General features: G+C 37.4%; 6 protein-coding genes across 40 annotated transcripts in view; 5 read left to right on the top strand and 1 right to left on the bottom strand.

Moving 5' to 3' along the window:
- The first annotated feature begins 12,805 nt into the window (after positions 1-12,805).
- Positions 12,806-15,139, top strand: LOC130731796 (elicitor-responsive protein 3-like). The gene is made up of 4 exons (XM_057584015.1): positions 12,806-12,872; positions 13,092-13,157; positions 13,345-13,471; positions 15,019-15,139. The coding sequence occupies exons 1-4, from the start codon at positions 12,806-12,808 to the stop codon at positions 15,137-15,139; spliced, it is 381 nt and encodes a 126-aa protein (XP_057439998.1).
- A 13,374-nt stretch (positions 15,140-28,513) lies between these two features.
- LOC130734424 (probable LRR receptor-like serine/threonine-protein kinase At1g63430) lies at positions 28,514-35,105 on the bottom strand. The gene is made up of 14 exons (XM_057586849.1): positions 34,671-35,105; positions 34,337-34,453; positions 34,196-34,260; positions 33,623-33,874; positions 33,333-33,538; positions 33,103-33,235; positions 32,865-33,022; positions 32,564-32,779; positions 32,189-32,483; positions 30,775-30,981; positions 29,732-30,696; positions 29,390-29,636; positions 29,222-29,300; positions 28,514-29,028 (listed from the first exon to the last, which is right to left on the bottom strand). Exons 1-9 carry the CDS (start codon positions 34,835-34,837, stop codon positions 32,238-32,240), a joined length of 1,560 nt encoding a protein of 519 aa, XP_057442832.1. The 5' UTR covers positions 34,838-35,105; the 3' UTR covers positions 28,514-29,028; positions 29,222-29,300; positions 29,390-29,636; positions 29,732-30,696; positions 30,775-30,981; positions 32,189-32,237.
- Positions 35,106-35,238: 133 nt separating this feature from the next.
- On the top strand, positions 35,239-46,789 carry LOC130734423 (CRS2-associated factor 1, mitochondrial). Of its 2 annotated transcripts, XM_057586848.1 has the most exons (6): positions 35,239-35,851; positions 37,120-37,247; positions 37,431-37,656; positions 37,731-37,858; positions 37,994-38,069; positions 45,822-45,961. In XM_057586848.1, the coding sequence occupies exons 1-5, from the start codon at positions 35,305-35,307 to the stop codon at positions 38,024-38,026; spliced, it is 1,062 nt and encodes a 353-aa protein (XP_057442831.1). In that variant the 5' UTR covers positions 35,239-35,304; the 3' UTR covers positions 38,027-38,069; positions 45,822-45,961. The 2 variants fall into 2 exon arrangements, with proteins under 2 accessions (XP_057442831.1, XP_057442829.1); XM_057586846.1 differs by lacking the exon at positions 37,994-38,069 and having other exon boundaries at positions 35,241-35,851; positions 45,822-46,789.
- Positions 46,790-48,736: 1,947 nt separating this feature from the next.
- LOC130734422 (putative UDP-glucuronate:xylan alpha-glucuronosyltransferase 3) lies at positions 48,737-53,817 on the top strand. The gene is made up of 4 exons (XM_057586845.1): positions 48,737-49,104; positions 50,529-50,735; positions 51,073-51,704; positions 52,611-53,817. Exons 1-4 carry the CDS (start codon positions 49,046-49,048, stop codon positions 53,645-53,647), a joined length of 1,935 nt encoding a protein of 644 aa, XP_057442828.1. The 5' UTR covers positions 48,737-49,045; the 3' UTR covers positions 53,648-53,817.
- A 1,300-nt stretch (positions 53,818-55,117) lies between these two features.
- On the top strand, positions 55,118-56,429 carry LOC130734421 (protein TRACHEARY ELEMENT DIFFERENTIATION-RELATED 7A-like). Its single transcript, XM_057586844.1, has one exon. The coding sequence runs from the start codon at positions 55,436-55,438 to the stop codon at positions 56,207-56,209; it is 774 nt and encodes a 257-aa protein (XP_057442827.1). The 5' UTR covers positions 55,118-55,435; the 3' UTR covers positions 56,210-56,429.
- An 8,625-nt stretch (positions 56,430-65,054) lies between these two features.
- LOC130734418 (uncharacterized) overlaps positions 65,055-70,615 on the top strand; it is a 16,817-nt gene continuing 11,256 nt past the window's right edge. Inside the window, exons 1-8 of one of the 34 annotated variants that reach the window (XM_057586835.1) lie at positions 65,055-65,421; positions 65,515-65,673; positions 65,743-65,965; positions 66,209-66,362; positions 66,591-66,655; positions 66,873-66,919; positions 66,993-67,100; positions 67,198-70,615. The exon at positions 67,198-70,615 is cut by the window's right edge and continues 9,240 nt beyond it. In XM_057586835.1, the coding sequence (XP_057442818.1) occupies positions 69,078-70,615 (1,538 nt within the window). In that variant the 5' untranslated portion in view covers positions 65,055-65,421; positions 65,515-65,673; positions 65,743-65,965; ... (3 more) ...; positions 66,993-67,100; positions 67,198-69,077. The other 33 variants (XM_057586829.1, XM_057586831.1, XM_057586836.1 and 30 more) reach the window with 33 other exon arrangements.

Genomic DNA, 70,615 nt, shown 5'->3' with positions numbered 1-70,615 from the left:
CTGAGTGTAAACTAAATAAGAACAGATGAAGAAAGTAGAGGCTTGAATCTTTTCTTGTATTGCAGCTCTTGGTTTTTCTCTCTTAGTTTTCTTCTTTTTCTTCAGCCTTTTATAGTCCAAGGTGCAAAGGATATTTCTGTTGAGAGAATATGACCGTTGGAGGGCATTTCTGGAACTTCCAGAACCTGCTGTGGCTGAACCTTGGTAGGTAGGTTTTTCAGAATAGTACACTGCTCTTGTACTTCTTGATAGAGACATTTGCCTTTAACCAATGACTTCTGATCAGAGTTATGCTTCGTGTTGGAACTTGTGAAGCTTGGTGATCAGAGTCAGAGGGAAGCTTGGATCCTCTGACCTTCGTAACTTCTGCTTCTGGACCTTCAGAGCTTCTGAACCTTCAGAGCCTCTGGTCCCTCAGAGCTTCTGGTCTTCAGATCTTCTGATCCTCAGATCTTCTGATCCTCTGATCTTCAGATCCTCTGATCTTCTGATCCTCTGATCTTCAGATCCTCTGATCCTTCTGATCCTCTGATCCTCAGATCTTCTGACGAATATATCTTCTGGTGTCAGAATCAGAACCTGTTTGTCAAAACACTCAAGACAAACATTAGAGTATCATAGTTGTTCATCCACAAATAAATACTTGTTATCATCAAAACATAGAGTTGTACCACATGACCAGATCTTGATCTTACAATCTCCCCCTTTTTGATGATGACAAAACTATGTATTTTGATGAACAACTCTAAACAATTAAACTGAATACACTCAGAGTATAAGGTATCAGAGTTAAAACTTATCCTGATGTGTATAGTTTATCTTGCTCCTTCTGAATCCAAGACTCGTGCTTGATTCTGAGCTAAGCTCCCCCTGAATCTAGTACTTAATATCAACGTTAGTAATATCTAGATTCTGAGCTAAATAATATAGGAGTTGTCAAGATACTATAAGTTCTCCCCCTTTTTGTCATAAGCAAAAAGAATGAAGGTGGAAAAAAAATAGTAAGAGCATAAGACGAAATACTCCCCCTCAGAAGGAATACCAAGGGATACTTGGCTTCTGATTAGCATATCTTCTGATGAGAGCAGAAGTGTGGTTCTGGTGACATCTCCGTTCTGGACAGAATTTCATCTTTAGATACTTCAGAATGAGAAGCTAGGAACCTACTCTTCTTCTGATGACGCAAGTCAGAAGTTGTAGTAGCATCTTCTGATGTTGTTGCTTCTGGTTCGACAAGTTCTGAGTCTTTGTTTCTTTCTGAAACGGTCATGCTCATCTCTGCAAGCTTTTTCAGCTAGCTTTGACTTGACCAAATCTTACTCTACTGATGCCTCCAAGATTAACTTCACCTTCAGGTTCAAGTTTTGGATCTTGGGACATATGCCTTTCTCCCGTCATGTGTTGCCTGCATCCACTGTCCAGGTTCCATGGTTGGAGTTTCGATGGACCTATTGAAGATATCTGCAACATATATAATCTTATCCCTAGGTACCCACTTTCTGGGTCCTTTCTTGTTAGTTAGCCCAGAAGTTCTGACAACTTTGGGTCTTTCAACAGGATAATGTAAAGGAATTTGAGCATGATATTTTGACATAGAGAAAGTTCCTTTCTTAAGAGATGATGCAGCAACTTCAGAAGGTTTAGAATAGAAAATGCCATATATTCCATTTCTGCTTACGCCATAGATCATTGAAGCCATTAAGCTTCTGTCTACGCTTTTAGCCAGGAATCTTTGAAAAGACTTTTCATACTTAGATTCATTTCTACAATCAGAGGCATCACATGCAACAATTTCTTCTAACTTAGCAATCTGGTTCTTAAGCACAGAGTTAGAATTGATCAAAGCATGATTATCATTTTTCAAATCATAAATAATTTTCTCATGTTCAACAGAAGTTTCAGAGGCAGTAGAGAAATTCTTTTTCAACCTTTTATGCTTAGTCAAGAGAGAGTTATATTTATCCATAATTTCAGACAAAGCATCTTTAAGTTCAGAAGTTGAGAAAGAATCAAATACCTCATTTTCATCGTCAGAGTCTGGATCTCCTTCTGATTCTGAGTCAGAGTCAACAGCTTCCTTTGACTCTGCTCCTTTGTCTTTGACAATGGCCATGAGTCCTTGGACTTCACCATCAGAGTTAACATCCTCTGACTCTGATTCATCAAAAGTCACCATCAGACTCTTCTTGGTCTTGAAGTGCTTCTTTGACTTTTTGTCCTTTGATGAGCCTTTGAATTTGCTCTGCCTGTGCTTCCAGATGCAGTTGAGCTTTCTGGATATCAGAGTCAGCTCATCTTCATCAGAATCTTCAGAGGCTTCTTCGGATTCTTCTGCTTCTGCTTGGAGAGCCTTAGCCTTTTCAGATTTGGATTTCAAGGCTATAGACTTCTTCTTCTGATCCTGATGTTCAGCACGCTTTAGTTCATGACACTTCAGTATGCTTATGAGTTCTTCCAAACTCATCTGCTCAACATCTCTAGTTAGCTCCAAGGAAGTTATCAAAGGCATCCAGCTTTCAGGAAGACCTCTAAGGATCCTCATGACATGATCCGCAGTGGTGTAGCTATTGTTGAGGGGTCTTATTCCAGCAATAATCAACTGGAATCTGGAAAACATATCCTCAATGGATTCGTCAGGTTCCATTTGGAAGGATTCATATTTCTGGATCAAAGACAGTGTCTTTGATTCTTTCACTTTCTTGTTTCCTTCATGAGACATCTTCAAGGATTCAAAGATGCCCTTGGCGGAATCACGATCAGTAATTTTCTCATATTCTTCATATGAAATGGCACTTTGCAGAATAGCTCTTGATCGGTGATGATCTCTGAACTCCTTCTTTTGATCTTCACTCATCTTCTTCCTTGGGATCTTTACACCATGTACATCAACAGGAGGGGTGTAGCCATCAACAACAAAATCCCAAAGATCAGGATCAAAGCCAAGAAAGAAGCTTTTGATTCTGTCTTTCCAGAAATCAAATCTCTGACCATCAAAGATAGGTGGTCTTGCACTGTATTGATATTTGCTTGTAGTAGTGGTGGAATCCATGAGTTTTTCACACTGGCCCGGATCTACTGAACACTGTTAAGTGTGGTAATCAGAACTTGCGCTCTGATACCAATTGAAGGTGTGAAAAACGACTAGAAGGGGGGGTTGAATAGCGTTTTGAATATAAAAACTTTCCCCTTAAGATTTAAAGTAAATCTTTTCGGTTTCTCTACGATAGATGGTGCAGCGGATAAAGATAGAGAGAAGAGAGAAGCACACAAGTATTTTATCCTGGTTCACTTGATAAATCCCTCAAGCTAATCCAGTCCACCCGTTAAGGTGATTTCTTCCTTCTTAGAATGAAGGCAATCCACTAATCAGATAATTGTTACAACTGCACTTGAAACCTACAAGTGACTAACAATACACTGACTTAGCTCTCACTAAGATTCACTCTCTTAGTCTTCTCTAGGATCCGATCAACCTTGATCTCCTAAAGGAATCACCACTAAGATTCACTCTCTTAGTCTTCTTAAGGATACTGACCTACCCGGTCCCTTAAGGAAAATCAAACAACTGTTTGAGGTTGGTGTTTACAAAGGTTTGCTTCTAAATAAGCTGAGTGTAAACTAAATAAGAACAGATGAAGAAAGTAGAGGCTTGAATCTTTTCTTGTATTGCAGCTCTTGGTTTTTCTCTCTTAGTTTTCTTCTTTTTCTTCAGCCTTTTATAGTCCAAGGTGCAAAGGATATTTCTGTTGAGAGAATATGACCGTTGGAGGGCATTTCTGGAACTTCCAGAACCTGCTGTGGCTGAACCTTGGTAGGTAGGTTTTTCAGAATAGTACACTGCTCTTGTACTTCTTGATAGAGACATTTGCCTTTAACCAATGACTTCTGATCAGAGTTATGCTTCGTGTTGGAACTTGTGAAGCTTGGTGATCAGAGTCAGAGGGAAGCTTGGATCCTCTGACCTTCGTAACTTCTGCTTCTGGACCTTCAGAGCTTCTGAACCTTCAGAGCCTCTGGTCCCTCAGAGCTTCTGGTCTTCAGATCTTCTGATCCTCAGATCTTCTGATCCTCTGATCTTCAGATCCTCTGATCTTCTGATCCTCTGATCTTCAGATCCTCTGATCCTTCTGATCCTCTGATCCTCAGATCTTCTGACGAATATATCTTCTGGTGTCAGAATCAGAACCTGTTTGTCAAAACACTCAAGACAAACATTAGAGTATCATAGTTGTTCATCCACAAATAAATACTTGTTATCATCAAAACATAGAGTTGTACCACATGACCAGATCTTGATCTTACAGAGGACGGATGGTGTATGTAGACTAGGTCGTTCTGGATTTCGAATTCGGACGACGATCATGCTAGCATGTAGGATTGAGTGTTAGTGTGAGCTCCTCGAGATGGGATTAGTGTAGGAGTAGAGTCCTAGCTCTGAACATCATTTGTTCCTTTGGGAACAGGGTAGTTTCCCACCTATAGCTTTTTGTGTGGTTTCTTTACGGGAATCACAGGGAGTTGGTTGGACTTAGGAGGTCTTGTTTTAGGCCATCTGGGCTGACTTATTCTCAGTTTTGAGGGATGGTGTTGCGGACACTTTACCTTTTTATTTGGTTTGTACTTATTGCCTACGGGCGTTACAGTTTTCTTTCCGTCACTGGAGGTTACTCGTGACGAGGTTGTTACTTACAGCGGGGGCTGTTTATATATTGTATATTAGTTTTATTACCTTTTAGCATTTGGGTTTTATTTAATTCAGTCTTGTCTTAGTTATTATCAAAAAAAAAATATTCACGTTTTTCCGCATTAAGTTTATTTTGGTTACTAAAGTGACGCCACCGAAATCGGGGTGTTACACTGTGGTATCAGAGCTTGTCGAGTCTTTCGGGAGTTGTTGGGGAATAGGTCTTCTGTGCTAGGTTGTGTGACTCTGCAAAGAGTGAAAATTGATTGTCTGCAAGCGATTTTTCGCTTAAAAATTGATTGAAGTTATTGCTTACTCATATTGTATAGTGATGCCAGATGCTATCTTATGATGAGTACTAACTGTTTGTCTAACTTAACAGAACATGGTGAACACTAACCAGTTAGCAGAGATGATGGCCACTATGGCCCAAGCGGTGACGGCACAAGCGAACGATAATGCTATGAGGCGTGCTGCTGAGGAGGCACGTGAACAGCATCAGCGCCAGAGGGAAGTAACTCTGGACCAAAACAAAGGCCTCAATGACTTCAGGAGGCAAAACCCACCAAAGTTCTCTGGTGGTACTGACCCAGACAAAGCGGATCTCTGGATTCAGGAAATCGAGAAGATATTCGGCGTACTACAAACTGCTGAGGGTGCCAAAGTGGGCATGGCGACTTATCTGCTACTCGGGGATGCTGAGTACTGGTGGAAGGGCACCAGAGGAATTATGGAAGACAATCACGAGGAGATTAGCTGGAACTCATTCCGGACCGCATTCTTGGAAAAGTATTTTCCAACAAGTGCTCGGGATGAGCGGGAGTCACAATTTCTGACACTCCGTCAGGGAGGTATGTCAGTGCCGGAATTTGCTTCGAAGCTGGAATCCTTGGCGAAGCATTTCCAATTCTTTCATGATCACGTGAATGAGCGCTATATGTGCAAGCGTTTTGTTAATGGACTGAGGCCTGATATTGAGGACTCAGTGAGACCACTGGGAATCATGCGATTCCAATCGTTGGTCGAGAAAGCCACGGAAGTAGAGCTGATGAAGAACCGGAGATTAAACCGGGCTGGGACAGGAGGGCCGATGAGGTCGGGCTCTCAAAATTTTCAGAGCAGAGAGAAATTTCAGAGCAGGGGGCCGTATCAGCGTCCTGCTGGAACAGGATTTACTTCAGGATCTTACAGACCCATGACGGGTACTGCTGGAGGTTCCGGAGATCAGACTTTGAAGAAGGAGATGACCTGTTTCAGATGTGAGGAGCCGGGGCATTATGCTAATGCTTGTCCCGACAAGAGGCCCAAGTGCTTTAATTGTAACAAAATGGGGCATAATGCTGGTCAGTGCAGAGCATCCAAGACGGAGCCAACCGTGAACACTGCTCGTGGAAAGCGTCCTGCTGCTAAAGCAAGAGTTTACACCATGGACGGTGAGAGAGCTGAGGGGTTTGTCAGAGGAGAGCGCAAGAACGATGGTAACCTTCTAACCATTTCTTCTCATTTCAGTATAATATATTCCATTACTCTCGTAGCGTGTGCAAACACACCTAACTTATTTATACTGTCTAAGCTTTGACCTTATAGTTATTACGCCTATTAACACCTTATTTGACCGTAGCTCGTATTTTAGCTATAGAAATTACACGAGGTTTAGAATAACACGGTAAACCTAGAAAGTAGTTTTGCACCAATGCGTTTAACAAGAAGTTAGAAGCTGAAGATTGAATCTTAGAGAGATTCCTTATGGGTAGTATACGTGTTATGTTGAGGGTGTGTAGTTCCGTAGCGGAATCATTTAAGGATTTAACATCAGGATATTGTGACTACTGGATGATAGGAACTCATTGACTGTTCCAGTGGGTTTTTCTAAATTTCACCTTCGATAGATTAGGCTTGATCAACTTAATATTGAGGGGGTGATATTCGGAATCAGAGCTGGCTATGGACTTTGATAGAAGGATTGGTAAGATTAACTTGATTGGATCCAGGATTAGTCGAGTTGGGAGGAAAAGTTCGCATTAAGTATTAGTTTTCTTGCGAAGGAGTTATAGATTGAAGAAGTGGATATTCATTTAAGAGGTATTGAAGAATTAACCGACATTAGAGGTCGAAACTTGGTAAAGGTTTAGGTTTTAGGTCTATGAATTGTTGTCTTAAGTTTCTAGGACTCAAAGTTGGTCAGAATTTGATTGAGAGATTAAGAAGTTGATGGACGAGATGGTGATCAAGTTACAGAAAAGGGGAGTGTTAGTATTAAGATGAACACTTGAGGTTGTCATATCTGGACAAGTTGCTTAAAGTCTAAGAGTGAATGAAACTTGTTATGGATTTCGGTGATACAAGCTAGAGATTAGCAAGTGAATTTTGCTAAGTGGAATGAGAATCTTAGGGTAAAGATCGACTTCGGAAGCTGAAGATCATATTTGAGTAAGAGTTTTAGTGGTGTCATCATTGACGATTGTAGTTAAACCTCGGCAAGTTGAAAGATGTTATGTCTGTTGAGACGCCGTCGAACCAGCATTGGGGCTAGAAGAGTGAAACAATCGAAGAGAAAGCAGAGTGTTTTAGTGAAAATTATTTGGAATAAAGACACGGACGGTGTTATGTGAGAGTTAGAGGAAAAGATCAAGGAATAATATCCAGAACTATTACTGACCCTTAAGTTTCGAGGACGAAACTTCCTTTTTGGAGGGTAGTAATGTAAGACCCAAGATTTTAAGCTTAGGATCAGTGGAAGAGATTTCCATTTACGATTAGGGTTGATGTATTGTGAAGGGAAACCTGAACTAGAGTTTACCAAATGAAATAAATTTATGAAGGAGAAAGTTCAGGAAAAGTCAAAGGATTACATCATGATCGATAAAAGTTATAGTACGATCGTTTTACGCTTAAACCTAGGTCAGAAACCCTAGTATATAGCTAATTTTCACTTTTAGGCACGACGGAAGTTAATTCCAAAAATATTCAGAGAAATGTTAGAACTTCTCTTTTTCCATATATCACAATCGTTTCGAGGCGAAACTCTAGGATCTACGAACGTCCGATTCCAATCGTCGGAAGTTTGCCGAGAACGAAACCCTGGTTTTTCAAAACCCTAGAATTTCTCGACAATGAAGACTTTTTCTATCCAGAGCTTCAAATGAATATTCTACACGCGTACACCCATTTCTCTTGATGATTTCAATCTTTCTTCAGAAGGAAGTTTTCTATTCCGACATCCGATGCAAAAAGCAACTTATCGGGTAAAATAGTTTTATACCGACTATGCTTTAGTTGCCAAAAATACAAAGAGACCTCATTTTAGTTTTGGAATTCTTTCGCCAAAACATATCTATTAATTCACGGAGAATGACGCCGGAAAAATCAGATTCGCGAAACTTTCATTTTCCCGCGAATTTCCAACCTTTATATATAGCAAAGAAAGGAAGAAAAACTCAAATTTTCCTCCATTTTCTCTCCTCAAGGCCGCGAGTTCATCCAAGGAAGAAGGAAGAAGAATTTTCTTCATTACTTGCTTGATCGTTGATCCGTTAGTTGCTGCTTCAAGGTTTCGAGGTATAGTCGCTAATCCTTACCTCTGATCGCTTTTTCCATAGCTTTTCTGTAGAGTTTTCTGAGCTGATAGTTTATGGGTTTTTGCAAAACTATCCTGAATCTTTCATTTCTGATTCTAAACCTCTTTCTTATGCGCCCAAGATCACTTCTGCCGGGTTAGATTTTCCGTTATGTCGCCGGAATTCCGCCGGAATCAATTTGAGCCTAAAATACCCATTTTTGGAGTTTTTGGTGTAAAGCTTCAACCTTTAGGCTGAAAACTATCGCCTTAGCTTAGTGCTAGTAGGATTAGTTGTCATAAACGTCGTTGGTGACGTCCCTGCAAAATTTTATTTTTGGGATTTCAGTTTTGAAAAATCCTAAGTTAAAAATCATGACCAAAATACCCCTGCGACAGTTTTTGATCCGATAATTTTTCCGAGTCCAGAATACCCTTAGTTACGGCTAATGAAAGCATAGGAACCAAGTTTGATCGAAGAAAAATCGAGCCCCACAATTGTGAAAAGTGGCCGAGCCCTATAGAGGAGGAGGGGGAAAATTTCCTTTTCCGAAAACTTGTCTTTTCGCGCTAGATTATCGTACCTTAGAGTATAGGTTACTTCGAGTAACCTTAGTAAGTATCGATAGCTTAGTTTTCGATAGATTCTGATAGTATTTCTGTGGTTTTGCTCTAAAGGTGATTTTGAGGAATTCCCAGAGGAGCAAGCCTTTGATTGTGAACAAGTGTTAGGAGATCGTCCTGAAGAATCTACAGGTGAGGGCTTCTCACTGAATCTCTAGTTAATGCTTAGGGTCGATGTTTCGACATTGTTTACTGTTTATGCACTGGAATTGTGTGTGATTGGAAAATGTTTTCTGAGGCTTCGGCTGACAATGTAGATGATGCATCTACTGAATGTTTTTTATGAGTGAGTTACATGCTAAGTGCTAATTGGGTAATTTAGGATGTGTGGTGCATGCCTTATATGCTAAGTGCTATGTGGTTATTGCTTAAGATGTTGACCTATGACATGTTGATTGATTATGATAAGTTAATTCTGCTTTTGCACTATAATCTGAAATTCTGAATCGTGAGAATAGCGGGCAGGTCATGCCGATTTTTATTTGAGAGTTTTGAGAAAGTTGATAGGACGAATGAGATTCGGGCCTTGTTATGATGTGTATGGATCGAGACATTCTCTGGAGTCATTTGGGGATTTGGAGATCCCGAGAACTTATAGGAATTTCGATAAGACTAAAAAGGATATTATTTTGAAAAGAAAACTCATAAGACATTAAACAACCTCTAAATCTTTAAATAAAGATAATAAACTCGAAAGGAAGCTTCGGATGCAAACCTTAGTTTTTGGAAAACGAGAAGTGTCGTCGGATCCAAGTGTTGAGGAGTTTGGTAAGTTCTGAGTATGTTGGTACTCCTTCGCTCGTTGAGCAGTTTGTTAGCCATCCAAGGGATGAGCCGAGAAGCTTCACTGAGGCGTGAGACCTTGTGAATGCGTGATACTCCACTGAGGCGTGAGACCTTGTGGAAAGCATGGATCTTCACTGAGCCGTGAGACCTCGTGAACAGCATGAAGCTTCACTGAGGCGTGAGACCTTGTGAATGCGGGATACTCCACTGAGGCGTGAGACCTTGTGGAAAGCATGGAACTCCACTGAGGCGTGAGACCTTGTGAGAGCATGAAACTTTACTGAAGCGTGAGACTTTGTGAGAGCATTGATGACCCGAAGAATCATCGTGAGTGGTTGCACTCATTTTATGATTATTGTATTTTGTCGCAGAATCGACTTTACCTTAGGGTAAGCTTTTAGAGACATTAATTTAGCTAGAACACGTGGCGACGTGTCGAGTGAGGTCGGAGACGTTGTTTGGCTAATCACTGCATTGCATGCACTCATTAAGTGGTTTAAACACGGCGAGATACCGGACCACGGTGGATTCCAAAATTGGTTATAAGACCAGGATTTCCGCGTAAGAGCGCTGCTAGGTGACTCTTAGTAGCAGACCGAAATGGCAGACCTACGGGTTTACTGCTGATCTGACTACCTTTGTGTGGTGTAAGAGGCACGCGGGCCGAAATGGTCCCACCGTGGCTGGTGTTAGGGCTGATCCGTTTGATGTCCATCCGTTCCGGATTGCATATTGGTTGACTGGGTTAACCTGCATATCATTTCATGCGACATGCATACTGACTTAGTTGATGAGTGTGTTTGATACTTGTTAGTTCTACTTGATGCATGTTAACTGTGTTTTACTGTCGTTATATTCTTTGTGGAATAATGCAACCCTAGGATGTTATCCCTAGTTATAAGCCTAAGTGGCTAATCTTTTAATGGTATCTATTGGTGGTATTATTTATATAATTCTTTGGAGTTGACCCTCGCGTCTTCTGTGTGTGCTTTGGCGAACAAACGCCCTTTGTCAGATGTCTTTGGCGGGCTGATTCATGATGGTTCATCCTTCGGGAGGAACTAGGGTTGAGATGCAGGAACTGGAGCGTATCGCGGTTGCGAGAGGAGGACGGATGGTGTATGTAGACTAGGTCATTCTGGATTTCGAATTCGGACGACGATCATGCTAGCATGTAGGATTGAGTGTTAGTGTGAGCTCCTCGAGATGGGATTAGTGTAGGAGTAGAGTCCTAGCTCTGAACATCATTTGTTCCTTTGGGAACAGGGTAGTTTCCCACCTATAGCTTTTTGTGTGGTTTCTTTACGGGAATCACAGGGAGTTGGTTGGACTTAGGAGGTCTTGTTTTAGGCCATCTGGGCTGACTTATTCTCAGTTTTGAGGGATGGTGTTGCGGACACTTCACCTTTTTATTTGGTTTGTACTTATTGCCTACGGGCGTTACAGTTTTCTTTCCGTCACTGGAGGTTACTCGTGACGAGGTTGTTACTTACAGCGGGGGCTGTTTATATATTGTATATTAGTTTTATTACCTTTTAGCATTTGGGTTTTATTTAATTCAGTCTTGTCTTAGTTATTATCAAAAAAAAAAAATATTCACGTTTTTCCGCATTAAGTTTATTTTGGTTACTAAAGTGACGCCACCGAAATCGGGGTGTTACAGATAGGTGGGTAATAACTCCTATATTACTTTTGTGAGTCATTGCACTTGCTTTTTGTGTGTATTTGAAATGCAACATAGACTGCTTGGACGTGGTGAACTGCCTTATAAATTCGAGTTCGCTCAATCTCCATGCTTGTGCGGCCTACATAGTGGAAGCACAGATGCTGATCCAATAAGAGTGTGAGCTTACCTTCCATCATGTCCCAAGGAAGCGAAACAAACATGCAGATGTACTTGCTAGGATGAGGTTAAATAATGAATCGAGGTTGAAAACTTGGGGAACTCGTCCAGGAAAGGTCCTTCGCGTACTAAAGCATGGCCAGGCATTTTTTTTTCTTTATTGTTCTTTTTAGTGTCCAATCTACCAAGAAAAATGCTACGCCTTTCACTATAGAGTGAGTTTTACGTACACTACCTAGAAAGTGAGATTCTACTAAGTTAAAATAGTTCTTTAAAATCAAATACATTTTGAAATTTTATGTTTAAAATTTGTTTATACATCCAAATTTAAAACCATTTACTATTTATTTAATTTTGATTATAATTTTATTTTTAAGAATACACTTAATATTAAATTAAATAATTACACTAAATTATTAAAAAAAAAATTTTATATTATTTATAGAGCTTTATAATTAATTTTTTCATAATTATATTATTTTTCAAATTTGATTCTTATCGTTTTTTTCATTTTTTAGTTATTTACTTTTTATCCATATTAGAGTAACATTAAGTTTCTAAAAAAATTCATATTTTCTTATTTAATTATTTTTAAATTTAAGATTCATACTCTTTTTTCAAGGTATCTTCAAAGCTGGTAGGGAGCCTTGAGACTAATACATATACCCCTCAAAGATCACATTAAGTGAGTTTGTCTATCTCCACAAATTATTTTTCATACACACTGCACATAAATTGAACCCTATACTAAATGCTTAAGAAGCTCAATAATTTACAGATTTTGCTATAACTTGTTGGTAGAGTCACTTATTTCATTATTTAACCATTTTGTCATCCTTTAATTTATAAAATGGGTGTCGGTTGCAGTAATAAAAGTGACAGTTTGAAACCTAGATTGAGAGTTCAATTTTCAGGAACTGCAGAGACATTCAGTCCTCACCCCATCCACACAAATCCGAATTGCAAGAGCAATGAATAAAAAAAAACAATTTATACATTGCATTAATTATGAAATAACTTTAACCGGGAAAATTGCTAACACATTTAAAGCAAATTAATTATTTAACCTTTTGACAAGTAGTGGTTTATTTTATGTTCAAAAAATATATTTTTTTTGTATAATATTTTATTATTTTAAATTATAAAAAAATATTAAATTATATTTTATTTTAAAAAACTATTTTAAAAATATTTTTTAAAGGAAAAAATAACAATCAACTCCTTATTATAAATTGCTTCAGGGATTTTGGCATCCATCAAAGATTTACCTTCAATTTCTAACTTGTGAGAGAGAGTTGTCGCTAAGCCTAAGATGCCTCGTGGAACACTAGAAGTCATTCTTATCGGTGCAAAGGACCTTCATGACAAAGATTTTCTCAGTAAGTTTGTCAAATTTGAATGGTTGATAATAACATTATTTTGATCTTTCGCAATTATTAGTGGAAACATGAGATTATTTTCATATGTATGAAGATATTAATTTTCGACTCAATGATTGTTTCCCCATTTTTGTAATCTAATATTTTCAGCTTAAAATTTCGATTATCCGATTAATGCAAATTATGGGTTGATTTTACATGTCAATTTTTTCATAGCAGAAAAAATGGATCCTTACGTGATCCTCACATACCGGGCACAAGAGCACAAAAGTAGTGTGGCCAAAGGTGTGTTAAATTATTTGTTCTGCCTTGTCCACTGTTTCATCTGTTATGGGCTCATGGCTTTTGAGTTTAGATTATTTTTTGTTACAGTCAGGAAACAATTTTAGATTTTCTATCTCTTTATTCTTTTCTTTTCTGTTCTTTTTTAAATTTTTTTATTGTAGTTACCTAAAAAAGTTGCGTGTTAAAGGTGCAGGTTCTAATCCCAGTTGGAATGAGAGCTTCCTTTTCACCGTTTCTGACAATGCTTCTGAACTGATTCTGAGGTTTATGGACAAGGACACCTTTACCAAGGACGACTTTCTTGGCGAGGCAAAGTGAGTAAATTAAAGTCCATGTTTTTTTTTCCAGAGCAAAATTTTGTTGAATTCAATGGGAGGTGAGAGATTCAAGATAAAACAATTAACTTTATTTATTTTTAATTTTCTTACAGATATTCTAATTTTAAAAAGTTACTATTGAAAAACTTTTCTTTTTAAAACTTTTAAAAATATTATAATTTTTTCTAATATCACATCTAATTAAAATTATTATATAATTTTAACAATTACTACTTATGTATTTGTTTAATAATGTTATCACATATGTTTTTTTTGTTAAATGGAGTGCTAAGCCGTGATATATATCATTTTTTATAATTGATATTTTATTATTTTTCAATAAGTTTATTTTTATTTTTATTTTTTTTACAAGAGGAAGACTTTTATTTATATTGTTAATAATAAACCGTTGAATTTATATGAATGTTGAATATTTTAATAACTAATGTACTTAATTAATTAATATTAAATGTCTTTACTTTTAATTTTCTTACTAGAATATTGTTCATAAATAAGTCTTTAATGATTTTTATTACTCTCTGTGCCTTAATTAATATCTTTCATTTTCTGACACATGTATTAAGAAATTATATTAATGTTCTCATTTTTATTAAAATTTGTAACTAACTTTTTAGTATACTCTTTATCTCTATTATTAATTTTATTTTTTAAATTTTTTTTATATCACATTTAAAAATTATATTACCAAAAAAGATATAATTGGTAAAATATAATTAATACTCTTTTGAAATTATAAAGGTGACAGAGAATAATGAATGAGGGTAATTACTGTGTTTTTTTTTTTCAAATTATACTGATCCACATTATAATAAATTGATTTTAATATTTATTTTATCACTATATCCTTATTAATTTATAATTTCATTTAATTAATTACATTTAATATCTTTTACTTTACTAGTAATTAATTCTTGCATTAATGCAACCTGAATTCAATTTTACTTTTACTACTTCCGTTCCTTATTAACTGTTTACTTTCAAGGAAAAAAAAAACATATTCATATATATATATCCACTTAGCATTTCAAAAGAGTATTAAATCATATTTTTCCTAACAATACCCTTGTGGGAGAAATAAATGAACAAAGATAAAACATATTCTATAGGGTAAAATAAGAAAACAACTAACACTTTTCTAAAAGTCAACAAAATTAATTACACTCCTTAATATGTGTGTTTTTTCTCTCCCTGAACAGTTATATAGGAACGAAGGTAGTATTATATATTATATTATATTATCATTTAATACTCATAGGAAAAATCAAGAGTATAACTGCGACACTTAATTATTTTCAAAGCATTGCAGTTAAAATAACATCTCAAAGTCTTTTATCCTTCTCATATGTAACACATGTAATTTATTGTTTTTAAATTGCAAGAAAGTACTTGTTTTATTTTTAAAACAAAAAAATGATTTGAAACTAGAAATTGTATGTGACTTTTTTCCTTCTTTAATTTTCAACATTTTGTGCATTTACTTTGTGATTTTCTTTCTTACTTATCTTGTGACTGAACATATGCAGAATTTATTTGGAACCGGTGATTGCTGAAGGGAGCATTTCTGAAACTGCTTACAATGTTGTGAAGGAGCAGAAGTATTGTGGGGAGGTTAAGGTGGCTCTCACATTTTATCCTGAGAATTAGTAGCAGTATTACCAAAATTTATTAGACCTGCCGAGAATTGTCTTTTAAAATAATAGTTATTATAATTACAAAGGATATCTATTGAAATAAATATGATATTTGGTTTTGGAACTTTAACTCAACTTTGTCTAATTTATCAAGTTCAAATTGTAGCCAACAATCTTGGTTCATTTGTGATCTTCGTTAAAACATATTAGACATTAACATGGGTGTGGTAAAATATTAATTTTAATTATTGATTAAAAATAGATTAAATGAAAATCGTACAAATAAGAAGATGTATGTTATCCCCTTGAGAAACATCTTGAGGACGAGAAGGACTTTAAAAGGCTGCTTTTTGTTTGTTTAAGGTACGTAAGATTAAAGCCTAAGCCTAGTCAAACGAAACTTATAGATCAAGGTTATCATGCTTTAAACTCTCATAAACCATATCTCTATCCGTTTGTCGTTGGCTTTTCGGAATGTTGGTCTTGAGTGGCTTGGAAGACCAATCATTTAAGCTCTCTTGGCACCCAAGATATTGCCAATGACATTATGCTTAAATTCCTCTCTATTAATGTCATTTATTCAAGTTTCGACTGAACCTCCTTCGACCTTATCGCAATTCAATTTGGTCTTTGCCAAGACATCCTAGTTCCCGTGTTCTTGAAAGAGGATATGAGTTCTTAGTTTATTCAAAAACTAAGAATAAAGAAGTTCTCTTTGATCTTAACTTCCATTTGAAGTTCTGAAATTTCATCAGTTTGTTGATCCACTTGTTTTCTTAAGATGCTAGAAGTTTAAAATAAGTTAGTTGTTTTCATTACATACAATATTGCATCTTTTGAAAACGTTCTCATAATTATTTTCACATTGAGGAAGTTTTTAAGAAACATTATTAAATTCTTCTTCAACTCTTTGTATTTAGATACAAGATTAGGAGTGTTGATCAAAAGATCTTTATAAGAATATCTAAGCTCATAATCAAGAATTACCTCTTCATACTGCTCATCTTCTAAACCTCTAGCTATACTACCAGATTTTGTATCAGCCACCAATACAATGTTGTCTTCTTCACAACCATCCAAGCAACAATAAAGTGATAAAAGCCTAAACTATTACAAGTTTTTATGTTTGATATCTTCGTTCTTTTTCTTCTTTGTTGGTATTGTTGTTATTATCAAAACCTTGCCAAAGTTCAAGGAGTAGATACTTCTGCACAAGATTATGTACTGATGAAACGTGGTGTGCAAAGTTCGCCTTTTCCCCCTTTTTACCAGTCTTAAAATTCAGAAGAAAGACATCATTTTTCTTTCTTCTACTTTACCCATGCCACCTTCCGATCTTCATCAGAACCTCCCCAAAGGAAGCGAGACATAATTTGCTTACATTGCATTGGACATCCTGAAAAAAGAAAGATAAAAAAGAGGAATTGCAGTTAAGACACTCTTAATAAGACATACCCTGCCACCAAAAGAGAGATGTTTGCTCTTCCATGAGGATAGCTTGTTTTTCAACTTTTGTACTACTGGATCCCAAGAAAGCAATCTTCTCGGGTTACACCCAACCTGAATACCCAAATATATGAAGGGAGTAGTCATAGTCCTACAGTTCAACAATGAAGCAAAACGAGCCACTGCAGACCCCACAACCGAGACCCCTGCCACCTTACTCTTATGAAAATTCACCCTCATGCCAGAAGCTAATTCAAAACAACGAAGGATGCATTTTAAGGTCCTCACATTTTGAACACTTGCCTCACCAATAAACAAAGCGTCATCAGCAAATTGAAGTAGAGACACTTCAACCTTTTCAATCTTACCAATACATAATGGCTGGAAATTCTTGGTTAACACAGCTTGCTTCATGATTCCATTCAACCCTTTCGCTACCACCAAGAATAGAAAAGGAGCAAGAGGGTCCCCTTGCCGAATGCCTTTCTCCATTTTAAATTCTCTTGTAGGGCTACCATTGACTAAAACGGAGACAAAAGATGAGTCAAGGCACCCATACACCCACTGAATCCATTTCTCATGAAAATTAAGCCGCCGCAACATATAGACAAGGAAGTTCCACCGGATAGAATCATATGCTTTCTCGAAATCTACTTTGAAAATAAGGGAAGGAAGCTTCGAGCTCTTAGCTTCATGGATGGATTCATTTGCTATGATAACAGAGTCCAGCATACACCTCCCACCAAGAAAAGCAAATTGATTTTCATCAATTACTTTATACAGAACCTTTTTTATGCGAGCTGCTCGTGGCCAAGTGCCGCTCCTGTAGAAATCATCCACTGCATGCTTCACATCTAATTTTATGATATCCCAAAAATTCTTGATGAATTTAAAATTGTATCCGTCTGGACCTGGGCTTTTATTTCCATCACAATCCCAAACAGCTTCCCTAATTTCCTCCAAATCAAATTCAGCAACCAACATAGTATTGTCTGCCACCGATAGCTTCTTGAAAGGAACCCCATCCAGATTTAACAACGACTCGCCACTCTCCTTAAACCTGTTGGTAAAAAATTCTTTAACCCCTTCCTTCACAACTGCTGGTTGTTCCTCCCACCTACCATCCAGATTTAATCCACTCATACAATTGGATCGTCTCTTCCAATTCACAATACCATGGATAAAGGAAGGTAATGGTATTTTTTCTGTCTGCTCAGCTTATGAGGCCTTGGCTTTTGATGTTAGTTGGGAAGAGGAACCGTGTTTCAAACTTCTGTGGAAAGCACAAGCTCCGTCAAATGCAATTACTTTGGGTTGGAAGGTGTTACTGGATAGAATCCAAACTAAAGATAATTTGGTACATAGGAACATTCTGATTGCTGATTTGTCATGTCCTTTATGTGATGCTTTGGAAGAAAGGTCATGCCATTTATTCTTTTCCTATTCGGTGGCGTGGAAAATATGGGGTTTAATTCACAAATGGCTGGGTTTTTCTGTGGTTATACCTTGGCAGGCCAAAGCTCATCTTCTGCAGTTTGTGGGTCTTGGGTCATGGAAATCAAGGGCTGGTTTGTTGGTTATTTGGTTGGCAGTAATATGGCAAATTTGGGTGGGACGAAATGCAAAGCTGTTTAGGGGGGAGGTTTTTAATCTGTCAGTGTGTTTTGATCAGGCTCGAATGAAAGCTTGGCTTTGGCTTAAATCAAAGAATAAGAATTTTACTCATGCTCTATCAGAGTGGTTTGGTGAGCCGTTATCTTGCTTGGAGGACATGTGATTCAGCTGCTGTTGTTGATAGCTGTGTATGGAATACATCTTTCTTATCTTGACTTGTTGGTAATATGAACCTGTCATAGCTTCAAGGCGTGTACTGGGGCCTCATATTGGCTTTTGAAGATTTGGAATATTTTTGATGCTTGGAGAAGTTTGCTGGTTTTTTCTTGTGATTTAGTGTTGTTCGTGTTGATTGGGTGATGCCATTTATATGGTTTCAGCATGAAAATTGCATTGGATGGAAGCTGTATTGGGTGCATCCTATTCTTACCTGTTCCAATATCTAGAAGGCTTGGTTTTGCATTGATTTTGAAGGCATGAGGCGTGTAGGGGATCACAGAGTCTGCATTCTGGGTCGGTTCCTTGGAGAAGCTATTTGTTTGATTGGCAATTTTGATCTAATATTTTCATGGACTTATTCGTTAATTGGTGATTTAAATTGTGCTTGGATTGGCAACAGGGTGTGGGGTGGGTTATTAGATTTTTTTGTAAACCTCCTTGAAAATTTACTCTTGACTCTTCAAAATTGGTACTCTTTTTCCTTGATAGGTTTTCCCAAGGGGGTTTTACCCTATTAAGGTTTTAATGAGGCTCGTTTTGTTTAGTCTATTTTCATTGAGGTTTTAGGTGGGGTAGTTTCGTTTTCCTTAGGACCCTTGCTCTTGTTCAAGTTAGCTTGTAGCTTGTCTCTTTCTATCTACTTCTTTCTCTTTGTATTGGGTTGAAGTACCCCTTGTACTTCTATTCAATATATTTCTTATCGCTTATCAAAAAAAAAAATTCTTTCTTCTTCTTTACTGCTACATTGCTAGTGTTCAATCACTCATCTTTCATATTGAAGTTTGCCAATTTCCAGTGGTTTTCAAACGTGCCTTTCTATACGATCGTATTTTCTTCCCATGTTCAGTAAGCTCTACAACATTTCTCTTGTCCTTCTGGTTTGAGTTGTCGTGTAAAATATTTGGGGTTGGGTCGATGTTGAGAACGTGGAAGGGGTTGGTTGTGGTCAACAATGAGGTCCAGGTCCCAATGCCGGCATTGTCTCTTAATTCTCTCACCTAAAACCAAGTGTCAAAAAATTTAATCTTCCGTAACAACTACTCATTTGCACCTCCAGCCAATTCCACGACAAGAATAAACAGGCTGGACTTCTGGAGCCCATGGACCATACCTTGTGGCAGGAATTTGTTTTGTTACAAGGAGATGGAAGGGCTAGCTATAAGGAGATGGCTCACGCCTTCTAGGTTGTATTTGACTTCGACCTTTTTACAATGTGCTTCGAGAGCTTCCACTTCATGAAGGTATGAAAAACGATAGAAAGAGGGGGGGGTTTGAATAGCGTTTTTAGAATAAAATTTCCCACTTAAGATTTTAACAAATCTTTCGAAACACAAGTAAAGTGCTTAAGATAAGATATGAGAAAAGCACACAATGATTTTATCCTGGTTCACTTGATGAATCACTCAAGCTAGTCCAGTCCACCCGTGAAGGTGATTTCTTCCTTCTTAGAATGAAGGCAATTCACTAATCAAAGATTTGTTACAGCTGCACTTGAAACCTACAAGTGACTAACAATACACTGACTTAGCTAACACTAAGATTCACTCTCTTAGTCTTTTCTAGGATCCGATCAACCTTGATCTCCTAAAGGTAAAAATAAACAACTGTTTAAAAGATATTGTTTACAATGAGATTGCTTCTGAAAAGCTTGTCGTAAACACAATGAATTCGATGAAGAAAGATTGCTAAGAAGATTTGAATATTGCTTGCGCGTATAAGTTTCTTCAACAGCATCTTTCAGTCTTCAGCCTCTAGATATACTCCAAGGATTAGGGTTTGAACATTGCATGGGAATGCTACCGTTGGATGGCAGATCTGGGATTTCCAGCTTCTGCTGTGGCTGAGAATGTTAGGTTAGGTCGTCAGGATAGTACACTGCTTTTGTACTTTGGATAGTGACGTGACCTTTAACCTTGTTGACTTCTGATCAGAGGAATGCTTCGTGTTGGAACTTGTGAAGCTTGTTGATCAGAATCAGAGGGAAGCATGGATCCTCTGACCGTTGTAGCTTCTGATTCTGAACTCAGAGGAGAAGCACTTGGTCTTCAGAGCCAGTTTGCTTCTGGACTTCAGAGACTTCACTTTTCAGCTTCTGGATCTTCAGAGTCTTCTAAACCATCAGAGCTTCTGAGCCTTCAGAGTGTCTGGGTTATCAGAACGTCTAGATCTTCAGAACTTCAAGTGAGCTGAGTCCACATCAGAGCTTGACTATCTTCAGATCTTCTGAAGCTTTTCTACTGTTCAGTTTGAACATAGAGATTGCGAAAGCGTTGCTAGGGTCACTCTTTAAGCAAAGTGCTTCTGATTTTTGTGAGATTATATCAAGGTCAGAGCCTGTCATGAACACACTCAGAAAACACGTTAACTTGTAATCATCAAAACATAGAGTTGTACTACATGATTAAAACTTGATCTTACACTTCACACACGACAACTTCTTCAACTCCCTTAACATGTGCACAAATAAATCTAAGATTCTCAAGCCTCTTGCACGCCTTCAATAGAGAGCCTTCCACTTTCATGAGTAGCTGGAACATCATCCCCTCATCAAGCCCTACTTACGTGATGTTACTATTTTATTGTTTCTTTTCAAATTTTAGAATGCATAATCCAAAGTAAACTTGATGAAAACAAGTGCAAAGTAGATTGCATCTTTAATTAATTTAAGTGTAGACTTGTTAAAACTCAAAACCTATTACTATTATCCATAAGAAAACCATTACAATACTAAACTGCAAAAGTAGGCCAGACTTTTTATAGAGCTGTCATTGTGTATTTCAGTCTATCACATTATGTTTCTTTTGGAAAAATGTAAATATTTTGTTCCAGTTCGACAACGGGGATTTTTTTTGTCTCAATACAAACTCGCTCATTATTATCTGTGTTTAACTGGTCATCTGACAACCCGAGAACCCATTGAAACCTGCCTGCAAAATTTATTTTCCATCGATCAAAGTGGGTTGCGGTTAGTAGTGATATTTTGATCACCTAAATAGATAAGACTCCAATTAACGTGCACCAGTTAAAATGTGATCCACCTTTGCAACACCTCTCTTTACCTATTACTAGTATTGATCTCGTTCCTTGCACACTTGGAATAAGAGAACTTTGTCGGCATACATCAGACATTTTCATATTTCCTATATCGTTTCTCTTTTTTAAATACGTATATCACCTATTTAAGTTTTTTTTTCGAATCCTAATTACACTTATAATTCCTTTTTTTCTAATTTATTATGCTTTGAATCAATAAACCAAAACCATTTTTATGTTCTAGATGTATATACGAAAACATAAAATACACAAATTTTGAGTTAATTTCTAAATCAATCATTTAAAACTATTTGATATCAATTTTTTTATGACATATTTGATATCATTATTGAACATAAGATAACATTCATTTTTTTTATTTTGTTATATAAAATAATAATCATAATCATTAAAAAAAAGACTTTGTCAGCATACATCTTAATGGTAGAAAAGTCACAATTGACTTTTATTAATTATTCTAATGTCATTAAAAACGTACTATTAAATGTCAAATTAATACAATAGTTATTTTTGGAAAAGTCACAATTGACTTTAGTTAATTATTCTAATGACATTAATAACTATTAAATGCAATATTAATACATTAATTATTTTAAAAAAATATGAAATTATTTAAATTTTAAATTACTAAAAATGAGAAAATATAAAATATGACATCATCTACCTACTAATTATAGTATGAGAGAGAAAACTTATGAAAAAGACATAGGTGCACTTGTGAGAGTTGCCACTTTTTGGTTTCGAAAATAGTATATAATATATGATATGATTTTTTTTTTGATAAGCCAAAAGAATATATTGAAGAGAAGTACAAGAGGTACTTCAACCCAATACAAAGAGAGAAGTGAGCTAAAAGATACAAAATACAAGGAGAAGAAAAAACTCTAAGGGAAGCAACCTTGGAGGCAAGGCTTTAAAAATAAAGTCTCATTAAAACCTTTCTATGAAAACACCCTTAGGAAAAACCTAGAAAGGAAAAATAGTACTAAATTTATAAAGCCAAAGGAGCACCATCAAGGAGCCAATTACACACAAGGAGAACGCTTAAAATGAATAAAACAATACACCTCCAACACCCATCCAGACTCTGCTAGCAACTTCACCATGCCTTGAGCGAATTACAGTGGCCTATTATCTCCAGCTAAAGTAACATAAATCCCGACACCTAAATTTCCCAATGATGATTCCAACCGACCAGCTCAAATAGCTCCCCTAGCAGCACACGTATTAGCAACCTGCAAAGGACAAAAACCGCATAGACAAAACCTGTTCAAACCAGAATAAACAAATTGCATCAGAACAGTCACACACCTCAAATAGCCCATAACGCAACCACCCTACACATGAAACACCTCCATGCCACCAAAACCGACTGTACAAGATCAAACACCAGGGATTCTATGCAGTCGGCAGGATTTGAAATCCATTCGAAGATTGATGACGCAAAGCCTCTAACATTCGCCTTCCACCATAACCATGTCTTAAATTCAGACAGCTCTACAATTCTATCTACTTCCACTTGTTCCACTTTGAATACATCATTGTTTCTGTAAAATCAGATAGAGCCCACCACTGCCACCCAAATCAAAGAAACTGCTTCTCGAAATTTCCTCCCCTACCCAAGCAATCCCCAAACTGCTCAAAATGAGCATGGGCTCCCCTAGGAAATACCATAATCACACCAATCCATTCACAGATCTTGGACCAGGTCCTCCAAGCTAAAGGTCATTCAAAGAAGAGATGAGAAACACCCTCTGGCTCACTTGAACAGATTCCACAAACAATGGCAGAGTTTGCAAGTAAGGCATTCCTCCTTAATAGAGCATTTCTAATTTGGACCTTATTTATCAATATCTTCCAAGCCAATGCTCTAAGGTCTGAAGGAGCCTTAAGTGACCACATCAATCTGAAACATTGACACTCATCCTCTACAGATTCACCATGAATACGAACATAAGCAGACTTTACGCATGATATGATATGATATGATATAATAGTAGGTTGCCTAATTTCAATTACGTATTTAAGTTAAAGTTAATTAAGATTAGGTTAATTAATTATATCGTATAATTATATCCTCTATAGCCCCTTCTCCTAGCCCCACCACTTTTCCCCGTCACCGATTCTTGTAAACTGAGAACTCCAAACCCTAACTCTCTAGTCAGCCACCTGTGGACCTCTTGCTCCACTCGAACCAGCCTTCGATAATCAAACAAAAATACACAAATCTGAAATCCCATAGCCCAGCCATATATGACCTCCTCATTATACCCAGCGGAAATGAGTCTCTTTATCGCCCTCAACCCATGTGTTGTTGTCCTTACGCTCATCGTCACAAACCTACGATCCCAACTACTTGTCGCGCCAGAGCCAACCACAATGCACCACCATAGATTGTCGTACGAATTACATTTGAATTATGCACTAACTGTTAATGACAATCATATAAGGGTCATCTAATGTTGGGACATTTTAACTGGTGCATATTAATTGAACCCAATAGATAATAGATAGATGTAATTTTTCTAAAGGTAAAGATCGGTATTCATTCATTAATAGTGGAAGAGTTCAATACATCACGAGCTGAAATTGGCTCAAGGCTAACTGGAATCTCTTCTACCCAAACTCTTTCCCCAAACAAAGTAGACTGCCTTGACATGTAATTTGTTGTTGTGTTTCCACCCCTCTTGACATGAAGCAAAAGATGCAGTAAGAACTTTACAATCACCAATGATCAGATGGAGGTATGTGGAAAATCTATGTGGAGACTGCCAAGCCTGGACTAAGGATAAACAATCACTTTCAAACTCCACTAAGTCGAAACCCAAATCACAGCATAATGACAGAGCTCACTTTAGACACAAAGCTTCTAAAATACAAGGATCCAACAGATGTCCAAAACGTGAGGTTGCAACAACCATGATATATATCCTCATCTACATTTCTAACAATAAACCCAAAACTAGTCATATTTGTAGATGAGAAAGAAGCATCAAAATTCTCTTTTAGATATCCTATCGAAGGTCGTTTCCGTAATGTGTCGTGTGTAGGCCACAACAGAGGTTGTTCCAGCGAGATAATTGCAGCTTCAAGCAACATTAAGGAAGTCAGACCAAGTGTTTTTTGAAAGAGGAGGAATTACGGGTAAAAAATGCATGTTTTCTTTTTGGTATATTGGAAAGATAAATTTCATCCCTTCATGGATTGATACGTGGACCTCCCACAACCCAACCCATATGTTCCCCTACCTCTTACCACTTGATCTATCTTTCGGGGACATGTATGATTTAAAATTGATAAATACTAGTTTTATAACCGTGCCTTGCACGGGGGAATTTATTTTCGATTTTTTTTTTTAAATTAGTTGAATGAATTTTTTAATATTTATTTATTAAATACAGTTATGTTCTTTGTTTTTTTTTAAAGAATTTTGGGTGTTATTTTGTTAGTTTAGTGTATAGGTTTATTGTGTCAAAAAATGGGCAATTGTTCTGTGGTTGTTTCATATCAATTTGTTTTTTGGTGAATAGCACATATATATTACTCTGCACGAAGATTTTCAAACAGACGGCGATTTATTGAAAAATTGACAACCGTGGTAAATATATGAAATATTAAAAATTGTCAAAATGATTCAAATTGACCACCGAGGTCAACATACCCAAAAAAGTAGAAATTCTCAATGCGGATAAAGAAATACAAAGCAAAGTTTAGCACAAAGAATATTCATGCGTAAGGGAATGGTACTACATCTTCTCCACCTTGATCTTCTTCACCATATGTGCACTTATAAATTTGATTTGAATTTTGAAATAACTTGTGGGTCCATGCAAATTTTCATGACATTAAATACTGATTTAAACCACTTTCTGAATCTATCTTTCCTTGAAAAGAAATTCCTTGTACACCAAATCAACAATTTCTTTTGGTGGGTGTTCCATGCAGCCGTTCTAGAATTTATTTAAAATAAAATGAAATAAATTAATATATTATGAATTAATTTTTCAATGTAAAAGTGCTTAATTTGAATTGTATCTGTTTACCTTTTCTATTTCATCCAAAATTTCGTTGCTTTTTTTGTTGATCAGATGACAACCATCGCTATAAAAAATTGTCAAAGTTGCAGATCCGGTATTATCAGCAATATGCATCAACAGCTTGCACCTTAGGTAAACATCAATAATTAAACTAAATGTAATTATTATTGAACAAAATAATTTATTTATTCAAAATGGAGTTTACCGTATGGTAGGACTGATGTGCTTGTTACACTTGGGACAAAAATATAGTGCTCCATCAGAGTATGCTGATGTGTGACATTTGCAATCATGATAATATCAATCATCTGTGCTCACAATTTTCTCAATCGCAGCATACACAATGAATATTGTGCGCTGTAGTAATGAATATTTGGTTTAGAATTTTGCTGTAGTAACAACTGTTTGTAATATTAATAATGATAATAACCTATGTATATTTAATACATTTAAATGTACCTACCTAATGACATGTTTTTTTTTAAATATGTATGTATTATAGTAGTATTTGTTGCTATTATTTTTCTAAAATTTCATGTGTAGAAAAAACATTAAATATGTTTACTGATAAAAAAAATTTCATAAAAGTAATGGAATTTTGTCCTTAATGTTGTTATCATTTAATAAAAATATCAGGAGTTAAATACGCAATTAACTACCAATTATATATATTTTTTTAAAAAAGGTAATACAGAAGTAAATGTTTTTATAAAATTTCTATTAATATGTGTATATAAAAACTGTCAAATAGCCGATCTTCAGAATTTTTGCGTTAAATAGGAGAGGAATATAGCATTTTTTAATTGATTAAAATTTAATGTATTTAAAAACCAGTAAATGTAAAAAAATACGCTTTTTTTTTAAGAATGGCAAAAAAAATATGTTTTGTTCTATACAAAAGGAAACATGCTCCGTTTTTTTTTAATTTATATTTTATAAATACAACTAAAATTATTTAAGGACTCAAGTGAGAAAAACATACCGATCTGCACGTAAACTATTTCGTGATGTGAGAAGGTATGATTTTTAATAACATTATATGGCAATCAAATAGGAACCTATTTTTTGAAAAGGTGTTGAGAACAACATTTATTGTGTTTTAATAATTTTGCATTAAAAACCGTGTAAATAGGAGTACTAAAATGCTTTTTTTTTTTTCAAAAAAGATGGGTTAGTTGCAACCTAATAAAAACGCCTGTTTTTTTAGAAAAGAAAAACGCCTGTTTTTTTTAGAAAATAAAAACAACAGTTTTTTAAAATGTTATTTAATTTGTTTTGAATATTTATATGGTTAATATACGTAATTAATGTATGAAATTTGGAATAATTTAATTATATAGTTAAATTATATAATTTAACATTTAGTAATACGTGATATTTATTTTTAGTGAATGATTCTAAAAATGACGAAGTTTCGAAATGGGTATATGGAGAATAAATGAAGTAGTAAAACGTTCAATTATAATAACATTAACAGAAAATAGAACGCCAAAGCATATTTAATAAGGGTGTCAATGCTAAAATCTCGAGTACATTTTGTTAATTTTTGTCTATTTGTGATGTCTCATAAATATTACTGTCATCCATAATTTCTTTGACTGCAGAATTATTTAGGTAGTGAAGTGAATTACTTCGGTAAAATCAACATCCGAGAAACATGTAAATTCCTTCAGAGACTTTCCATTAGACTGTAGATGGTTGTCAATTTTTAGAAGAATCAGTTTCTTCAATGCAGGATCTTCTATAATTAAATCTGTAAAAGATAACAATAGATTAAATTAATTTCAAAATGTGTTAGATGAAAGACTGAAAGTTGGAATCATACCTGGTTGCGTAAGAGTTCCGCGATATTCATGTTGAATGCCGTTAGCCAACAGTTTCCAAGTGATATTCCATACGTGATCTGGGTTGCTCATAGTATTTGTAATTAATAATGAAGCAAATAGCCTTCTTAATTCATTTCCGGAATGATGTTCATCTGTAATGATTTCACTAACTTCTTTGATTGCATTAATGTATTCTTAGGGGCTAGACAGGAACATTTGCCGTGAGAGAAAGTTTTAAGGCGCAAAGAACTAATTTGTGAAAAGATAGAAACATGGTGTGGCTTTATAAAGCCTTATGAGAAGAGACTTTAAAGAGACTTTGATAAAAAATCGAGATTAATTTCTGAAGTTATTTTTTTTGTTTGCTTCCTAAAAAAAACTACCTTTTTTTTTGAAATTGCAATTATGAGAGTAATTTAAAATGTGCAAAAGTTTTGTTTGACATTAAAATTTCGGTTTTATTTAGAATACTTAAATTATCATTATTGTTTTTTTTTCTAAATTCAAATTTTCATTTAATATGTTATTAAATTGTTTGATTATTCCAAATTTGAAGTCTGATATTAGGCTTTTTATGAAAATCGTATTGAATGTCATTAAATAATTTAATTTTTATGCATAAATTAATTAATGTATTAAACTTCTTTTATGCCATTAAATTGGCTGCACATTATACGCATTAAATTTATGCATTAATTTTTTTTTACAGTATATTTTCAAATTTGATTGGAATACCTAATTTGTCATTATGCATTGATTTCATTTTTTGAAAATTTAAATTATTTCAATTTTTATAACATGAAGACTTTATTAGTATTAATTTTAGGTTAATTTCGTATACACAATTAAAGGCTAATTTATTTTAAAGTTAATTCGTTACCTATTCATTTAATATTAAACGTCTTATTTTAGGCATTTTTTGAACAATTATTGTATTAAAGAACAATTATGTGTATGAAAAAAGTTTTTTTATTAAAAAGGATATGGATAGTGTTATTAATGTTTTTATCTTTAAATAAATTTTGATTATTACACTCTAGTTTATTAAAAAAACATTTTTTTAGTTTTCATTGTCTTTGTTTTTACCCAAATAATGCAAAATTTATCATTTTTTTCCTATTTGACTTAGTTGGAGATAGGATTACACATGGTTCATTTCTTTTTTTTTATTATGTATTAAAATATAGTGTATATCACGAAACAAATGGTGAAATAAAATTGAATAGCACCAATCTGTAATTTATTATGCTGCTGAAATAAAAAAAAAAGTGATAGAGTGACTTTAAAAAAATAAAATACATATTTCATATATTTTCAAATACTTCTCGGTAAACTACGTTCTTTGTAGTGTTTGTCACTTTTTCTTCCTCATCCAGCACTAATAGTTTGAGTCCTTTTCTTGATCTTACCCTGGAGAGAGCAACATACAGCTGACCATGTGTGAATACAGGGCGAGAAAGATATAGGCTAACGTGGGATAGTGACTGACCTTGACTTTTATTTATAGTCATTGCAAAGCACAAACTGATCGGAAACTAACGCCTTTCAAACTTAAACGGGTAACCCGAGTCAGATGGAACCATGTCCAATCTTGGAATGAAAATGTCATCTCCAATGTTGGTTCCAGTTATTACAGTGGCTTTTATGACATATGTTCCAAGATCAACCACTATTAGTCGCGTTCCATTGCATAAGTTTTCGAACTTCTGCATAATAGTCAAATCACTGATTAATAGAATGAGTTTTGGAATTGCAGAAGGCATATTTGGAAGCATTAGTAGTATAAAAGCCGTAAACCAAAAATTAAATACTTCTGCTTAATGTTTTTAAACAAACCCATTTAGACTATCAGTTTCGGGATTTGAGAGGGGAAATTAACAGGTAAGTTTCATACAATACCTGGATTTGTCATGTAAATTGATACATTGAATTCCTCAGCTATCTGTATCAATCGAGAATGAATTTGTGCCAGTTTTTGCTGCAATGGTTATTTTTCATATCAGCAAAATTGGACATAGAGAAGGGAACAGGTTGTTGTAAATGAATTTAAATGACCGATTCATATACATGGCGCTCAGCAAGCTCCCCATTTCCTGAAAAGTCCACCCTATACAAAGCAATCATTGAATCTACAATCTTCCATCAGTCAATTTTGTTAACTCTCCATATCCCATAATAAACCAATCGAAGATAACTGTGTTCAGTATCGGTAACATCACACCAAAAGTCTGAATGGTTCTTCAAACATTTTAGCGGCCAAAGCATGCAGGAGGTTGTAGTGATGCTCATAAGTGTAGGCACGAGCATAGATAATCTTGCAGTCACAAATAGATAATGGTAAGCAGTCAGCACAAAATTATTTCTTTTAAATTCCACAATTAAATGATCCAGGAAATAGAGGAAACTTACATTATCCAAAAACCATCAAATAATGCGATGAACAATTATATATGTCAGGCAGAAGATCCCAGGCGGAAACATGATTTTCATCTATAATTTGAAAACTAAGAATAATATCAAACAAATCATTGCAATTAATTTTGGAATCACGAAATGAATCAAGTGTATGAGTAACCATGATCATAACAATGAAGCCGAGCTCATCTTGGTGTTTAGTGTAACTATGATCAGCTCCTTGTATGATATGTAATTTGTGGTTAGGTATAATATTGGGAAACTATTGTGCATCTTTGACAGGGATAACTGGGTCTGCAGGACCATGAACTGCAAGGAAACTGTGATACATCATGTGGTCTGAGATTAGCACTTATTCGTGATGGTAATTTCAGATTCAGAGTTTTATAAAAAATTGTTGAGGTATGTTTGATTTGGATGGAGAAGGATGGGGAAGGGAGAGTTTCAAGCATTCCATGTTCAACTTTATGGAAATTTCAAGCTTCTACTACTTTTGAAAGATTTTAAATTGCCCAATAAAATGGAAGTACAATCATTATATAACCCCCTAACTCTCTTCCATTCTCTTCCTTATCCCTTTAGTTTCTCTGTTTTCATTCAATACCAAAGCATACCTTTAACAGAAGCAAAAAGGATTGTGCTAGTGTGTATGTGAAACCGAGACAGACTCGTGGAAGTCTTCAGATGCATCACAGTATAATGAAGATAAAATGACAGCATGAAAGATGTTCAATAAAAAAAAATTGAAAACATAATCAAGGTAAAGAGAATTACTGTATCTTCATATGGAAACCCTCAGTCCACCTTATTAGATTCCCAGGTGCACTTGCTTTGTTTGCTTCACTGGGAATGAGAACGTAAAATCCAGCCGAGATATGTCTTCCTCGGGGTGGATGAAAACCTTCAGGTTCTGAATCAACGAACTTTGCAAGAGCTGCTGCTATAAAATCAAATGGTCCCTGAAATAAACCGAATGAATGTATATCAGAGTGTAGGCAAGCTTAATACTCTGATAGATTTTCCCTCAACAAACTTACCTATGAAGTACCGGTGATAGGGTTCAAGTCAAAACTACAGCAGCAAATGGAGGCTAATCAAGTCAAAACTACAGCAGCAAATGGAGGCTAATCGGTGATGGGTTTTGGGTACTTCGCCATTGACTTTGCTACATGTTGGTGGTATCTATCTATGTATGTATGTATCTGGTTGCATCCGAAATCAAATCAGGTGATGATGCAAGGAACCTACAAATCATGCCAAAATCAAACAATAATTCCACACTTCAACTTGTTCAATTCTAGGGAGAATTTTCAGTGCTCAGATTTAATTTAATGATAAGCATTAATTAATTGGATGTTGAAGATTTCAACACGCGAGTCTTCTTCTCCTTCTAATTTTGTATTTTTTCATCAATTTCTTAAACGATTTTTTGATGTAAAATCCAACGAATAATGTTGAAACCATCATGAAACCATAGAGCGGCAAAAGAAATACTGTATAAGAGATGAAACCAATGAGCATGAAATCCGTACCTGATGAAATGCCCTAATTCGTACCTAATGAGAGATGCAATTGAGAGAATGGCCATGAGAGATGCAATTGAAGGTAGAGGGAATTGGAAGGTCAAGGGGATGAAATCAATGATGGTGAGACTGGAAGGTCGAGGGTGTATGTACGGCGTTTGCAGCGGAGCAGGTTGTGAGAGATGCGATTGAAGGGAAGAATGGTTCGAATCTGGATGAGAGGGGAAAAAAGGGAAATCCATGAAGCCCTTTAGGTTTCGATTTAAGGGCTTATGATGCCGGAAATCGCAGACGGTGATGAATTTCTGGAAGAGATGAATTGCAGGGGTGAAACGACAGAGGAGGTTACCCTGATGAGAGAGGGGGAAAACGCGTTTACAATAAATGGGATTAAGGAGAGATGAGTGAAGGATAAGGAGAAAGGTGTAGGATAAGAGGAATGAAGGATTGAGTGCCATGTAGGATTTTTCATGATATTAACCAATCAGTAGAGGCCACGTATGCGATGATTGGACTGAGATCTTTTCTTGAATGTATGTACTATGGATTAATAAAGCTGGTATTTTTTAAACGACTTATCATTATTATGGCCATTTGAAATAAGTGGGAGAGTAGATCTTTAAAAAGTGAACCTAGCTACATATATCATTATATATATCTTACCTAATCTCCCGGATCTCTGAAGAGTGAAGACTTAAGGAAAGAGCCCAAGACGAATAAAACAATTATGCTCAATATAATAGTACATCAAGGAAAACATTTGTCTGATACAATCTTCTTCTATTTAACAACTTCTGGATTACTTGTCTGCTAGTGCTATACAACCAAATCTTGTCGCGCTTATCTAACACATACCTTTTTGGTAATCATTTACATAAAAATAAAATGGAAGGGAGAAAAAAAACAGACAAGTATTGAGAAACATTACTTGTGTATATCTCTGCTTCAGTGTAGATTTGTTAGTTTTGAATACTATCTTATGATAGAAGTGCTAGTTCTGCCCAAGCCAGAGATGATGACTTGAGATCCACGCTTACTGATGTGTCGATTATGCTCTCCAGCATGCTACATAATTCTCGCATAGATGGACGTGCAGTTGCATCAGGATTGATACAAAGACGTACTACCTCGCATATCACTTTGAGGTCATCATGTTTGAAGTTTTTCAATTCCGGATCAACCAAATGTGACATTACTTCGGGCATTTCAAGATACTGCTTGGCCTGTAAAGAAACACTCTTTCAGGGTTGCTTGAATCTGTAAAAATATACTTTTAATCATAATATTTTATGAAGTTTCTTACCCAGGCCACTAAGTACCCTTTGTCCTTACAGTATGGAGGCCTCCCGCTGATTACCTCTAGTAGGAGTACCCCAAAAGCATGAACATTGCCTTGGATATCAAGATGGCGCGCCTCAAGGGAGTTTGGAAGAACACAAACAGCACCTTGGCTGCTAATTGAACCAGAATTCTTCTCTGATCTTTCAAGAATTGTCTTCCAACTTTCAAAATCAACCAACTGCAATTTAGGTTCATGACAATGAAAACTCAAGCAAGCTTTTGGGTTTCTAACAGAACACAGTGGTAATTGTTAGTGCACACACCTTAGGGGAAAATTCGTCTGTAAGGTATACAACATTAGAATTCAGCTCTGAGATAGTGAATGGAGGTTCAACTTCTGTGTGCAAATATCTGAGTCCGCGTGCAATGCCTATAGCAATATTCATACGTCGTGTCCAAGAGAACTGGCATCCTTCTTCATTTGCAGTCATAATTGCATGTTGAAGGAACTGGAACAGTTAAAATCTATACAATAGCTAGGGAAATTAGTTGACTTACAACAATGTAGGTGCTCATGAAGTGTCCCATTTAAAGCATAATAAAAAACCAACATCCTTGTAAACGAAGTGCTCTCTCTACAATACCCCAGTAATTTTCCAGTATTCTCATGATTTAGCCTAGCCAATTCTGCCACCTGAAAGAAATCAATAGCATAATAAATATTTAAAAACTTGGACAACTATTGTCTGTCAACTCTTGTGTGCGGTAGTTATTGGAATGCTTTCATTTACCTCTCTCTGAAAATAGAGTTCAAGGTACCCTGTCCATTGCTCCTCCCTAATGCAGAGGGAAATTACAGCAATCTCAGGCCCACCTTTCATGGTCTCCTTGTAGACCACAGTGTCTGGTGAGGACCCTATTATGTTGCTGAAGTCTTCACATGCCACTTCAAGATCTTGTCTGCTATACCTTCTCACATCCTTTAACATCTCAGGGTCTGCACATTAATAAAGCCAAATATGTTAAAAGCGGCTCAAGAACTATATGATGTAAATAGAAAGGATAATACAAAGAAATTTACCTATATAAACTGTAATATGATCTTTCTGGCTTGCAGATTTTTTCCAAGGAATAATGATAGCTGATTTTTTGTTACACCTATGGAAAGCAGCGAGAACAGCAACCAGAAAGAGAGAACCGACCATAGTTCCCATTACTATTTCTATGGCTAAAAGCCAAGAAGGTTTTGATGATCCATGATGCTTGGGCATATGTTCAACAGGTTGGTGGTTTGGGTTCACCACTGGCTGACTCTTGGCAGGTGAAGCACCAGCTATAAAATAATAGTTCAGTATTATTTACAAAATTAAGAAGGAGCAATTCAAGGTAGAGAGTGTCATCCAGTGTATACTGGATTTGACATAATTCACATTATTTGCAAATATTACATAGATTCATTTCCAAGTCCCAACACCAAGTTGGGTTTTAGTAAAGGAATACAAAGTGAATCCCAGTGAAAGCCACTTCACAATGAAGTCGAGACTGAGCTCACTTCATTTCTTCAGCATGATTCAAATTTTATGAGATGTCTATGAAGACACGCCCTAAAGCATACCTTAAATTTTGAATGCTAAAAAGGTCGCGTCACACATACCGCATTGCATCGAAGGCCGTTGCTTGATGTCCTTGCTCTGCAGGCAGTTCCCTTGATAGCTTAAACTGTTTGACAGAGTACATGTTTTCTAAATATGGTCGAAGAGCAGAATGTCAATTGACCAGGGAATCAGAAAAGTACATTTGAAGATTCTCCAAGCATTTTGGTATGCTACCAACTAAGAAATTATATGAAAAGTCTGCTACTTTTAATTGAGACGAATTACAGAAGCCAGTTATATTCTCCTCTGATGCATACCTGATGAAATTATCGAGACAGATTAATAAATTTCAAAGTTTGATAGGTGAAACTTGGCATTTTAAAGACTTAGTGCTAAGCCAGACTATATGCTTTTTAGCCATAGCGGTTTTGAATCTCCCTAATGCAACCCCCTTTGCATACTGAATGGCTCCTATAAAGAATAGGAATCCTCAAAACCAAACCATAACAATTCAACAATAAAAATTACACTCACATCCCATTCTTATTTGAATCATAGTTCGAACTGCCACCAGCAGGAACAGATCCCTGAAGCTTATTCCTATCCAGCCGAAGCTCTTGAAGGTATCTCAAATTTCCAAGCTCTGGAGGCAGCGTACCAGTCAACCCGTTGGACTGCAGGTTTCTACCACAATGCTTCATCGGAGCAGGCTGTGAGAGATGCGATTGAAGGGAAGAATGGTTAGAATCTGGATGAGAGGGAAAAAAGGGAAATCCATGAAGCCCTTTAGGTTTCGATTCAAGGGCTTATGATGCCGGAAATCGCAGACGGTGATGAATTTCTGGAAGAGATGAATTGCAGGGGTGAAACAACATAGGAGGTTACGCTGATGAAAGAGGGGAATAACGCGTTTACAATAAATGGGATTAAGGAGAGATGAGTGAAGGATAAGGAGAAAGGTGTAGGATAAGAGGAGTGAAGGATTGAGTACCATGTAGGATTTTTCATGATATTAACCAATCAGTAGAGGCCACGTATGCGATGACTGGACTGGGATCTTTTCCTGAATGTATATACTATGCATGACTGCCCTTTAGTTTCTGTATTCTGTATATAATAAAGTTTGAACCATAACAACCCAAATATTATTATGCAACCATAAACCCTAATGTCCTTCCTCAAACGCCTCACCCGCCAAAACTCACCCACCGTCACGCTCCTCACGCGCCACCTCTCCTCCGCCACCTCCTCCAAACTCCACGACCGTTACAATTTCATACCACCGTCTTCTATCTCCTCCGAAACCGAAAGCCCCAATGACACCCCAACCAAACCCAACAAGAAAAAGCCGAAGCCCAAGTACAAACCCACCTCTTCGCTCGACCGGACCGGCCGGAAACCGTTCAATTCCAACTTGCCCTTCGATTTCCGGTGGAGCTACACGGAGAGCAGCCAAACGGTGAGACCCATCGGGCTCAGGGAGCCGAAGTACTCGCCGTTTGGGCCGGACCGGCTAGACCGGCCGTGGACCGGGGTGTGTGCTCCGGCGGTGGACCCGAAGGTGGAGTGTTTGGAGGGTGGGGAGGATCTGAAATTGGAGGAGGAGAGGAAGAAGAAGAGGGGGGTGATTCAAGGGGAGCCACTCACCAGTGCTGAGAGGAAAGCCCTGGTTTTGCAGTGTGAGAGGAGGAAAACTAAGAGGCAAGTTAATATGGGTATGAAAATTTAAAAACCCTGTTCCTTTTTTGCTTTCTTTTCTGAAATGTGGTTCTTTTATTTGTTTCTTTGGGATTATAGTTTGGTTTAGTTTCATTTTCAATATTTCAACATGAATGTGCATAGGGTTTGATTCACCCTAATGAAGGATGTTGTGACTCATAAGATGATATTGTATTAAATAATAATTGCATATACGTTATCAATTATGAAGTTTTTTTATTTTTGTCATCGATGATATAACTGCTCATTTCTTATCTAAAGGTTAATTAGGAATCAATATATATATATATATATATATATATATATATTTATATAGCAGAAATGAGAATGTTAAGAGGGATTAGTGGACACACTAGAAAGGATAAGATACGCAATGAGCGGAATAGAGAAGATATTGGAGTGGCGCCTATCGTGGAGAAGCTGATGGAAAACTGGTTAAGGTGGTATGGACATGTACAAAGAAGACCTATGGCGGAATCAGTGATGAGAAGGATTGATTATATGGTTTTAGTCTTTCCAAAAGAGGTAGAGGGAGACCAAAAAGAACATGGGAAGATATTGTTAAAGATGATTAATAGTATCCATCTTAATTTAGTTTTTGATCGAGCTCAATGGCGTAGTGTGATCCATATAGCTGACCTCACTTAGTGGGATAAGGCTATTTTTATTGCTTTTGTTGATGATATAACTTCTCATTTCTTATCTAAAGGTGAATTAGGAATCAAATATATACACTCACAACAGCTACATCAATTATTTTAATTAAGTAGTTTATGAAAATAAAGCTTCTCTTTGCTTGATATCTTGTGCTCTGACTGAGACTTTTCCCTTTTTATCTTGACTGCATTTTACTTAATGTAATCTCATGTTCTTTTTTTCAGTCTTTACTCTTTAGAATGCCTATAGAATAGATTCTACATTCTCAGTTTTGGTGCTTGAGGATTATTATAGCCAATAAGTGCTCTAGCTCTAGCTCTTTCTTCTTTTATCACTTTTGTAATATCTTACTTAGCTACCACAGTTTTTTCAACTTTGGTCCTTTTTGCCTAAGGATTGTGCTTTATAACTCTGGTGAAAACTACCTACGTTGTGTTACATAGTTAGTCCCGTATCCAGACAAAACAGGTTTTGTTAGGCAATTGACAATCAATGTAAAACCTTGTTGAATCCCCATTTACATGAGTCAACAATTTGATGTGTTTGTGTGTGTATAAGGATAAAGTTTGTGACTTTGTGTTTATGACGGACTTTGTATTGATTGCAGGGAGGGATGGTTTAACTCACAACATGCTTAATGAAATTCATAATCATTGGAAATTTACTGAGGCCATCAGGATCAAATGCATGGGTGTTCCAACTGTTGACATGAAGAATATTGTTTCTCAGCTTGAGGTTTATGCCTTTCTGTACTCTTTCAAACATCTAACTACATTGCCTTCTAAAGAAAACTTTCTATTATGATTATTTGAAATGCATGAACCCTGTGTTGATAGAATCTGTGTTTGATTATGTGCCAGTCTTATGTCTATACTTATTTGATAACACAACCATAAGCAATTCACATTCTTGTTGCAGGACAAAACATTTGGAAAGGTCATTTTAAGACATGGGGGTACACTTGTATTATACAGAGGCCGGAATTATAATCCAAAAAGAAGGCCTGTGATTCCTCTCATGTTGTGGAAACCCCATGAACCTGTATATCCCAGACTGATTAAGACAACAATTGAGGGCTTAAGTATTAACGAAACAAAAGAAATGAGGAAGAGAGGACTGAATGTTCCTGCTTTAACAAAACTTGGTATGCTCTGAATATTTTCTAGTTTCAGTCGGCAGTATACTTTTCTAAACTTTATTGACTCTACTGAATTGCAGCCAAAAATGGTTTTTATGCATTTTTGGTACCCATGGTCAGAGATGCTTTCCTCTCCAGTGAATTGGTTCGGATAGACTGCGAAGGTCTTGAGAGAAGTGATTACAAGAAAATAGGCTGCAAACTCAGGGTAAAGACAACTCTTTTGCCTTTTGATTTATGTTATTATAATAACTAGCTTTATGAGGCTATCTTTGTGATATATTATTATCTTGTGTTGCTTAACTATAATTGTGATCATTATAATGCTTTTTTAATTTTTCAGAAAACTGCTGTGCCTATCAATTTCATTTTCTAGGGAAGCAAGAAAGTCATACTACCCTCGATCACATGAATTGAGTGTCAGATTATTTTTTTAAATAATTTTTCTATTTTAATATGTTATATGATAGGAACAGAATATTAAGGAATAATTATACAAACTCTGGATGTTCGAGAGCCAGTCCCTCTCCTAGTAATTCTGGACTTCGAGAGCTAGACCTCTCACACTAAAACACACCACTTTTGAATGATGCTGTTAGAAACCAGAAATAACAATTTGCACAAGTGGAAAATGTAATGTTAGAGCTTTATATTCACAATGAATTGGAGAATGAATTACAGGAAAAGAGAAAGAAAGTCTCTCTTCTGGCCCAGAGCTAAGCTCCTTACAGATATGCACTATGCATTCTGCCCTCTCTCAAACTTGATTCTAACAGAATGACCCCCTCTCAATCTATTCCTCACTCCTTATACTAATCATGATGGCAATAGCTCTCTCTCTACCTGACACGTCTCCCCCCTTACTAACTAACTGTGAGTCATCTTTTCCTTCCCCCTTCTAGAATATACTTGCCATATTTTGGGACCCACTGGAACCTGATGGACTAAAGGCTCATTGAAGCCTTCCTGCATGATATTGGGCTCTTGCCTGACTTTGGGCCTAACAATACCCTCTCCATTTGCTGGAGCCTTGTCCTCAAGGCTGAAAGATGGAAACTGGCTCTTAATGGTAACCAAGTCTTCCCAAGTAGCTTCATCAACTCCTTGACCCTTCCACTGTACTAAAAGCTGTTGCACTTGTTCTCCCTGTTCAGCTATTGTACGTTTAGCTAAGATGGCCTCTGGTTCAATCAAAGCTCCACTTTCGCCATCCAAATCTGGCAATTCTTCTTCCTCCTGGTAGTTGCCCACTGCTTTCTTCAAAAGTGACACATGAAACACTGGATGAACCCTTGATCCAGTAGGCAATTTCAGTTGATATGCTACAGCTCCCACGCGTGCTACCACTGGATAGGGACCATAGTATCTTGCTGCTAACTTTGCATTGATTCTTGCCACCACAGACTTCTGACGATGGGCCCTCAACTTCACAAATACCCATTCCCCTACACTAAAGCTGCGATCACATCTTTTCTTGTCAGCAAAATGTTTCATCCTATCTTGGGCCCTCAAAAGATGTTGCCTTAGCTGTCTGAGAGCTTCATCACGCTCCAAAAGCTCCCTCTGTACTGCTTCAACTCTAACTTCCCCTTGCGTCCAGCGGGCAATAGTTGGAGGAGGCCTCCCATATACTATCTCGAAAGGAGTTTGTCCTGTGGATACATGGTAGCTTGTATTGTACCAATATTCAGCCCAGGGGATCCAATGTGCCCAAGACTTTGGTTGGTCAGCAATGAAACACCTCAAGTAGGTTTCCAGACACCTATTTACTACCTCTGATTGACCATCAGACTCAGGATGGTAGGCAGTGCTCATCTTCAGTTTAGTTCCTTGCATCTTAAAGAGTTCCTTCCAAAAGTTACTCATAAACAAGGGGTCCCTATCACTCACGATGGAAACGGGCACCCCATGGAGCCTTACCACCTCTCTCACAAAGATTTCAGCTATGACTTTAGCTGTATAAGGATGCTTCAGAGGCACAAAGTGAGAAAACTTAGACAACCTGTCCACTACCACCAAAACTGCTTCAAACCCCTTAGACTTAGGTAAACCTGTTATGAAATCCATGGAGATATCTTCCCAAATTCGATCAGGAATTGGCAGAGGTTGCAAGAGGCCAGCAGGAGAACTAGCAAGGTATTTTTGTCTTTGACAAACATCACATTGCTTGACAAATTCCTGAACTGAATTCTTCATTCCAACCCAATACACATTTGATGCAATCCTTCTGTAGGTTCTATAAAAACCTGAGTGTCCCCCTTGTGGAGTTTCATGAAATTCAGCCAATAATTCTGGAATCAGAGAGGACTTCTTGGGAATCACTAACCTCCCTTCATACAGCAAAATTCCCTGTTCCAGTTTGTATCCCTGTTTCGCTTCCTTTCCCTCTTGAATGTCTTGGATAATCTGCCGCAATTCGGGATCCTTCTTAATTTCCAATAATAAATCTTCCTTGCTTCCCCAACTCACACTAGTCACAACCTGGTTGAATTCTCCCTGTTCATGGATTTGGGAAAGAGCATCTGCACCCTTATTTAATTTTCCAGGCTTATAGCAGATTTCAAAATCAAAACCTAAAAGCTTTGCTGCCCAATTTTGTTGCTCAGCGGTGACAATTTTCTGCTGTAGCAACTCTTTAAGGCTTTTTTGATCAGTGGTAACCTTAAAACGTCTTCCCAACAAGTATGGTCGCCAGTGTTGTATTGCCAATACCACAACCATCAACTCTTTTTCATAAGCTGATTTAGTGAGGTTTCTTACCCCAAGAGCCTTGCTGTAGTATGCTACTGGTCTTTTATCCTGCATCAGAATTGCTCCAAGCCCTACTCCGGATGCATCACACTCTATTACGAATTCTTTAGTAAAATCTGGTAATGCTAAGACTGGGGCTGAGGTCAATCTCTCCTTGAGGACTTCAAAAGCAACTTGAGCTTGTTCATTCCACTTGAAAGCTTCTTTCTTTGTGAGGTCAGTTAAAGGTCTTGCAATTTTGCCATAATCTTTAATAAATTTCCTGTAATACCCTGTGAGTCCCAGAAATCCTCTAACTCCCTTCACATTCTTTGGAACAGGCCAAGCTCTTACACTGCTCACCTTGTCAGGGTCTACAGCAACTCCATTCCCTGAAATCAGATGCCCCAAGTAATCTACTGATTGCTTGCCAAATAAACATTTCTTCCTATTTGCTACGAGTCCATGTGTCCTCAAAGTATTCAGAACAATCCTGAGCTGCTCTTGATGTGTATGCCAGTCCTTACTATACACCAAGATGTCATCAAAGAATACAAGTACAAACTTGCGCAACAGTGGACGAAATACCTCATTCATTAAGCTCTGAAAGGTTGAAGGTGCATTCATAAGACCAAAAGGCATCACTAAAAATTCATAGTGACCCTCGTGAGTGCGAAAAGCTGTCTTGGGAATGTCCTCTTCTCTCACTCTCACTTGATGATAACCGGATTTCAAATCCAATTTAGAGAAGTATTTGGCTCCATTCAGCTCATCCAACAACTCTTCTATTACTGGTATTGGAAACTTATCTGGAATTGTGGCCTTGTTAAGGGCTCGGTAGTCAACACACATTCTCCATGAATTATCTTTTTTCTTTACCAAGATGACTGGGCTTGAAAAAGAACTGGTGCTATGTCTAATAACCCCTGTTTCGAGCATCTCTTGGACTTGCTTCTCTATTTCGTTCTTGTGATGATGGGGATACCTATAGGGTCTGACATTTACTGCCCCTTCTCCTTCTCTCAAAGTAATGGCATGTTCTTTGTCCCTCTTGGGGGGAAGCCCTGTAGGTTTCTGGAAAATGTCCACATATTCATTTAACAACCTCTCTAGTTCATGTTCCTTCTCAGCTTCTAATTTGAAATAACAGCCCTTGTCCTGCCCTTCCTTACCACATATCCTCCTGCTAGTTTGAGACTTGCCTATGACACTTTGTAGTGCTTCCAAGGATTCAGCTCCTTCTTCCAATCCCTTCAATGTCACCCAAACATGGTTATGCCAGAAACTCATGGTCTTCCTTCCCCAGTTCACAATCATGTCCCCGAGAGTTCTCAGCCACTCAATTCCCAATACCATGTCAACATCTCCCAAATCGAACAAACGACCATCCACCTCAAATGGAATTTCTTCTACTTTCAACTTCATCTGGTTACATTTTCCCCGGGTTCTGGAGAAAGATCCATCTCCCAAGGTAATACGCATTGGTGGCGTGTCCTCTACTTGCCAATTTAGCTTATGCACTAAAGATTGGGAAACGAAATTGTGAGTCGCCCCGCTATCAACCAGCACTAAGATTGGCACTTCCTGGACCGTTCCTCGTAGCTTGATGGTTTGGGGTTTGCTGCCTCTTTCTTGGCTCATTTGGTTAAGGCTGATCATGCTTATCGCTCCCTCACCCTCTTCCTCGTCCTCATCGACCTCAATTGCTATGAGATTTCCCTCTGAATCCTTATCTTCATCATCTTCCATCACCAATACTCTTAGCTGTTTGTCAGGACATTGATGCATAGGATGATATGCCCCTCCACATTTAAAACACAGCCCCTTTTGTCTCCTCTCCATCAGATCAGCATAGGATAAGTGGGTGAACCCTCTGTCTCGTGGACTCAACCTTTTCCTTTCTGTTTGGGCCGGCCTTTCTCTTCTGGGCCCATTAGTTACCCCTTTGTTGTTGTTACTTGGGTTCGCGGTTCCTTCCTTCCCATTTTTTACGAATACCCAATCGGATCCTCTATTGGGCGCTGGATTAGTGTTGCGGGTCGCTCCATACCCAAACTTGGCTTTCCGTGAGTAACCCGACCCGGTGTCTCCCAAGGTTTCCCTTTCCACAGCTCGAGCGATTTGCAGAACCTTCATACGGCTTGGATCCCCAATCGTGACTAGACTCCGCACCCTTCCTCTGATTTCTCCTTTCAAACCATGTAGGAAGTACCCCAGAAATTGCTTGTCAGGCAATCGGGGTATTTGTGCAGTGAGGTACTCGAACGAGGAAATGTACTCCTCCATTGTCCCTCGTTGCCGGAGCTCAGTGAGTTGTTCATAGATATCACCGTCGCCATACTCGCCGTAGCGTTCCAGGAGTGCCACTTTCAATCGATCCCAAGTGAGATCTTCCTCTTCGCTGATCAGCGAGTTGAAGAAGTGGATGGTTGGACCATCCATACAGAGCTGTGCAAGACTGGGTTTCACCTCTGGCGCCGTGTCTTGTACTCGAAAATAAACCTTCGCGCGAGAGATCCATCCCGCTGGATCCTCTCCGTCGAACATCGGAAGTTCTACCTTCTTCATCGAGTGTCGGAACTCTGACAGAGCATCTCCCTGTAAGGGCACCGTACCGATCTTACCCTTGTCCTTCCCCGATCCGTTGCCAACGCTGCCTCCAGAGTTGCTTCCGGGGTCTACGTTCTCATCGTCGCCGATGGTCGTTTTTCCGAGACTTCGCTCCAACAACGCAAGGAGCGTCGCCTGATTCCGCTCCATGGCTGTCAATGTCGATTTCATGCCAGTGAGTTCTTCCTCCAAGGTTGCGATCTTTGCCTCCATGCCCTTGATTACTCCTGACTGATTCTTCTTCGGTGGCATCCACTGGTTCTCCCTCGATTTGGAATCCGGCAGGTCGGACCAAATTGTTAGAAACCAGAAATAACAATTTGCACAAGTGGAAAATGTAATGTTAGAGCTTTATATTCACAATGAATTGGAGAATGAATTACAGGAAAAGAGAAAGAAAGTCTCTCTTCTGGCCCAGAGCTAAGCTCCTTACAGATATGCACTATGCATTCTGCCCTCTCTCAAACTTGATTCTAACAGAATGACCCCCTCTCAATCTATTCCTCACTCCTTATACTAATCATGATGGCAATAGCTCTCTCTCTACCTGACACGTCTCCCCCCTTACTAACTAACTGTGAGTCATCTTTTCCTTCCCCCTTCTAGAATATACTTGCCATATTTTGGGACCCACTGGAACCTGATGGACTAAAGGCTCATTGAAGCCTTCCTGCATGATATTGGGCTCTTGCCTGACTTTGGGCCTAACAGATGCCAACTATCTTACATAACTCCTATTTATAACTACTCCTATATAATGTGAATTCAAACCATAGCAGTTACCTTACTGCTGTAATCATAAAACTACCCAACTAATAATAATTAAATAAGGCTTAATTAAGTTTTTGGTCCCGAACCTTTTCCATAAATATAGCTTTCGTCCCTCGCCGGAGCAAGACGTGTTATTGGTCCCTATCTTTTGCCAAAATGTTTGGTTTTAGTCCTTTCGGCCGTTTAGGTCAACGCCGGAGCTCCGGTATGCCCATGTGTCGCTGCCACGTCAATTAATGAGCTTAGGTGGCATTTCTTTTTCTTTTTCATTTAAATTCTAGAAAAAAACCATAATTAAAACCCTTAAATATCTTCTTCTTAATTAATTCTTCACCTAATTAAATCATTCATTTAATTAAAATCAAAAACTGCCTTGAGGTTCTTCTCTTCTCAAAACCCAGATCTGCTTCTTCTCTTCTCCACCCACAAAACCCATTTTCTCTTCAAAACCCATTCTCTGCATCAACTCTCTCCTCGACTTCCCAGGCTCCACCACAGCCACCGAGCAGGACCTCGTCCACATCTGCGTGTCTCTCTCTCTCTCTCTGTGCCTCTCTCTCTCTCTCTGCTTTGTGACCGGGTTTTGATTTTGGTTCTGGTGACGGTGTCGCCGGCGAGTTCTCCGGTTGAGAGTAGGATCTAGGTTGCAGGTTTGAAGATCTGGGAGGTGACCTCGTCCATATATATGTTTTGCAGAGTGAGAGGAATCAGTTGAGGGAGGTAGAGGCGGAGGAACTGGTTGACCATGGCGGAGGCGGAGAAGCCTGAAGTGTTGGAGGCTGTGTTGAAGGAAGCTGTGGATTTAGTAGCAAACCAGATCTGAATTTGTTTTTGCTTCAGAACCTGTTTTTGCTTTTTTTTAGAGTAACATTGAATTTGCTTCACGGGTAGAGAGAGAGAACAAAATCTGGATTGTGGCCGGTGGGAACAAGAGAATGCGGCGGCAATGTTGTTAGTAAGAATCATTTTGATTTTGAAATTGGTGTTTGATTTTCTCTGTGAAGGGATGTTTGATGGTTTTAACAGAACCTTACTGGTTTGCTGCATTTTTGGCTATTCTTGGTTGTTATAATTGTTGGTGGTCTTGAGCTTCATTTCATGATTTCGTTGGTGGCTACTGGCGCTGGAATATAATTTGGCTTTTCCACTTGTCTGTACGTGTGAATTGGTGGGTTTTCTCTAGGTTGTTGGGGTTGTTATTTTCCTGGTTTGTTTTGCTCCAATTGGTGAGCACTTTTCAAGTTTGAAGATGAAGAGATGAATATGAAGATTGATGATCAAGCACAAAATCTGGGTTTTTATGAAGAATGAAGAGATTTGTAATTAATAATTAGGTGAAGGATTTAATTTGGATGAAGGGTTTTAATTATGGTTTTTTTCTAGAATTTAAATGAAAAAGAAAAAGAAAAGCCACCTAAGCTCATTAATTGACGTGGCAGCGACACATGGGCATACCGGAGCTCCGGCGTTGACCCAAACGGCCGGAGGGGACTAAAACCAAACATTTTGACAAAAGATAGGGACCAATAGCACGTCTTGCTCTGGCGAGGGACGAAAGCCATATTTATGGAAAAGGTTAGGGACCAAAAACTTAATTAAGCCATTAAATAATAACATCCCAACTGCTCTGCCTGTTACTGTTCACGTGCTACTGTTAATCTGCGCCTTGTTCACCAGCAGAAGTGGCTGTGCCACCACCTATGGTGGTGGTTGGCCTGAGTTTCTTCCTCTTGCGGCTGTAAACATGAATTTATAGACTTTTTCCATATCATATAGCACAAGATAGCTTTGTAATAACATAGCAAACCACATCGTGGTATAAACATAAAGTTTCAAAATATCACATCGCATAATGAAGACACAGTTTTAATCAAACCAAGGGATGAACTGTAATTTAGCCTTTTATAATAATAGCTGCAATGGTCATACAGTTACATTGGTACACTGTTCTACCTTTCAAAGTTTTTGTAGACAAGACTTGATTTCTGATTTCCAAGTTTTGTTCCCTGGGCTTGGTGCTTTAAGTTCCTCTTTTTCAACTATCTCTTGTGTTGATGCAGGATCTGGTCCCTTGTATTCTGGTGACTTTTGAGAAAGAACAAATTGTAGTTTGGAGGGGGCAGGATTATAAGCCCTTCAAGGGTGGATGCTTTCTTGAAGATCGAGAATCATTTGATGATGTTGGTGACTTGTGTATGGATGAAGAAGAGGAACAGCTTAAAAGCAGCTAACGAGACTCATGCTGCAGTCAGCTGTGGTCACCTGATGTAATCTTCATTTGTGCAAATTTGCAGGCATAAACCAGAAGTTCATTTAAGATTGGATTGATGTGCTATGAGTAGTGGTCAAAGAGAGGAACATGTGAGATATTTGGACATAAAAAGTTATCTCCAAACTTTTCTTTGCCCCTGATTCATTCTGGGCTTAAATGTAGTTAGAAGCTAACTGAAAGATGAAGAATGGGTATTTATATATACTGGCTATTTACAGTGCCGAACTGCAGATGTTTTAGGTTGAAATTGTTTCATTTTTTTATGATCTGCATAGGTTGCTCGCAGCTGTTCTATTTAGAATTGAAGTTGTTTATCAGGAGTTTTTTGTTTCTTTTGTAATTGTCACATTCACAATAACCAATTCAGAATCAAATTGTTAGTGAAATGACCAAGCTAAAGGGCAGTCTTGGAATTTTAATACTTACCGTGAAAGGCTGGCTTTGTATTTGTAGTTCTTGCTGAGGGAATTTTGTGGTTTGCAGAACAGAGTCTCACTCCAGCTTACGGTGAAAACTCGGTTAAACAGTGCAGCAAGCAAGGTTGTCACCAAATGGAAGCAGTTGCATCACTAGTTAGATAAAGCTTTTTTAGTTATTTTAGTGAGTTTTATATTTTGAATCCTTGATGTTCTTGGATTTAATAAGACAACGTGAGTTTTACATGGGTTTCGAATAATGTAAAACTTATTCTTGTTTTGGATACTGCACATATTTGTTAATCTTATTTCTCAATCATATACGATTTAATTCTGACCAGATCTAATTCTGTTGATGTTGATTCAAACACTTCTGTTATAGGTAAAGTTAGCAAGTCTAGCACTTTTCGAAATTGAAAATATGTAAAATATTAAAATGCGACGGATTTAAAATACACTGTTCTTGCCATGAGTTAATTATATCGTAGTGGACTACAGGACTAGTGGTTGCAAAGTTGTATTTTAAGTGACATATAGTAAGAAATTTATCAACTTGCAGCACTTTGCACTCTGATTTTAGATATAAGAATAATAACATGTATTTACGTTATCGTTCTAATTAATTTGCTGATGGATAAACGAAGTTGGCACATTGAAGGTTGCCAGTTATATTATTTATAATTAATTGATTAACATTATCAATTAAGAATATTTTTTTGTCATTAATATCAAATATGTGAATTATTAACTTAATTCTTTTACATGTATCATGATGAATGAATGGTAGATTGAGTTTTTATTATCAACTGTCATATGGTAGGTAAGGTCAATTACTTTTACCTAATGACAGACCCTAGTTTCATGTGATAATATATAAACTGTTTTCTCATTAGACAGTTTATTATTGTGAAACGTATTATCAGACTTGAGAACAGTTCTACCCTCGGGTACTTTTCACACTTTCACTCTCTGATACACTGAGAATAAACCGAATCCTCAACCATGTTAGGTACACAATTTATTTACCATGATGAAATTAACATGTTGTAATTATCTTACATGTTTGTACGATCACTGCATCATTTAAATTTAGCATGCCCTCCTTCACAATCTCATCAATTATTAGGAAAGTTGAGTGGTGGCAACAAACATTGTAAAGCATTTGAAAATTTGATTCATTCATAAATATACTTTCTTAATCTATGTGTTTTCTTCTTCTTCTTAATAACTAGTTATGATAGAGCTTTCCAATCAAGAACAAATCATTTGGTCGAGATTGAGTTTGCTAACTTTACAATAACTCAACATGATAGTTTAACTACCACTACAAATCTTTTGACAGCGAAAGATGTTTTTGATTAATGGAGTAAGATACTTTGACAGCTAAATATATATGCCATAAACTTATAGAAGTCATAAAATTTTAGGTAAGTATAATTTTAGAAAGTGAAGATAAACTTTGATAAATTTAATAATATTAACTAATTTTGATAAATTTCTTAATACATGTAAATTACTAATAGAAAATCTTATCAATAGAATAAATAGAGTAAATAATAAATCAATTTTAATAACTCTTGAGAGGGTTGTTCTCAAGAACTGTTATCTTTCAATAAAATTATTTTGCTTCCAAAAAAAAATCAATTTTAATAATAATAAAACCTTCTCCAACATTAATTTGATACAAAATATTTAACATATCCAGTAAAAATTGCTTTAGATTTTAAATTTAGGGAGCTTCTTTCTTTGAAATATTTTTAAGGGTATGCTAATCAAAGACTTAGGAGCCTTAGTTAAGAAATTTAATTAAAATAAAAAGTTTTTGTTTACACTTGGAATAATAAATCACAAATAAGAAAACTACGCCAACGAAATAGAAAACTTCCATAATATATATAAGAGATTTCTCCCGTAAAACTTATCGAGCTAATGCATCCGTCACTGTATAATGCTCACGAGCAACCTGTAAGAACCTAACATGCAAATCCCGGCATGTGTCGAATTCCCTTAATATTACTTCTCAAATAAAAAGTATTTATTGGAAAGCACCGGACTTATTAAATTATTACTATTAAATACTACAAATTTGGTGTGCGATGAGTGTCCTCCTTCGAAGACAATCCTATTCGAGCAAGGAACATCCACAAGACTCGAACCTGAAACATTGCCTGAAGGAAATCAATGATATACCACTTGAACAAACCATCCGTCGGTTAAATGCTACAAATTTGGAAAGGGTATTTCTATTTTTGAACCAATAAATAAATAGGTAGTAACAGAGCAGACACCGGCAGTTTCAATAAAAAGAGTCAACTACTGAGCCTCTGAACTAAGCCACCTGTTCATAGTTCTTACAACAATCACTGCCTCCCTCCCATGGCTGCTTTCACCACCACCCTCCACCGCCATTCTCGATCTCATTTCTCAACCACCCTTTTCCTCTGCCTACCCTTTTAACTCAATCGCTCACCCCACTCTTGCTCTTGTTGCATTCATCCGCATCAAAGTTTCATCCTTTTTACCACTTCTTACTTGGGACTTTGACTTCACATTCTGCTATATCAGACACTGGCTTGACCCAGTTGTTGAATCAGAGATGAGGGGAGCTTCCTCGAGCATCGTCGAGCCGCGCCACCGGTCTTTGGCTTCCTTCAGGTCAGTGATTTCCATTTTCAACCTCACTTCACTTCAATTTGATTTGAATGTGAACAACAGTGTTGAATTGACTTGAAACAACCCTGATTTAATTTTCCCGATTTTTGGCTTTTTCTTCTGCTGCTGTGTTACTTAATTAGAAATTCAGAATCTTGATCGTAATTGGATTAGCTTAGATATGATTTCTCAATTTGGTTCATTGCAGCTATTTTGGGAACTCTCAATGATAAACAAATTTTTGGTTTTGTTATGTTAGTGAATAACAAGATCCTATATATCAATGTAAAATGCTAAATGGTTGTCATTGTCAGTCTTGCTTTCTTTGTGCAAATTTTATATGCTAATGTATGTATGTATACAGTTTTGGTTTTGAACCTTATGCTACACATAATCTTAGATATAAAACTATTTATGTGCTTTGACCTAACAACTTAAGCTTCGCTTTTCATGCCATTGTTGTTTTGGAGCACTATCCTGGATGCAACCATTCTTCTAAATTAACAATTTCAGCACAAAGTTGGGTGGGCCTATGCAATTTCCACTTTCAAAATGCTCTTGCCTGAGGGAATGTGTTAGATTTTAAATCACTCATGCAGTCATTTAACAATTTAAGCTTTCAAGATAATTGATTCATGACAATTAGTCATATATGGAATTTGGCAAAGAGTGGACTCAACCTTGAAGAGAGGTAGTTTAAGTGTATCAATCTAGAGACGGGTCCCAATCATAAGAGCAAACATGGAAAGTTCATGTTCTGGTTCTGAGTAGTCCTAAAATGCAAGAAGCCTAGAACAAAGCTGTTATGTTAAACAGGTTTTATTTCCCTAAACATGCTTTTGCCATTGATGTTTGTGCTACTGAAAGCTATTTTTGCCTTATCAAGGAACTACTTCTCAGATATCATGATCAGGGTTTTTACTAGACATGGAGATAGTACCTTAATTATACTATACATGAAGTGAGTTTTTTTTTCAATATTGCTTTCGTATTCTTTGACATTTTAGAATTATGATTATGAGTCCACCTTGGGCTTTTTTCTTGTTCTATCCTGGCATTTTCTGAGTTTCTTTTGTATGGTTGCATTCCTAAATGGAAAATTTCTCACTTACTGTACCTTGTTATACCAGCCATTATCAATTAATTTGGATTCATTATACATATATAGATTGTAAGAGATAGAGATTCTGAATCAATTATATAAAAAAAGCAAGGTCAATTGAGTTTATCAGGGAACATGGGTATTGTTTTTGTTTTCTTATTTCAATTGCATATTGCTAGTAAAAATTAAGAAATCTCCTCTGTCCTTAAAAATATGCTTATAGCTTATTTGTAATATGTTGATGAAGACATACAAATTGAACACTGTTTTAAGTCTTACTTCTTGATTCTTTTTGAGCTATATCTTTTCTTTCTTCTTGATGCAGTGAAGAGACAAGCAAGAGAAGGTCTCTAAGAAATAAAGATTCCAAAGATGTTGAGAAAGCGTTGCATGTTCCATTACAAGATAGGAGTTTAAACTGCCGGCCAAATTGGAAATTAGTTTTGGTTATTATTGCATTGGGAACCTTAATTACAATCTTCCATCCTCCAGCTGTTTATAATACTGATCATGCATCAAATTCTTTATCACGGTATGCCTATTTTTTTCTATCCATGCTTTCACATTTTGTTGCATCATCATTAGCTTTGGTAGTTTTCTCCTATCTTATGCTTGCCATTTCTAGATTTGAGCTTTCCTGGAAAGTTCCAAAATTGCAATATCATGTATACCTTCTGAGCATGGAGCATTAATTTATAATTTTTAATTTATATATATTTCAAAGCATGCATCCCTTTATTCAGATTATGCTGTGTCTCCTCACTTTGAAATACTATGGTAAATGGTAATTGATTATCCAAATTGTAAACTGTTATTTTTGTTTTATTCATTTTTTTAATACCTATTTAGGAGTTTTTTTGTTGTTGCAGTCCAACATTTGTTTGGAGAGAAGATTTTGATGGCATTGATCCCCGTTATGTATCATCTCTAAATGTTGAGTGGGACCAAATATCTAAAGTTCTTGAAAATTTGGAGGATAAGGACACATATCAGGGTGTTGGTTTATTAAACTTCAATGACAGTGAGATTGACCACTGGAAGCAGCTGATACCTGAAGTAGAACATGTAGTCCTTCACCTGAACTATGCTTCTAATAACATTACATGGGAAGTCCTGTATCCGGAATGGATAGACGAAGAAGAAGAATATGAGTTTCCAACCTGTCCAACACTACCTAGGGTCCAGGTTCCAGGAAAACCACGGCTTGATCTCATTGCTGTCAAGCTTCCCTGCAACAAGTCAGGGCGCTGGTCAAGAGATGTGGCTCGTTTGCACCTGCAGATTGAAGCAGCAAGACTTGCTGCCTCTTCCAAAGGATATCATCCAGTGCGTGTGCTTTTCGTAACTGATTGCTTCCCAATCCCAAATCTCTTTACGTGTAAGGAACTTGTACAACATGAAGGGACTGCCTGGCTTTATGAACCTAACCGGAATAAACTCAGAGACAAGCTGCAATTACCAATTGGTTCATGTGAACTAGCCGTTCCTTTGAAGGCTAAAGGTCAGGCTCAAACAAACATCTTGTGTTTCTATCTATGTTTACTTTGTGTCCTTTTTCTTTCTCCTTAACCCCCCTCCCCCAAATCTTGTTTGTTCTTGTCATTCTTTATGCAAAGTTTGTAGCTTCTAGATGCAAGTGCAATATTCCATTTTCTTCCAATGAAGTAAAACAGAATCACCTATTACTGTTTTGTTCAAAAGACTAATATTCCTCAAGTGATACTTTTTTCATTCTTAAAATAAACACCAAGGTACTGGATCATAATATTGAAGAAAATTGTATTGCTGATGAGAATTTTCCCATTTCAGAGGTTGTACTTGTACCGATTGGGTGGGCAAGTGAAGGGGAAAAAGAACCAATCCATATACTAAATAGTGGTGTCTAACCTTCCATGTATTCAGCAATCAAGGGTCCTGGACTCGAACTCCCAAACTCTCTCAGAAAATCCCTAAAGCTGCTCTTTATTTCTTATCCCTTAATATGAGCCTGTTTGGATGCGGACCAAAGAGCACTTATTGGAGCTTATCTAGTGCACTTTTTAGTACAGAAGCTCCAATAAGAGCTCTTTGATCCAAATCTAAACGGGCATACACTATCATATCCCACCTCTCCAGCTAACAATCTCAACTAACCAAATAATAAGGCGGGGTTACCTAATGGTGTCTCAAACAATGTTCTTAGTGTCAGAGATAGAATGAACATATAAGTTAATTGAATCCCATCAGCTAGTATATTTTAATCATTGAAGTCATGTCTTATGTAAGTATTTTTACTTTTGAGGTATTCAGAAAGCTAATAAAATGGCTTTTGAAAGTATATCATTCTGTTTCCTTGGAAGTTGCAATATCTATGAATTCAACTAGATATAGTTACGTTGATTAGAGACTAACTACATTCTTTTGACAGAAAACTTTTACTCAGAAAGGCCGCGTCGAGAAGCTTATGCAACAATCCTGCACTCTGCACATATTTATGTTTGTGGAGCCATTACTGCAGCTCAGAGTATTCGCATGGCTGGTTCAACACGAGATCTTGTGATTCTTGTTGATAAAACAATTAGCGAATATCATAGGGAGGGCTTGGCAGCTGCTGGATGGAAGATCCATACAATTCAAAGAATCAGGAATCCAAAAGCGGAACCCGAGGCATATAACGAGTGGAACTACAGCAAATTCCGCCTCTGGCAGCTAACAGATTATGACAAAATCATTTTCATTGATGCTGACCTTCTTATACTTAGAAATATCGATTTTCTTTTCGAAATGCCTGAAATATCAGCCATAGGAAACAATGCTACGCTGTTCAACTCAGGTGTAATGGTGGTTGAACCATCAAATTGTACTTTCAAACTGCTTATGGATCACATCAATGAGATAGTCTCCTATAATGGTGGGGACCAGGGGTATCTGAATGAAATTTTCACATGGTGGCATCGGATTCCAAGGCACATGAACTTCTTGAAGCACTTCTGGGAAGGTGATGAGGAAGAGAAAAAAGTGATGAAAACTCATCTCTTTGGAGCTGACCCACCAATCCTTTATGTCATTCACTATCTGGGTAATAAACCATGGCTGTGCTTCCGAGACTACGACTGCAACTGGAATGTGGACATTCTGCAAGAGTTTGCGAGTAACGTAGCTCATGCGAGATGGTGGAAGGTGCACGATGCCATGCCGGAAAACTTGCAGAAGTTCTGTTTGCTTAGGTCCAAGCAGAAGGCTGCATTAGAGTGGGATCGTAGACAAGCAGAGAAAGGAAACTACAGTGATGGTCACTGGAAAATTAAGATTAAAGACCCGCGTTTGAAAACGTGCTTTGAGGATTTCTGCTTCTGGGAGAGCATGTTATGGCACTGGGGTGAAAAGAATTGGACAGATAATTCTACTGTTAACAATTCGCCACCTGCTATCAAAACCAAAACCAAATCACTTTCTTCTTCATGAGTATACTTCTCCATTCTTCCCATATTTACTGTAGATTAGATTCTACATATTTGCACAATTGATGTATGTCTCCCATTAATCCTGTTGTAAACAAAATAGCTTTGTATTTGGGCCCAAAGTATTATTTATAGCTTGTTATTACTTTTTGTCAAAGTGAAAAAGTTCAAGCATGTGCAAAAATAGCTTCCTTTTTTTGTTATTGTGTTTTGGTTAGTTCACCTTCATTGCAATCACTGATGACATCTTCGGCAGCCACTGAACCCACTCTTAGTCGAATTGCCCAAAAAGGTTCAGTTCTTACAGGATGAGGTTCTTCTCAATTGCAAATTCTCTCAAGGTTTGTCCAGTTGAAATTTTGTATGCATGTCGGTCCTGCAGGTCAATATGTTTACCTTGCAGGCTTGTAGAGCTGGTAGGTAAAATATAGACACTTTTAATAGTGGGCTTGTGTGGGTTGGTCTGTTTAGCCTTCTAGTTAAGGAGGACTTGAGTGAACAGCTATCTAGTATCAATTTGTGAGATTCTGGTAAGTTGAGCATCTGGGTCATCATTAACAAGCTCAACGTTAATAAAATTACAACCCAATTAATTAACTTAAGCTGTTGAACCTTAGGAGCGTTCATAACAATATTATGCCTAATAGTTAGTTTTTTGAGTTATGATTCATTCACACCTTCATTTCATTTTTACTTCCCTTTCTATCTATCTCTTTCTTCTTTTTTAATTAAATCATCAATGACATCTCTTATTTTTTCTCTCTTTTCTTCCTATATCTCTCATCTTTCCACTTCTTCTCACTTATAATGGAGTATGAACAAAACATTAATCATTTACTCTAGCCTTTTTGGTCTGTTAGAATAAAACTCATGTTGCAGTAAAAATAAGAAAATGTTTGGTTGAGACTAGGCACGAGTATAATCCAAATGTGAAGGAAAAGAGAAAAAAAGTTAAAGTGAGATAAATAATGTGACGTGATGTGATAGAAAGTAAGAGATGAAGAGAAAAAAATGGATGTATGAGTGTCACTTTGAAATCGGATTCCTTTTTGCTGTATTCAGTAAATCATGTCTATCGGATTCCTTTTTGCTGTATTCAGTAAATCATGTCTTTATAGCTCATGGATCAAACCGCACGGTTCTAATTTAATCACATTATTTTAAGTTATAGCTAACTCTTTAAATTTGAAGTCATTGAATCTTGATCGGACGTCTGAGAATCCTTGACGTCAGGAAATGCAGAGATTGCCGACTCCTGGTAATCGAGTCCATTTCACCACTATTTAATTATTAGAAATGGGGATTTGTAAAAAATAGCAATCATTTTCATGAGATGTGCCACCCTCATTTATTGATGTAAAGTGTAAATATGAACAAACAACCACAATGTTCGATCAAAATCAAACGTATCATACATTTGCCAAGATGAGCAAAATTTTCCAATGTCACACAGCACAGATCCCCATTTTTACAAACAAAAGAACAGATCAACAAGCAATGCAAGCAGAATAAGGGGCATACATCTGAAAACAAGTATAAGCAATACAAGCAAAATAAGCTAAGGAAGTCCAATGAGAAGTGTTTTCCACTGCAAACAACCCCTCAAAAACTTCGCATGAGCGTCAAGTTACTAACTAAAACAATTGCACAATATTTTTCCACCCTTCATACTTCTCATAAATCCACACTACAAAAGGACACACCATCCTCAACATTATTCATCAACAATTAACAACATCTATTGATATTAACGCAACACCAAGAACAAGATAAGAGCAGGAGCAAGAGCAAGATGGCCTCAACTCAACCCAACTTCTACTTCCCACACTTCCCTCCTCCACCTTCCCACCCTTACAACCCTCCAACACCACCTTCCCACCCCTTTAACCCTCCACCAACACCCTCCCATTACTTCAAATCTCCACCACCCCCCTCTCACTCATTTGCTCCTCCTCCACGAGGACACCCTTCACCACCACCATCATCACCACCACCGCCGTCGTCTCATCCATTCACTCCTCCACCACCACACGTGCGCCCCCCGCCATCACCACATCACCCTATCACTCCTCCTCCGCACGTGCGTCCACCCCCACCCCCACTCCCACCCTCACCCTCTCCAAACCACCACACAATCATAGTGATCGTGGTGGTCTCAGTAGGCGGCCTCGCCTTGCTTTCGATGCTCGCCTTCGCGCTTTTCTGCTGCTTCCAGAAGAGGACGCATAAGAAGAAGAAGACACAAGAAACCGAGGTGATTCATTTCGATGAGCACAAAACCGTCAAGGAAACCATTTTGCCTGGTCCTTTCGGACAGAAAACTGTAGTGATAACAGTTGAAGATGATGTGCACGTTGATGAAGAAATCAGGAAGAATGAGGAAGTAGTTGGCCATGGCCATGGCTTACATGATGCCAAGACATCATCATCATCACCAATTACTGAAGCAGAACAAGCTGGCAACACTTCTAGTACAGTTGAGGTGGCAACTGCTTCTTCTGATCCTGAACATCACCATGATCATCACCTAATTCACAAGCATGAGGAGAACAAGCCCTCTGATTGAAGAATAATTATGAATATATGTTCCCACACGAGAATATTCAAGGACTCCCAACAAGGATCTAAATTACTTTGGTGAATAAAATATATCCTTCATTTGTTTGTTTGTTTATATTTTTTTCCCTCATGGTGTATTATTTCAATTGTTAAATTTCCTTCCATCTTGATGATAACAGTACTTTGTAAGTGTGACTTGAAATATACGAAGTTAATTATTTCTTTTAGGTTGATAAAGTTGATATGAATTTATCAAAACCAGTTAAGTATTTAAGAAAGTTCATTCAAGTGAGCATACTAAAAGAAATATTAGAAAATACCTCGCATATACCACCAAAATATATGGTGAAATGATAATATTATATAATTTAATAGATTTTGATTTACAACCGTATAAATTAGATTTTTTAATTTAAGTATTAGATTTAGGGAGACCTAACTCAACCCAAAAGCTAGCTTAAGAGTTGACGGTTGCCCTACCCTTTATAAGCATTTGATTGACTATATCTCTAGTCAATGTGAGACTCTAACACACGCCCTCACGCCCAGGGCTGGACGTCTGGAGTAGGGGTGGCAAAATGGGCTTGGCCCGCTGGGCCAGCCCGTTTGGCCCACCTTTTTTGACGGGTTGGGTTGGGATTTTGAACCCAAATTTAAAAGTGGGTCAACCCAACCCAACCCGTATTTTGGCGGGTTAATGACGGGTTGGGTTGGGTTAGCCCGCCAACCCATTTTTCACTTTTTTTTTTGAAATTTTTTAAAATTTTTTTCTATTTTTATTCTTTCAGTAGATTATTTTAAGGTGCGCATATAATACGACAGACCTAAACTAAAAAAAAAATTATTTTGAAAACTCCCTTTAATGGATTCACCTATATAAGTTGCTGCTCTTATTCGTAGGTTATGTTTTGTCTAAAACTTTCATGACTACTCGACATTATATTTTATAATTGTTGATTGACTATTATTGGCTAAAGTAAACTCTTGTTGCTAGTGAGGTTACAGTTTTACAACTTTTAATAACCACACATGATAAATATTTTTTTGTTATTGCTATTGGTGAGACTTTCTAGTTGAACTCACAACATTTAAAGATAAAGAATAAGTATAATTCTACTTTTTTCATGTGTCAACATATAAAAAGTGAAAGATTGCTTAAAATTTCTCATTACATTTCTTTTTTTATTTCACTACATTTTCTAAGTGGGCTAGCCCGCCAACCCGTTTTCCCGTCAAAATATGGGTTGGGTTGAGATTTTGAACCCAAATACCAAAAGTGGGCTAACCCAACCCAACCCGCATTTCGACGGGTTAGTGGCGGGTTGGGCTCAACCCGGCCCGCCAATCCATATTGTCACCCCTAGTCTGGAGCGTGGAATGAACATCAACGGGTGACTTAATTATGGGAGGTCTCCACAACAAATGGATCTAGAACAGACTCTGATACCATGTTAGAGAAAACAGAGAAAGGGAAAAAAGAAACGTATCTGAGTTATACACTATGAATTGATTGTATGAATTGATAGATGATACAATGATTGTTGAATCTTTATATAAGGCTATAGAAGCTTGCTCTGCAAGCTAAGCTAATCCTAACTAAATGGTAACTGTCTCTAACAGATTCTAACTGAATTGATAGATGTGTCTAGCTGGCACATACAAATCTAACTGAATTAACAACTGTGTCCAGCTGGCACACACATAACATAAATTCGATATTTTCTTATCTATATACTCTAATGATAACAATTAGAAAGGTAATTGAAAATAAGGGTAAGCCGAGACAAGCAATTAGTCTGTTGAGATTGCCCAAAAAACCTCGACATTCCACTGTTTCACTTTAGCCTTCAAAGCTTTCAGTTTTTCTTTGAGTACAAAACCTAAGCTTTTTCTGGTCACCAATGTGGGGTAGATTCGTCTTGTTTGTTTTGCCCATTGCATGAGAGGGTTTGCTCTCATGCTCTGTTATCTTTAATAATATATTTTGTTTTAGAAAAAAAGAAGCACAACACCCTTGGAAATGGAGCTCGACCAACACCCCTTCAATTGCACATGTGATTTCAGATTGCTCTTCGAGTAGTGGTGAGGCTTGCTTTGAGCCTGAGGAGTTGGCTTCTTCACCAAATAGTAACCACCCTTTGATTTTACCGGAGGCTCATGATTCAGATGGAGTTCTTACGAGAGCTCGTCGTGCTTTCATTATTAGTTAACAAGCTGGGGTGGTGTATCGATGTCCCGAGGAGGTTAATTTTTATCAAGGCTTATATTGAGAGATTTGGAGATTGTGGCAAAAATGGATGTTTTTGATTTTATTGTGGCTGACTTTTTTGGCTTTTGTTTTGGGGGCTGATCATTTTGTTTTTACTTTTTAGTTACCTTGCTGGTAGCTCTTCAAGTTTTTCCTATTAATAATAAAATATTTTAGCTTTCAAAAAGAAAACACCCCTGCCACAAACTCAGAAAATCTAGCATCCTTCCATGTCTCTCTTTGTGACTTTGGTCTCAGTTTAGTCTAAATGGGTCAAAAACAGCTTCGACGAGGTAGGCTCCGCTCCTCGGAGTACCCACTCCCCTCTTCATCGCTCCCCCCTGATCTCGCATCCAACAATTGAGCACCCTAAATGGTTTGAGGTCCCAATTTTACAGTGAACACGTTAACATGAGTGGATGTGATCATATATGTATCTCTTTGGCTTGAAGAGCACAATTGGGCCATGGATTAATCCACTCCACTGAAACAAGGCTCTATCAAAACGGTTCATTGATTACCTGAACTAAGTGAAACACCTTCCAATTAATGGAAGATCCATGAGCCCCATCGAACTGAAAAGTTGTTGAACTCCTCCGTTTCTCTCCTACCTTGGTCAACATCATTTGAAATTCCCCTCATTTCATTCAAGTTCCTTATAGAATTAAAATCACCCACCAAGCACCAACAATTATTTTAAACCTATTCCACCAATCAGATAGAGCAGTCCATGGTTGTCTATTTTCCTCCAAATTGCATGGAGCATAGAAATTTACGATGACACATTCATACTCCTTGCAGACCAATGAATCCTTGTCCCAATGCACAGTCATTCAATCTAAATATGCTCTGCTTACACAATAAACCATCACTTCATTCACTTGTTTATTGTAGGAATAACTGGCTGAAATCAGAATCATCCAGAGAGAAGAGCAGTGTCTATTAATTATCAATACTTTACAATTTTGTCTCCTGAATACAAAGAAGTCTCACCTTTTCCGTGTAGTAACGTTTCTTATCGCTCTCCACTTGGGAGTCAGGGATTCCCATATTCTTCCGCTACAATGATTCTCCCCCCACTGCTTCGGGATTATTCTCACTGATGATGGATCTCCCGTCTTTCCTGCTACCACCTTTGTCATCATCATCGGTCTCATTGGAAGACATTTAAAATTACTTGATAAATGATCATTTTCAATAAATATAGTTAGATAAAAATAATTAAAAATATTACTAAATAGTATTATTCAAATATACAAATTTGAGACTAAGGTACACACTTACACTGTAAATTTTTTTATTCTTTTAATGAATTCCATTTCAAAGATGGTGAGAAAATATAATTTAATAATTGATGTGTGACTACTAAATTTGATTGGTTGACAATTTACATTTTTTTTTTCGAATTTAATTTCTATGCACTGCGGTATAATTTTTTTTTACCTCGTCAACCAATCAGATTTCAAGGACGTGAGAAAATTTGTTTTTTTTATTTAATTTCATTAATTGACGTGACACATCCTTACAATGTGATTGGTTGATGGTGTAAAAAAACTTAACATTGCCATTGCATCATCATTTTTCTCTTGTTTTTTGTACAAACAATTTACATTGTTTTTTTATACATATGTTATAAATATATGGAACATTTTCTAAGGCCAAATTCAAAATATTTATTAAAAAATTTTGACCTATGTTTATCTTAAATTTTTCTCATTTGTCCCGGTAGGATAGTTTAAGTGGTAGAAGCTGGGGGGGCATATGGGTTGGGTAGGGGAAGGTCCAGGGATCAATTCCTAGCGGGTGCAATTTATCTTTCCGATGTAATTTTTTTTCTCATTCACAAAACAAAAATACAATTCAACTTTAAAATAATTTAAATATTTTAAAATAATATAAAATTCTTAAAGTTAAGTTTTTCATAAGTTTTCCATTTGTAAATAAAAGTTATTCATTTATAAGGTAGTTTTTAATTTTTCATAATATACTCCAAAACTGTAGATGTATTCCTATATTTTAGAATAATATATTAGACCCTAAAGTATTGTATGATGTTATATTTTAAAGATTATTAATGGCCTATTTGCGTTTGACACCTTCCACTATATGAGATTGAGGAGAACCGGGAAGCAAAGCGTGGTGGGTCTTAAACTAGTCATGGAAAAGGCGTATGATCACATCGAGTGGAGTTTCCTCCAGTCCGTTTTGGTTTTGATGGGGTTCCCCAAGAGATTGATTTCAGTGATTATGAGTTGTGTATCTTCTGCTAGTTTTTCTGTCCTTTTCAATGGTTGTCTTGGGAGATCCTTAATGGCATCCAGAGGCAGGGTAATCCATCAGGTGATCCGTTGTGTTAGAATTGCTAAGCAGACTCTAGAAATATCATATTTTCTTTGTTGATGATATCATTTTGTTCTTCTAAGCTAACAATAATAAAGTAGATGCCATCCACAAGATTTTGACCGAGCACCAGCAGGTTTCAGGTAAGCTCATTAACTTGGATTGTTGGTGATTTTAGTATCATCAATAGATTTTAGTAGTAATGTGATTTATTGTAGGCCGATGCGATTATGTGTTAAGCTCGGAAACGAGTTAGGGTAGTGCGGAGTGCACGCTATGTTTTATTAACCGTTTTCGGTTTCTGAAACAAACTCCTTTATAAGGAGTCATCTGGCCTCAGTTTCATGTACAGAAAACAAAAACCGAAATCTCTCTACATTCCTGATCTGTTCTCATTTGCCAGAAGCAGATTGTTCTTCAAGAATTATCTCAACAAGGATTTCGTGAACCTAGGCAAGAATAGGGTCGAAATACTTTGTTTGAAAAGTGTTCGAACACGATTCTTCGAAGTTATCCAGGATTATCATACCCAAATTTCTAACATGGATGAGTCAGGAATCCCTTTTAGCCAAAATGTACCAGAAGATAGAAAAAAATGTTATACAAGGTAGTTTATTTATTAAGGCCATTAAGATTAATTTCAAGTATCCTAGGTTTCTAGCCTTTGTGTGAAGGTCGAAGCAACAGGTTTTTGAGATTTGTTCAGGAAAGCGTGTGGAAGAAACACAAGGGGTGGAAGGAGAAATTTTTGTCTTCAACTTCTAGGAAGGTTTTAATTAAATATGTGGCTCATGAAATCCCCACTTATATTATGGGATGCTTTTCTTTACGGTTGTGCTATGTAACCACATTTTATTTTAATGATCATAAAACAGACTAAGAGTGTACGTGCAATTTTTTGTTTATGTATAACTTTCATATTTAAATATAAATTGAAAATATTTTTAGATAGTTCTAGATGAATCTATAGAGTTTAAGTCTTTGTTAAGTGCAAACGCTAATCATATTGTTTATCAAGTTTTGAATGATGGCATTTTTCAAGAGTATAAGTGAACTGATTAAATATATCATGTGAAATATATTTCAGAAAATCACACTTATACCCCTCACACTCTAACGTCTAAAGAAGCAATACAAGGCGATGGCATGAAGACAGTTTCTACATGGAAGAGATCGATCAAAGCAGCAAGACACAACAAAAGGAATGGTGAATATGCTAAATGTTCCAATCAGATGAAGAAAGAAGTTGTCAAAGCTACGAGGGTAGACTACAAGCAAAGAGATGTCAGCTCTGCCATATCGTCTAACCAAAGAATAGAAAGGTCAAAAGCATCAAAGGAAGACGAGTGAAGCAAAATGTCAAACATGCTACTTCGTCTAAGCAACAAGAAGATCAAGGGAAGAGTCAAGGTTACAAGGCAGACTACACTAGCAAAGAAATGTCAAATCAGCTAGTCGCACAAACTGAAAGCAGATCAAGATAAAAAAAAAACCGGAGCAAACAGAGTTGAATCTTCAGAAGAAGCCAAAACATCAAGATCTTGACAAAATATTTAAGGTCTTCAAAGGGAGACGATACAAGCAGGGGAATGCTACACCTATCAGATCGTCAATCCTAAGGTAGAAGAAGAGTGTTCAAGAAGAAGATGAAGCTGCAAGCTATCAAAGCTTCAGACCTAAGCATGCAAGATCAAGCGAAGCTTTAAGATTGTCTACAGTAGAAGAATCAAAGCTTCAAGGACAGACCATGCAAAAACAGCTCAAGCTAACTGACCGTCTGAGCAGACTTCACTCAACGTCTACTACTTTGTCTATCTCAAGGTCGATCATGGAAAGCAATGTCAAGAGAAAAAAACACCATATTCAAATGGAAATATCTTTGACATTCTTGAGGAGAAAGTCAAGTGCTGAGAAATCACGTGATACTCTACAAAACACGTTGACCAAGAAAACTAGTACAACATGTCAACATCAAAAGTTTCCTCTTTCTCTTTCTACCAAGAAATGAAGAAGTGAAGCAAAGATTATTGTCTACGCCTACAAGTATCAATCTGATTTAGGAAACACAAAACAATCCATTTCTGAAGAAGACGAAGATCTGGTCAAACGCTATCAGTCACACTCTGAATGACCAAATTGAAGAAATGAATGAAGCATGAGCTAAGCTGACAAATCTTCTGAGAGAAGAATGGCTAAAGCAAGAAGCATCGTCTGCAAACTTGGAAGAGCGATGAAAGCAGAACATCCGAAGCAATCAATGTATATCATGAAACGAAGTCTGCAGCTTCAGAATAGCATAATGAAGAATGTGCTTCACAGTCAAATCAACACAGATTAACTGAAGCAAGCATCATCGTCTAAAGAACTGAAGAATTGAAAAATAAATAATAAAGATCGTCAGAAGTAGAACGAATACAATAGAAGCAGAAGATCATCTTAAGAATAATTTCAAGCTTACACTTAAATATGCTACAAAGTCAAATCAAGTACACTTCACATTGAAGAAAAAGTCAAGAAAGCTTTGTGTAGAAGTCTCAAAGAAGAAATCTCAAGATCTGACACAATGCTTTGATGAAGATAAAGGAACCGTGGTGTCACTATCAATTTGTCATATTTGTACACTAATGGATAGAAGGTCAGACCTATGCTACCTGCTACATGACAGATTACATCTTTTCGGCAAAAGGTCTCAATCAAACAGTACTACACTCTAACGCAAGTACATTTTGTAGCGTTTGATCCAACGGCTAGAATCTTCATGAAGAACAAGCTCCAATGGCTATAATCTACCTCGCAAAATATTTAGAAGTATAAAGGGAAGAAGTAAAGACTTGAAGAAGTAGCGCTTATGTTCAGAAAGATTGAGCTTCCATGCTCAAATCAATTAAGCGTGAAAGGAAGCCTTAGTGCTCATCACTCAGAGATGATCATCAATATCGTTTGCTTCAACAAGGAGAATAGATTTTCTTAAGAGTCAAATCCTTTTTAACTCTCATGTAACAGAACATAAAGTATACACTCAGAGTCAAATTTCATCTAAAATACTTTATGATTCATGAACTTAAATGTATCTACCATCACTCTTATTAGAAGAGACTATTTGTAGATGAAATGATCTTGAGGAAGATCGTTTGAGGAGAAGTCCTTTAAACTTGTTATAAAGGAGGAGTCCTGATAATACTTGGTGAGGAGGAGTCTTACGAATACTCATTTTCATGAAGAGGCAGCGTCCAAAGAATACTTGTTTTTCATGGAGAGGAAGAGTCCAAATAATACTCGTTTTTCTTGGAGAGACAGGGTCCAAAGAATACTCAAGTTGTAAGACCCTAAAATTATTGAATAAGTTATTATGAAATAAGTATAATATTATGGTAATATATGAATTGGTTGAACTTTGTATGTTGTTTATTTTTCCGTAAATGGATTTCTATTGATTGATTTACTGTTGTTGGAATTATGAGAATGTTTGAAATGCATGGTGCATGGGAACGTAGGGAGTTCTCATGAGCTAAAGTCATTAACATTGTTGTTGTTGCTATATTTTAGGGCTAAACTGTGTCATGTAGCGTAGGCAAACATTCTGTAGTTAGACAGTTGTCGTTAAAACAGCAGAAATGAATATTTATTAGAAATGGACTTAGGATAATTATTAAATTAATTATATAAGTCATCAAAATAAAAATAAATTAAAAATAACTCCATTAATATTGGAATTTTCGTGAATAGTGACTAGGAGAGAGAAAAAATGGGTTGAAAGATTTAGTTTGGATTTATTAAGCGGTTTTTGCACAAAACTAAACAAAATCCATAGTATATATATTCAGGAAAAGATCTCAGCCCAGTCATCGCATACATGGCACATCCTGATTGGTTAATTTCTGAAAAAATCCTACATGGCAATCAATCCTTCATTCTTCTTATCCTACACCTTTTTTCTTATGATGCACTCATATATCTTTAATAGCAGGGATTTGGGTTTAACACCCCACCCATTAGGCTCCCCACCCCACTTTATTGAAAACGGGATTTAAATTTCCGTTTTTAATACAAATAAAACGGAACTTAAAAAATCGTTGTGTATTTTAGCATATGTGGCACATTTTCAACCATTTATTGTATAAAAAAAACGGAATATTAAATTCCGTTTTAAAAACGGAAATTTAAATCCCGTTTTCAATAAAAGTGGGGTGGGAAGCCTCATGGGTGGGGTGTTAAACCTAAATCTCTTAATAGCATTCATATATATCAAAATGCGTTTATTATCCTCTCTCTCTCATCTCTTTTCCTTCACTACCGTTTCAACCCTCAATTCATCTCTTCCAGTTTTCCCTTTTTCATTCTTCTCTCTTTCAATGTTTCAAAACCAACCGTATTCTCCTTTTCTTCTACCACGCTTCAATCACGTTTCCGTTTCACTCCACTGTTTTCTCCTCCTCTCTCACCATCGTATCCTTTCCAGTTCACACAAATCTGTTTCTCTCTTCCATCTCAAGTTCTTCCATCTTGCATCCTGTTTCTCAACCCGACGTCGTTCTTTCGATTCTTCCATACTCCATAATTCCAAATCGCGATCTTTGTCAGATATGTGTTCCTATCATGAAAGCTCCTGTCGCAAATAGCCTCTCCCGCAGGTATTCAGGGCTTAATTGATGTATGGTTTTCAGTTGCCTAAATTTTAGATTTTATTGCCTGGATTTTGATTTTGAGAAATTTGGGTATTGCAGACCGATTCTCTGGTTTATGAAGTCCATGAGAGGTACCTTTCAATCTCATCCCCACCTCCTTTCAATCTGCTTCAATTGGAATTTCTGAAGCACTACTGCCTGTGTCATTGTCCTCTCTCACAAATCGTGTTCCTGCCTTCTCAATGTCTGATCACTCAGGTATTTTCATCTTGGTTTAGGGCTTATTTTGTTACGGTTTCAAATTTTTGATTTTTGTATATTTCGCAGGTAATTTTGTGAAAAATTCCTTAATGACGTTTTATTGTCTCAATGGCATCTCTCATAGCCTGCTCCGATGCATTGATTTCATCCACTCGACCTTCCAATTCTCTCAGAACTTCAATGGCATCTCTCATGGGCTCATGGCCGTTCTTTCAATCGCATCTCTCATCCCGATTAAGAGCTCTGATATCCATCAAATTTCGTATACCTGCTCAATCAATGGAATCCCGTTAGTTTCTCCGTTAATTACTCTCTTAGAAATTGGTGTTTTTTGAATTCAAATATGTTCTTGACCGTAAAATACTCCGCCCATTAATTGATTGCTTGACTGTATTCACTTTCAATTGTTTCCTTTCTTGAGTGAAAAATTAAATAAAGTTATTTAGTGGTATCAATTAGTTCATATTTATGTTTCTAAGCGTCTTCTGCATTTTCCTTTTCACACTTGATATAATATTTTTTTTTGTAACAGTGTTTATTTTGGAGAGATAGATGACACACTCAAAGTACTAATCGTCTGCTTATTTTATCTTCCCAAGTTATCATTCTTACTGATTCAGGTTCTGATTTTTTTCTTAGAAAGATGAAGTTGAGAAAGTAGAAAAACAGGCTAAAGAGAAAAAGAGGTTTATTTTCATTTCCAGTCTTTTCCCTTAATGGTCGAATGAATCTGTTGATCTCATTCAGGCTTACCAACTTTGTTTCAGTTCTAGAGATTGATTTTCTCGAGGTGCCTTTGGTTTATTTTATCTGTCTTTTGTATGAGAGGTGAATGGGAATTGAACTCTATTGGCCTTGAGAACTAGATTTCAAATTTTATTTGTTCTGATTAAATTTGCTGATAAATTTTTCAGATGAAGCATTTTTGAATAACAATGTTGCATATGTCAAGAACCAGTGCATGTGTTCCATGCCTCAGGTTTGTAGTCCTCTGTCGTTTTCTTGCCCACTCTCACGTTTCTTTCAGTTTATTTCTTACAAGCTTTGAATTATTTGAAGGGAAATTTCTTTCTACTCATTTTCTGCTGACTCATCTTAGAGGAGAGCCCCTCAAGCTTGTGGGTTGTGGCCAATCCCAGAGAACCTTTGTTTTCAGATTAAAGATGCTACTGAAGTTGTCTTATTGATGATTGTAGGTTCTCATATCTGATCTTTTATATGCACTATTTTTCTATAAATACAGGTATTGTGATTGTCGCATTCATCTTAAATTATCATTTAGAGCTGGTCCACTAAGTAATGTGACCTGTTAACAGGAAAAACCTGTAAGGGCTAATTGACACGCCTTCCATGTATAGGCCAATGACATAGGAAGCTAATATATACCATAGACTAGAGAGAATCTGATTGTGCATATACAATTTGTAAGTTCATTCATGTAAATGAGTAGCTAAGTCTCCATAATTAGTATTTTCTGTACAAAATTATGCCTGATTAATGCTTAAGACTCTGTACCTGCAGATTACTTTTGGTGATTGCATGAGGAGGCTATACTTCAATTCTAATGTTAAACTTTTGGAGATTGCACGAGATGGCTCTGCTTCAACTACAAAATATTTCTGCATATAGGTAGTTCATTATGAGAGATCTGGTACTTCTTTGTTGTTTTATTTGCATCATTCACTTTTCAAATACATATAGCTTTTCGGCCCAGTGATTCCCTTAATCAAATGTGATGGTGTTGATAGTTTTACATACTGCATTCATTGCAGAATACAAACTTAAACAAATGATAAACAAATAGTTCATTCTCTTCATGGGACATTTACTTACTTGATTCTTCTATGTGAAACTATGCTTATCTGTTTTTATGATTATGAGATGGTTATCTAAAAAGTTCATTCACTTATCTGGAACTTTATTGTGGTTTTGATGGCTTAATTTAGTTGAAGTGGAATATTCAATGCACAATCATTTGTGGCAAGGGTCTTCATGGTAAACCAATCCAATTTTATGGTTTGTTGAGTGAGTAAAGAAGCTAACCCCGTCTTCATTCCTTTGGATAAATGGCTCTAAAACAGCATGTGTGGCAAGGGGAATTAGTAAAGTGAGCAATCAAACTCATCAAGCCAGATTTATAGCTGTGTTTATAATTTCTTTAAACCACTTCAGGTTGATGCTCTATCATTAAGCACAGTGCAAATTAAAGTTCTTTTTCTAAGTGTCCCTATCAATGTTTGTTGTGGAATTTCAATGCCTACAAATGCAGAAAGATAGGAAAGTATATCAAGTGACTGTTGGAGCAAGAAGACCTATTTTTAAAAAACGCAAGGACCATGCACACACTGTCGAGGGATCTAAGTGGAATTTTGTGCCTAGCTCATAATGATTTTTGTAGTTTTGTGTAATAAAAGGAATGACTCTGAAAGAAGAATTTTATGGAATTCTTTTATAGCTTCTTGATGGAACACAATGTGGACTTGATAAATGTAAAGGTGAATCAATTATGGCTGCAATGTATCTAGAAGGACACTTTGGAGAACATAAATTGAAAGTATTGTTTTGTACTAGGGACTAAGTTGAGACTACCAAATCATTTACCTATAGAAGAGTTAGAGAACTCAAAGCTTACAGCCAAGGTTTTAAATATCGGAACGTTACATGAAAATCGGCCGCAACATCTCGGTATCGGTGGCCACCGATACCGTTACAGGGCGATATAACGGAGCTACGGAAAATCGCACACAACAACCGCAACAGAACGATTTTGCGGCCGCAACAGCCACCGCGTAACGGCGCAACAGCCGCAACAACGTTCTTCAGCCTCATTCATGGCGTCTCTGTCAAGGTTTACCGCAATCTTCGTGCTCCCGACAGAAGCAAGCATCAGATTCTCCAGTCTTCTTCAAAGCCACCGATCTTCTTCAAAGCCACCGATCTTCACGCTATTCGTCTCTGGACTGGGCGAGCCCCTAGAGGGGCAACGCCCAGCGTATATCCCGCCCTTGAGGCGGGGCCCTGGCCTTCAGATGGGCCCTGATCTTGGAGGCCCAATTGACCCAATAGGTAGTACCCAAGCTCTATAAATAGGAGGTAGTTATCAATTGTAAGGGACTTTTGGCTCATTGGATGAAATAACACTTGAAATTCAGCACTCTCTCTCATTCTCACTCTCTCTTGACACAATCCCTATACCTCTAGGTACTATGCCTCTCTTCAATGTTCATTCCTAGAACATTTGGCGCCGTCTGTGGGGACCGTAAACTTTCTACTCCCATTCACGTGGATTGATTGTGCATGAAGTTACCTCTGATTGTGATTAGGCAATTCTCTGGTTTTCCGATTTTGATTCTGTGACTAGTGTTGGTTCTCCGATCGAGTTTGCATCGTTTCTGGTTTGGATGGAGACTCGACGCAGGAGGCAGCATCATTCACCAATGCGACAGCGGATTTCGCCGCCTCGGCGGCCTCATCGTGTGGACCTGGATTCTCCGGTACGAACGATAGGAGTACAGTCGCCTTCTCCTCTTCCATCACCACCACCTCCTCCATCGCCTTCACAGGTAGGATCTCTGGAGCGCTCACCAGAGAATTCACCTGCTCCGGAACAACAGCCGGCGGTGACACAGGAGCAATGGCGCCATTTGATGCGCAGTATTGGCAACATCCAGCAGCGGAATGAGCATCTACAGGCTCAGTTAGATTTCTACCGTCGCGAGCAGCGAGATGATGGAAGCAGAGAAGCAGATTCCGTGGCTGAGTTCCGTCCGTTCTCGGAAGATGTTGAGAATGTGGCGATTCCGGATAACATGAAAACGTTAGTTCTGGATTCTTACAGCGGAGATTCCGATCCGAAAGATCATCTTCTGTATTTTAATACGAAGATGGTGATAATTGCGGCGTCAGATGCGGTGAAGTGCAGGATGTTTCCATCGACGTTCAAATCGACGGCGATGGCGTGGTTCACAACTTTGCCGCGTGGATCGATTTCAAATTTCAGAGACTTCTCATCCAAGTTTCTAGTGCAATTCTCGGCAAATAAGAATCAGCCGGTGACGATCAATGACCTATACAATATTCGCCAGCAGGAAGGGGAGTCACTGAAAGAGTACATGGCAAGGTATAGCGCGGCGTCGGTAAAGGTAGAAGACGAGGAGCCTCGAGCTTGTGCTTTAGCATTTAAAAACGGTTTGCTGCCGGGAGGGTTGAACAGCAAATTGACACGTAAGCCGGCGCGCTCGATGGGAGAGATGCGTGCTCGTGCCAGCACTTATATTCTGGACGAGGAGGACGACGCTTTCAAAAGAAAGCGCGCGAAGTTGGAAAAGGGCGACACGTCGCCCAAGCGCGTGAAAAAAGATAGGAGCGGCGAGGATAAGGGGGACGACAAACAGCAGAGGCCAGGTAAGGGGAAGTCGGTATTCAAACCGACCAAGGAACAGTTGTATCCACGGCGCGATGATTATGAACAACGTCGGCCTTGGCAATCTAAGTCTCATCGCCAGCGGGAGGAAACTGATATGGTGATGAACACAGATGTATCGGATATGCTCCGAGGGGCAAGCGACGCCAATCTAGTGGATGAGCCGGAGGTCCCAAGGTATCAGCCACGGGACGCCAATCCCAAGAAGTGGTGCGAGTTCCACCGGTCCGCCGGGCATGATACGGATGACTGTTGGACTTTGCAGCGGGAGATTGATAAGTTGATTCGGGCGGGATATCAAGGAAATCGTCAAGGCCAGTGGCGCAATGGTGGCGATCAAAACAAAGCGCACAAGCGGGAGGAGGAGCGAGCGGACACTAAGGGCAAGAAAAAGCAAGAATCAGCGGCTATCGCCACAAAAGGGGCTGATGACACGTTCGCTCAACACTCTGGACCGCCCGTCGGAACCATCAACACCATCGCCGGGGGATTTGGCGGCGGTGGCGACACTCACGC

The sequence above is a fragment of the Lotus japonicus genome, chromosome 1 (genome assembly GCF_012489685.1).
Source record: "Lotus japonicus ecotype B-129 chromosome 1, LjGifu_v1.2".
Taxonomy (NCBI): domain Eukaryota; kingdom Viridiplantae; phylum Streptophyta; class Magnoliopsida; order Fabales; family Fabaceae; genus Lotus; species Lotus japonicus.
The sequence above is the reverse complement of the archived record's forward strand: the minus strand, read 5'-3'. Positions and strand labels throughout refer to the sequence as shown.

What these genes read in the sequence shown, in the direction of transcription:
- LOC130731796 (XM_057584015.1), top strand. Translation starts at nt 12,806, where the DNA reads ATGCCTCGTGGAACACTAGAAGTCATTCTTATCGGTGCAAAGGACCTT. An exon ending in TCATGACAAAGATTTTCTCA is followed by an intron (nt 12,873 to 13,091) that starts GTAAGTTTGTCA and finishes TTTTCATAGCAG; the next exon opens with AAAAAATGGATCCTTACGTG. An exon ending in CAAAAGTAGTGTGGCCAAAG is followed by an intron (nt 13,158 to 13,344) that starts GTGTGTTAAATT and finishes TGCGTGTTAAAG; the next exon opens with GTGCAGGTTCTAATCCCAGT.
- LOC130734424 (XM_057586849.1), bottom strand. Translation starts at nt 34,837, where the DNA reads ATGAAGCATTGTGGTAGAAACCTGCAGTCCAACGGGTTGACTGGTACG. An exon ending in GATTCAAATAAGAATGGGAT is followed by an intron (nt 34,454 to 34,670) that starts GTGAGTGTAATT and finishes TAATTTCATCAG; the next exon opens with GTATGCATCAGAGGAGAATA. An exon ending in CAGACGAATTTTCCCCTAAG is followed by an intron (nt 32,780 to 32,864) that starts GTGTGTGCACTA and finishes CCTAAATTGCAG; the next exon opens with TTGGTTGATTTTGAAAGTTG.
- LOC130734423 (XM_057586846.1), top strand. Translation starts at nt 35,305, where the DNA reads ATGTCCTTCCTCAAACGCCTCACCCGCCAAAACTCACCCACCGTCACG. An exon ending in ATATTGTTTCTCAGCTTGAG is followed by an intron (nt 37,248 to 37,430) that starts GTTTATGCCTTT and finishes TTCTTGTTGCAG; the next exon opens with GACAAAACATTTGGAAAGGT. An exon ending in TCCTGCTTTAACAAAACTTG is followed by an intron (nt 37,657 to 37,730) that starts GTATGCTCTGAA and finishes ACTGAATTGCAG; the next exon opens with CCAAAAATGGTTTTTATGCA.
- LOC130734422 (XM_057586845.1), top strand. Translation starts at nt 49,046, where the DNA reads ATGAGGGGAGCTTCCTCGAGCATCGTCGAGCCGCGCCACCGGTCTTTG. An exon ending in GCATCAAATTCTTTATCACG is followed by an intron (nt 50,736 to 51,072) that starts GTATGCCTATTT and finishes TTGTTGTTGCAG; the next exon opens with TCCAACATTTGTTTGGAGAG. An exon ending in CGTTCCTTTGAAGGCTAAAG is followed by an intron (nt 51,705 to 52,610) that starts GTCAGGCTCAAA and finishes TTCTTTTGACAG; the next exon opens with AAAACTTTTACTCAGAAAGG.
- LOC130734421 (XM_057586844.1), top strand. Translation starts at nt 55,436, where the DNA reads ATGGCCTCAACTCAACCCAACTTCTACTTCCCACACTTCCCTCCTCCA.